Here is a 51,912-nt window from a genome sequence, read left to right on the forward strand (position 1 = left end):
AAGCTAGTTCCTAGTTTGTTCCTAGGAACAAACACTGCAGATTCATCCCCTTCCTTCCAGAAACAATGTTTTAAGGAAGTTTCAATATCTGCCACTGATGTTATTAACTGAGAGGTGAAAATATAAAAGCATGTTTTAAGATGTTTTACACCACATCCTTAGATGTAACTAAATGAACAAGAACATCCTTAGATGTAACTAAATGAACAAGAACACCATGGCTTCAATGAAAGTTATTTAAATTTGAATGCAGAGAATACTTTATTAACTGATTACAGTTTTGATGACCAATTTTAAACCATAAGTAGTGTGGGAAACATAGTGGGGGACATTAAGGCTGAGCCATATATATATAGACAAATCTGGATACTGATATTCTGTACATTTAACCTCTGCTTTTTCTTTATACATCTTTTATTCAGTGTCTGCAATTAACCAAAGAGGAATAAACAAAAAAAAACCAAAACCCGGCCACTAATTTAGTCTTATACCTGGAATGAATTTTTGCATGGGTTTTTGAAAGCAGTGTAAACTTCAGTGTAGATGAAACAGATTTTTTTAACCATATTCCCAATTAAGCGTTTAAGTATAACTGGAGGTTGTTGCTATTATAGATTTGTGCAATTATTCTTCTCTCTCAAAAACTAGCAGTAGTTCTCTCATGTAGAGGTTAAATCTATTTAAGATAGTATTAAACTTACCTAACAGACTGGGAAATCAATATAAATTAAGTGCCTGTGGTGTGTATCAGTTTTCTTGCTCTAAGCAATCCCTATCGCTTAAGTGGACATACTTGCAATTTTACAGAATTACACTGACTTTTCAACAAAACCCAGAAAAAAAATTAATTTACTGGTTTTGCACTGTGAGCAGTGCTTCTACACAATGTGATATCGTTTTCCATCTGTACAGCTCCCTTTTGTAAAGTTGGGCAACACATATAAAAGAAAGACAGACATCAATGGTTTGTGTTCTGAAAGATATTTCAGTTCTTTAGTTCCAGTCACTGAAGGAAGAGGCAGAGGCAAGTTTGAGTTATCCCAGAAAACTGAACAATTGGTTTTATTTGGTGTCTTCAAGACGCTTCACCTTCTGTGGGAGATGTAGATGATGTAGGAGAGACCATTTCAGGTTTTCGTGAAATTCTGTCCAATTCTGCCTGAACATCTGTTAAAACTGGCTTCTGACCTACAAAATAAATGTGTATGATTCAGTCATGTTTATGAAAAGCCTATGGTATCTTCAATTCTCAAATCAGACAAATCCTAGTAATTGTTACTGCATGCTTTAGATGCACAACTAAGGCATAAGGCCAAAACCCAAAAGAAACAGAAAGGAAACAGTAGAGAGAAAGTCATATCTTTTCATATTTCTGAAGAGTTAAAATATAAAATAAAGAAGATTGTTAAGACTAGCAGTTATGACTGCTTCTACACAATTGTCTGTATAATTTGTATTTGAAATAATGCTGAATGTAAAAATCAGTGGTTTCACCAAGCGCAGCCAGTTTTGTGTACTTGGTCAGCATAAACCTGACACCACTGCTCATGGGTGCACACAGACCTGCAGATGGCAAATCCCTTTCTCTCCTCACCCACTTATCTCCTCTCTAGATTGAACTGGCACAAACATTTGTGCAGCCACACTCTAACCTAATTTAAGCTCAAAACACACAATTTCCCCCCACCCTTTTAATTCCTACTCCTCAGTCCAGGTTTCTATCCCACTATGTCCTATAGCAAGAATAGAGGAGCCAACATGGGAAAAGGCGGTGCAGGATTAGGACTCCAACAATATGACAAGTGTGCACAGCATCTGTAAAAGAATGTGCTACTGCTGCACATGTGTCAGAAGTGTCCCAGCATCCTTTCTGAAGATGCAAATTAACGGGAACTATGCATAAAGGTAATTTTGGCCAGATGTACTTTGCTGCCCTTCAAATCATTTAACAAAAGATAATACTGCATTAGAATCAACACAGCTAACGTTCCAACTACTAAGCAGAAGAAATTTCCCAAAGCTGCTGAGGAAAAAGTAATTCTCAAATCCCAAACTACTGTCTTAACAGACAGTTTTCAGATTTGAAGAGTGAGTGACACAGATATCACTAAATACAGACAGCAAACACTGAAGAAGGTGAAGAGGCCACATTTAAGCCATATTTGTTTGTATTTATGGTAGTTCCTTGAAAACATAGTCCTTTCTGAAGTTAAACTGGCTATAACCCTAACCCTTCATTTGTTGCATAGTAGGAAACATCTGAGAACTGTTTTGCTCCTTAATAATTAAATTTTGTCCTTAAAAGTTTCTGCCACAGCCCAGACAGAACACTTTTCTGGAGTGCTGCCTCTGTTTGCTTGGCATCATCCAAACCTGCTGCCAGCCACTCCCCACAGGATTTTTCAGTGGGTGCTCTCTGTGCCTCATATTGCGTCAGCTGCATTTGTTTGAACAATCTCCATATGCTGTTCAAACTGGCACTGCTGACTTTGCCTACAGCACATTAGGAAGCACTCAAACTTTGCTTAGCCCACTGAGTTTTGCACTTAGAGAAGGGAAGTGTGCACAGGCAAAAAAATTCAGGGTTAATCTACACAAAATGTTAGTGGGAAGTATGAAGCACCAATGAAAGACCAGCATTCTCCCCTAAGAGCAGCATTATTAACCTCTGGGGAAGGAGGGAGGAAGGTGTCTGTGTACACATGATCTTAAGTAATACAGAAACATTTTAAATTGGAATAGCAAGAAATGCCAGTATAGTCCTGCATCTAGCTTTAGCACAGTCACTATTAAACTCTTCTAGATCAATAGTAATTATTAATTGCCTCATATATAAACAACTGTCAAAAGAAAACACGTAAGTATTTTTACAGGCTGCCACCAAACTCAAATTTCTTATCACATCAGAGCTAGAACTCTAGTGAAAGAAAATTTAAAGCTATTTTAATACTGACAGTATTGTCAAAAAGAATCAGCTTGAAATACAGTCCTAACCTATTTAATTAAGACTAGAAGAGGCTTATGGCATAAGCCATTTCATTGGAATGGTGGAAACAAAGGGAAAAAACGAGGAACTCATGTAGATACGATTCATGCTTAAACAACTACATGAAGATTTTTTCTTTGATCCTCTGAAAGCCACAAAAAGGCAACACTAAAGTGCTGTGAAAACAAAAGCAAAAAGCCATATAGAATATAAAAGCATATATATATATATATATAACATTCAGTTAAATATAGTAGTATTCATATTCATACTTTTGATAAACTATACTTACAGAAACATCCATCACTCAATTTAGATTGAGTCGATCTTTAATGTCATTAATCATACCTGACTTTTTTGCTGATGGTGGTAAGTTGCTGCCAGCACCTCCAGTGCCACCTCCCCCTGGACTGCCACCAACACCACCAGGGCCACCAGGAGAACCAGTTTTCTTGCTCAGGAGACTATTGAAGAAGTTAGCCAGGACTCCTTCAGATGTAGCTCCAGCTACAAGGGGAAGAAGGAAAGAAAAACCACAATACAAAACCAACACAGATTTTCTAAGTAAATACTTATTTAGTGTGTTAATAAATCTAAATAAGCGCATTAAAGCAAGCAGGCAAAGCAATTATTTTGCTTCTCCAGCTGCATGTGTGCCCTCACAAGAAAAGGTACCTTTCATATTGGGATCAATCTTTTTTGACCCAGTGGGGATAGGTGTAACACTGGCAACATTCGATGTTACAGATCTATTTGGTGTCCTAGGAGATCCACCAGGAACTCTTGGTGAGGCATCCTATTAAAAAACAAAACAAATCAAAACAACAGAACAACAAACCTGAAGTGTAAGAATAGATTAAATGAAGCCTTTTGTTATTTCTCACACCTCCTAAGCTTTTGTATTTTAAATGTAGTATCTCATGCAATTGAAACGAGATAGGATTACATTTTGCTGATTGCGTATGAGATTTTTCACACTTGTAGAACATTGTTAAAACTATTCATTTTGGTGTAACTAAAGCACAAGAGAAGATTTTAATTTCATCCCCATGAGAAACCTGAAAATCCAGGTGCCTCTGGCCATAAATGCATTCTAACATACAAAAAGGAAAGCCAGGACCTTTAGCCATTGCTGTCAATACTAGTTGTTGTGACTCGCTGTGGAGTGTCATAATTTGAGAGCACTATTTGACAGAGTCTTTAAATACTATGTAGTTAAAAACAGTTAGATCAAACAATATTTGACAGTGCAGATAAAAGCAACGCTCTAAATATACAAAAGTTAATGATTTTCATGTGATGATATTTAAAATTTTTGTTACTAACCACTGGCCTTCCTGCAGCAGTAGGTGGTTGTTTAGCCAACTGTGACTGCAAAAACACAAACATACACATGAAGTGTTAGATATTACAGTGACTAAGAATGCAACCCCAAATTTATATTGGGAATGTTGTTAAATGAAACTCTTGTTGCTTGTTTTATAGACAGAAAATTACCTGCTGCTTCATAAGAAACACTTGGTCATCCTCTGCTACAATTTCTTTTTCATGAACAAACTGCAATACAAAAACATGACCATAAATTTGACTAAAAGAAAGAAAGAAAGGGTTTTTTTTATCTGCTAGTGAATATGACCAAAACATTCAATAATGAAGTACATGTCTAAAATACTATGATTGCTGCATATCACGTTTTTCATATTTAAGACTGCTGCCTCATGATTTCATTTAGGCCAAGTTAATTAGAAGTGAAATAGAATTATCATTAACTCCTTTGACCTGTTAGGCATAAAGCTGTAGATACATTTGTAGAAAGACCTACTAAAAAGTTCATTTAATTGTTCAGTAAAAAGGAATTAAGTACATGGTTAAAAGGCTCATTCAGAGGTCTCAGGATCAGTAAGAAACATTCATGGATGCACACACTCTGCATCATGCCTGTGTCTCTGGTAATTTATTGAGGCCTCACCTCAGTATTACTTTATAGGTAACTATGGCACACATGACTCTTCACCTGTGTTGCATCACATTGGTGCAGGCACTGGACACAGACATCTCAGATCCCAGTTCTATGCATCAAATTGCAAGCATTCCCCTTCCAAATAAGCTCATCGAAAATTTTGCCCAAGCAAGCATGGTAAATATCAGTATCAAAGTTTATAATCCAGGCCTGAAGTTTATAACTGTGCAAACGAAATATTGTCAGTTATATTTTCCTTGGACACCTATTTAAAATGTCTTGATATTTTCCCTAAAGATTTCAGAAAGGACATAGTATTAGTTTTCTCCATTAAAATAATTCCCACTTGAAAATAAGTGGGAATTAAATCTTAGCTTTGTTAGAAAAAAGCTATAGAAATATTTGCCTTCAAAAACCTCTGAGTGCATGGGAGTCCACTGCTGCAGGAATTTTGTTCAACAACCTCACAAATGTTTACAGGTCATTCTATCAAGGCCTTTTGTTAGATAGTACAATGGAAAATACACTGAATATATGCAGAAGCTATTTGCACATGTTTATTTTTGATTTTACACTGTCTCAAGCTTTCTTATTTTAAATACTCAAAAGAAACAGAAAGTATTATGAAGTTATAAACAACTCTGAGCAAAATGAAATATTCTTAAAAAAAAAAACAACTGAGAAACCGGTAAATCGTGTTTAGGCTTTTCAATACCAAATACGCCTTAAAAGCAAAACAAGTGTATTTGTAGTCTTGAATAATGTAACAGTGGAAGAAAAAAAGGTGTAAGCTGAAGAAGAGCTATAAAGAACAAAAACACATAATGATCTTTTTTGTTAACTAAAGAGCAACTTTAAGAACAAAATAAGAACACCACCCCATGGTACATGACACTTTTGATAAAATGGAAGCGTAGTCTCAATGAAAGAGAAAAAAACTGCGGGCAAATAAAGAGCAAAGCAGTTAAATGCAAAGACATCTCAGTGTACCTTTCTGACTGGTGGTTTTGTTATGATATCTTCAAAATTGTCATCTGCTTTTAGTGTCTGGAAGTTCTCATGCAATATTCCTATCTTCTTGTCATTATCCCAACCTGCAGGACTAGAGAAAGGATTATTTGGCTTAAAATTCTATTGCTACTTCAGGCTATTCTTGCATGCACTCCTGAACTGCACGTGACTGAGAGCCAGCAAAGCTGTGACAGTGCCCATTCTCCTATGCAAGCTGGTTATTGATCAGTATGAACAAGTACAGACTAGTTCAACATAACAGAAGAGGAAAATCTCTGGGCTTAACATTTCCCTTTGGAGCAGTGAGTGTTTGTAATCTTCATCCACTGGCCCTCATCAAATTCCAACCCATGAGACTGTTACGTGGAACTCTAAAGCAGCATTTAGAGCCTTTTTTTGGTTTATGCTTTTTAAAGTATTGCACAGGTACATTTTGTAAACACACACACATAATAGTGCAGGTAACTTACATAAATACTGCATCTTTTTCCACAACAACAGCTGGAACATTGAAAGGAAATCCGTACAACTTCTGGACTATATATTTATACACTAAATCAATGTTTTTGTTTTCTTTTACTGAAGTGTAAATAAGTGCTGCCCCATCTGAATAAACATGTTAAAGAAAACTCAGTTTAGTGGCTAGTAAAAGAAAATTAAGTAACCTTTAAACTATCAAAAGAGAGTCAGCTACTTTGTAGAATTTTGAAAGGGAATACAAAATCAAAGCAAAACAGGTCAAGTAACTTCCAACATTTCATTCTGAAATAAGCTATTAAGTAATTTAAATCAATCTTTCTTTTTTCTGCATTTGTTTTAGGCCAGCTCAACTGGTTTTCAGTAAAACTGAACTTTACTTGAACTGATTTTCAAGTAAAATAAAGGCTCTTCTTGCTTTCAAAGCCCCCCAGTACCAATGGTTTCAATACAATGCCTTTAAAAGCAAAGTCTTTTGCTTTTAGTGAACAAAAATTCTCATGCCACATCCTTATATGTTCTCATTATCCCACCCTGCAATCACTGCAGCACTAACACTAGCAGCTTCAAAAATGCCAAAGATCTTCCACTTTCCCATCTGGGTTTTTTTAATTAGGGGAACAAACTCTTACATTATACAGTGATCTGCTTTTAAAGGAAAAGAAGGCAAATGAGTTTACTATGTATCAGTTACTAAGAGACCAAGAGAGTGCTTAGTATTCTAGCACAGTTTGCTATCAAATTAACACATTATATGCACAGGATTAATAAAAGAGAAATTTTTTCTTTGGGATTGTAAAAATACCAAATTGCCTAATTTATTTCTACATGCCTGCAATTCAAATCCTAGAAGAAACTTATATAATGGGGTCTGATTCCTAGTCTGTGAAATTTAGAATGGAATTTCCAGTTGTACACGGCATATGCAATCATGGAGGCTAATCACTACTATTTTATATTCTTCTGCCACACACAAGAGTTACTACATAATTCTATCTTGAAAAATTAGGTCTTGGAAGCCCTTTGCCATTTCAACTGAAATCTCTGGCTCTTGAACTAATTTTTCCATTCATCACCTGCTGTCCCTCCAATATAATTTAAACTTCCCTTCACCACAGCACAAATGATGACACAATGTAGGCATGTTAGTGGCATCTAAAATCTAGATCTCAATATGCCTATCTGACTAAACAACACCAGACAGTATTTTATACCCTTCTTCTAAAAAAATTAAGTTTAAATATAATACTAGCACAGCACCAGTTTCTGTGCATTGTCTCTGTACCAAAACAAGGAAAGTCAGTGGACTTTGCCTACAGCAATTCACACTTCTTTCCCTCTATCCTAACCTCATCCTGTAGAATTACTGAACATGGAGGAGACTGCATATTTGGGACAAAATTAATAATATGCCTTATGTGCATCTGGAGCAAGATCATACTTAAATGAATTATCTTGTTGTTATTTTAGAGAGCTTGTCAGCTAAGATGTGCTGTTCTGAGAACTGATTTCCTAAATATGAAAATGGAGGCAATAAGGAAATTCATGGTAAGGGGACATACTAGAAACTCTAGTAGCTCTGTAAAAAAAAAAATACAAGAAAACGAAAAAATTTAATTCAATGTTGCCCATAGGGGTAGCTGAAGCAGACTGCAAGCTACAGTAAAAGAGTTGCATCCTACTTTGGTACAGACACAAATATTCTTTTAAACTTGTTATAATTAATATAAACGTTGATTTGAGTAATTATATCATCTTTGTCATGTGTTCAAGGATACATTGTAAGCAAAACCGTCTGATATGTGACTGAATGAAGTCGAAGTGTTCATCTCTGTAGTCATGCTCTTTTTCCAGAACACTGATGGCATCACACTGTCAAAATAAACACAAAATTAATATACTGCTTCCAGTCATCTGCTAAAATAGCAGTGCTGCTACACATCCAGTTCACAAGGGGAAAGGGAGATAGAGTGGGATGGGGTAGTGGAGAGGAAAACAAAAACCTGCTAAGATGGTTTAGAAGCACAATTGAACCTTTTTGGTTTTGATAATACATAAGTGGATGTATATGGAGTCAGCATAACTTGAGAGTTCAAGTGACTGGAACTTTTCATTCACTCTCCCTTCCCACTCCAATGCAGTCCCCACTCACAATCTCTAAAACTTACCACTTTCAAAAAAAATCTTTCAAAAAATCTTTCAAAACTTACCACTAAATGATATCACAGTTTTTTACCCAATGTTTTTTACACACTGTGGCATTAAGACAGTGTTTTTAATCTGGTTACTAACTAGCTCTTTGCAAAGGGAGGCAAAAGCAAAGAATATGGAAGCAGAAAAAGTAAAAAGGTGTGGGGGTGAGTGGAAAAAAAAATAGAAGGAAACTAGCAGGTGAGAAAAAAAAAATGGTGTTCAAATGAGAGGGTTAGCCTTCCAGAGAGGGAACAGCATATGCATCAAAAGGTTTATGCCTTCCCTGGGGGCCAGCAGAGGCTGCAGAAGCAGTATGCTTAATGCCAATGAGAACTGAGGAGCTGGGGGGAAAAAAACAACAAAACTATATAAAAATAGCCACAGGTGAACCACACCATTGTTTTCTTTAATATGGTTACATATCTAACAGAAACCAAAACAGATCACATAAACACCCTAAGAACTGAGAAAAGTTAAAAGTGCAGTGCTTCACTAACTACAATTCTCAAAGAAATTTATCTTCAGAAAAATATCAGAAATATTAAGAAAACCCACTATTTTCAGAGTATGGAGGACTGTGGAAATCAAGGGCAACTCTAGTTGCTTATTGACTACCTCATTTCTGTGAGCAAAACCAGGTCTGAGGTATTTCTCAATTCCTTAAAAACTGGTAGAACTAAAGGAAAAGCTAATTCCAAAATAACATTAAATAATGGGTTCCAGAAGATAACCAGACTTCAGTATTAAACACTTTTAAGGAGTTCTTAAGTGAGGTATTCAGAATAACTTAATAACTGTGTGCTTCCCACCCCAATCCACAATTGACAGAATTACTTCAATAAAATATGCAAAAACCTAAAACATGAAACAAACCTTTGTACAAACTACTACTACTGGAATGCCTAAGTTACATGTTAGTGTATCTGCACCCAGGGGTAAAATCACACTGTCATCTTTGTCTTCCTGTAATGAAGTATTTCTTCTCTGTGGAGAAGCTGGAAAATCCTCGCCTGGTTCTATATACTCCTGGAAGTCTCTTACCACTGAAAGTAAAAAAAGTTACATTAAAACATCAGCTGCTTTATTATTTCAACAATGATTTCCACTGCCATTGATCTCTAGCACAGTTGATTCTCTAGCACTGTACTTCTGCATCTTGGTGTTGAAAAAACGGAGCATGCACCTAATCCTGGCCAACTGCTGGCTCTGTGCAGCACAAGGGAGAACTAGCAAGTCTGAGATCTGCTGGATCAGCAGCCAGAAGAACATGATCAGATAAAACTGCCCATAAGGACAACATGAAAGCATATTTTTTTTATCATTGTGAAACCACTAGGCAGTTGCTACTAAGGATTACTGTTTGATCTGCTTCCTAAAGGACATAAGTTTCCTTCCATTCTTATGGCAATGTTAATGGAACAGTTTGTCAGAAAAAAACAGAATTAAGCCTCACACAAACCGCTTAGTTACTACTGTATACCAGGTTTTACCTACAGACCCTTTTTCCACACTTTACTCTCTCTACAGTGACTCAATAGTAGTATAAACAAAAAATAATAGAATACATAAACACTAGTTTTAACTAGCCTTATAATTACTTAATAGCATATTAAACATTTGGTATGCTTTAAAATGATCAGCTATTACTTTAAAATGTAGCAAGCAGGATAAATTAGAGTGTAACTTTCCTTTGTCCTAATTCTTGTTGCAAATCCTTGTCATGTTCTGCTGCACACGCCCAAGCCTCAAATTACACAGTCACTTACTATTCCTACAGTCAGGGATGCCATGTCAGGCATAAAATGTCTGCATTTTTCACATCACATGTCCTGTTCCACACAGCAGAAACAAGGCTCTACCAAACCAAACCACAGCACTGCCTACTATTCCACCAGTAGCACATCCTGATTCAGCACAAGAAGCCAGGCAGCAAGGCAGCTCAGCTGCATTGTGCACAGGGCCAGTGAACTACAGCAGAACATCCTCACTTCTGTGTTAATCCACTGCTACTGTCACTAAACTGACTGAAGCCCTCTGAGCTCATTCCTAGAAAACATCTGTGCAATTGACAGAGTAAAACTTATTTCAACGCCCTAGAGGAAAAATTATATTAGGCGAAGATTATTCCATTTTTCTGTGGATCTTGGAGTTCACAATAACAAAAAGCACATGCACAGGTTATCATCTCAAACTGTCAACCCTAATTTAGGGAATGCTGCTAATTCAAGTCTGCTCCAAAGAGCTTCTTAGATTAACTGAATGTATCTGAAACCCAGAGTTCTCACCACAACATGCCAGTCACTCTACAGTGTCTTTCCTGTATAATATCCTGTCCTGGGATAATTGCATAAGTCCTCCAGGGGACCCTAAAGTTCCCAGTTAGTTCACACTAATCTTTATGTAAGTAGGGAAAGCAGTAAAAAGGAGGATTAATTTAGTATATCACAGCTCCAAAACTGTGGAATACTACCTCAGGTCTTCCTTAGAAACACAATTTCATTAAACACAGATTAATTCAGTGAAGAGGAAAAGCTATTTCAACCCTTCACACACCGCTGCTATGTATCCACAAATGTCTTTCTGTATCAGTTCTAGCCCTCACAGGGTCTGTCTTTGAGTGAGTGGAGTTAAGCTGCTAGAAATGAAGACACACACAGACCCTCAGTAGATTTCAGTCCTAGTAGCAAGTTAAATCAGTTCTCAGGAGCACTGAGCTTGACACAGGAATCTAGTGGGATCCCATAGCCAAAGCCAGGCAAGCAATGTTCCCTCCCTCCTTTTGGCAGTGTCAAGCTCCTGCCCGCCTAGCAATGCATGAAGTCACTTCACAACAGGATCAAAACAAAAACCAGCTTCCAGTCACATCTGGATTGTGTCCAGGGCCTCTGTTATACCCAATGTTCAGATTACTTATATCTGCAAGAATTAGACCAGATGACAGAAAACCAAAACAGACAAAACTAAATGGAGCAGCATTTTTTTCTTGACTCATTTCATTGCTTACATTTTCTGGATTTTGTAGTTTCTCTATTCTGTTCAGTCTGTAAAGAAGTAAAACTAACAGCTATACACCTTTGATAACATAGATACTGTATCCATACTTTAATCCAGCAAAATCCTATCCTGAAAGTGTTTGAGGGGATGTTTAATACACATGCACTAACATCCAAAAGCAGATGGAAGATACAATTCTCAAGGATGATACTTCCCTCAGAAGAATCTCTCTCTTAAGGGACAAACAGAACAACTAATATTCCCCATACCTCGTTCCAGAGTATCTACAACTGTCACCTTACATTCCACTTCATCACAGCACAGCTACAACCTGCATTTCTAAATTAGCATAAGCACTCATTGCTTAAAAATGTACCAGTTAGAGTGCAACTTCAGACTTAAAAAGAAAGTTTAATCATGCTATTTGATCTCAACAGCTTTCTCAAATCTCTTCCTTGTAGTAATTCACTGAGAGATGAATGGGAAAGACTCAAATTCTACTACCAGGGTTGCTCAAAAGTAATATGGAGCTATAATGTGAGTTCAGTCAGCCAGTTTAAGAAACCCTTCAAGATCTTTGTGTTCTGTATGTTTAAAACTCAAAAGACAAGACACTGACAGAGCAACAAACACATAGCTCCGCTAACATCAATAATAATTACAATAAAACTCTTCAAGTGAAAAGGGCCCAGACATGGCCATGCTGCCATGAATCCTCTCAAATTTACACTTTTGGTAGGCACAGAACATCTAGTAGTCCCAGATTCTCTAACTGGCTAACTACAGAAACAGTTAAGAAGCTGATGCAGTGATCTGCCTTTAAACAAATAAATGAAAAAAGGAATGCTTAGGATTTTTTTTTTTTTTTGCTTGGTGCATCTTACCTAGAAAAATACATAAAAAGCAAGACTCTGATTTCAGCTGTGTTCATTCTGAATTTTTTTCCCCCCTACATTGTTAATTTGTTAGAAAGAAGTACTAGTATTGTTCACATAGCTACTTGAGACTTATCTGAATCTAGACTTGCTTGGTAAGTTCTAAATTTAAATAACACTTCCAAAGAATGAAAAGGACTGCAATGGAGAGATTAAATGGTGCAGAAAGCATTAAGCATATTTAAATGGATTCCCATGTATTTGCAGAATACTCACATTTTTGCTCCATTTCTTTCATTTCTTCAGGAGGAATTTTTAACTTGTCAATATGTTCTCTTACAACACTTGCCCATTTTTGTAAAGAATCCAGTGCAGTCCAAGGTCTAGACATGTCTACTACCAACATTACTAGAGTGTCCTTTAGAGAGCTTGCTTCCATTGCAAATTTAAGAAGACCTTTGTGATACAGGTCACCATCCAAAATCCATACATTACATCTTGTTTGGTCTACAAAAAAAAAAGGAAAAACATTTCATGAGATTTACTTGAAACACATCACTCCATAATGGCTATTGAATGTTCTTTGGACATGTAAAATACAAGAAGAAAGCAGATGATGTTTTATCAGTCCACTGAACACACATAATGACACAGCAATCTGCAGCTTGTGGGGAGACAAGCTCCTTGCCTTTCAAACCCTGATATTTAATGGCTGACAACTGAAGATCTTAAATACATTATCTGAAAGGATAATGATCTGATAAATCTGATCCAGAGAAAGCATTCAACATTTTCAAAATAGTTGTTCACCATTTTTGAGTAGAAAAATGTTTTCTTCAACATGCAACTTCGAAGAGAAAAAGTGGGTGAACTCAGTCATCTTCTTGCAGGTGTTGGCCTGCTCAGCTCTCAAGGATTGCCATCTCCCCTTCAAAACTCCATCTGACATGCTTGGCTAACTCTTAGAGTATAGAATATACCTCTGAAGGTATAAAAATCTGAAGAACTGTAAGCTTTTAATGATTGAGTTTGACTTAATAGGCAGTTTACTCTTCCAATTTGCAAAAGGACAATCACCATACAGATAGACCATCCCACTGTTTTTTCCCCCCAAAAATACCACAATACTACAAATTCACAAACACTCGTGCAGCAAAAGAAGAGATGTTGATTCAAAATTAGTTGGCTTCATGTAATTATATTTCCTTTCAGGTAAATTTTTATTACCTGCTACAGAAGTTCTGCGGAAGACATTTAAAGCAAACTCCCAACCTTCTTAAATCTGGTTCCAAGCCATCTTTGAGACCAATACCCAGACATGAATGTCAGTAAAGCAGGTGATTTCAGAAAAAAAAAAAAGGGCCAACTTCTTCTAGTTCTCCTTCTACATGTTTGTGATTTTTTTTTAATAGTATACACAAGAGTTCCCATTTTTCTCCAATCTTCCAGTATATCCTTACTCACATCCTATAACTCCACGTACTGGGATATTAAACAGGATCTTAAACATACTTTTTCCTTTCTAGCCATACCTTCACTCAAGTTTTTGGGTTTTCTTGTTTGTTTTTTAAATCTCCTTTAGCATTGTGCACAATTTCCTACCCATCAGTCGATGACAGTAGTCTTGCAAATTGTGTACCAGCAAGACAAAGGTTTCTCTGTAGGTTCAGGATAAGTGCTTGCCACAGCAATTGAAATGGAAGATAGAAGCCTGGGCACCTCCTCCTTTAGGCCTGAGGAACACACAACTATTCAAAATGCTGCAGCTAAGTCTGCTTCCCTGGTCTTTTCTTTTTAGCTTTTTCTTTTGACAGGTTCCTCTCCTCCTCTACCACTTAAGTGGTCGTTCCTGGTATCTACCGAAGAAATTACACAGACAAAATTCCTTATGATACAAATCACTTCTGGCATAAACTGGATTCCTGCATACTATAAAGACACAAAAACATCCCACTGTCATTTCAAATATCATACTACTGAACCATTGCTTTCAAACTGGTTTAAGATATTGTCACAAGTACAGACTCACCATCTCGGTCTTCATCATGCACATTTAAATACAAATACTCCATTCCTCTTCCTTTTTTGTACTCCTCTATTCCTTGTATTTTTCCTATTAAGCTAGTTTTACCTGCTCCATCTTCACCTGGAGAGACAGAAGTAAGATATCACTCAGTTTTTAATCACAGTTACACATTAAAAACCACCTCGGGCAAGAAGAAAACCATATCCTAACAGGGTGACTGAGCTCATTGGAGTTTTGAAACACAGCAGGTTTTGCCCAAACCATCCATCTGTTCTAAGTGCATGTTTCAGCTTCAAATACTATTCTACTTATTGATAAATGCATTTATACCAGTAACTATGCTACCTGAAATAGGCTCTTATACCCATCTTTAAAAGGATATGCTAAGGAGCAATTAAACACCTCAATTTCAGTCTTTCAACTACAACCAAATTAGTAATAAAGTTTTTCTAAAGTAGAGTTTAATTCACAGTAAACTCCTCTTAACAGTTCAGAACTCTCTCATTTCAAACAGCACACTGAATAAGGCAAATCTGTTACCTCAGCTTTTATGAATTGGTTTCTTTGAATATTTTCTCTGTTACAGGTCTCAAGACACCTTAAAAAGAAGTGACAAATAGTAAGCCCACTGCCTTACAATACATGTGTGTATGTTCAGATACACAGAGACAAGCCTGCAATCCAGATTCATTCACTCCTCTCCCCTCCAAAGGGAGCTTGGATAACCACTGAACCTTACAGCATACGCACAATGTAAACACCACAACTACTGCCAGAGACCCTTCTTGAAAAACTTCATTTGTAGTCATAGGTCTCAGAGTTGGAAAACTTCATGTGCATTTTTTCCAGTTCAAAAGAGTAATCAAGCTGAATTTGGACACAAAGTAGGAGTTTGCCAGTTTGGTTTTTTCTCTTATTTGCAGAATGATGAGTATGTAACAGACATTACTAAATTCTTGAAACTCACTCACAGCTTATAAAATTAATGTTAATCCCAGGTGCCTAAGAAGCACATTATAAATTTTGTGTCAAACAGAACATTTTTTCCCAAGTCTCTCCTATAGAGGGAGAGTCTAAACACATGCTTTTAATCACATAACAAAGACAAAAGTTAAGGGCAGTAACTTTCACTGCTAAACATAATGACATTTTCCCTTTAAAGAGAACTGACCATGCTCTTATAGATGTCACTCAATGGAATGAACATATTTTAAATGAAATATATTTTGAGAAAGAGAGAGAGAGAGAGAGAGAGAAATAAGATCAGAACTGAAGTTTGAAGTCTAGTTAAGTATAGACAAGTTAAATGAAAAATGAAGTTGTATCCCTTTAACTTTTCCACAATTTGAGGGTTCATTTGTGAGTTCCTGTATTAAATCAAGATGTACCTGAGCAAACAATTACAGCTAGTTTTAAATAACCATTGAAAAGCAGTGCTACTTTCTAGTCATACATCAAGCTTTTCCTCTTGTAAAAATATCTTTTAAATAATTCTGATGAAAAAGTGAAGAGTTCAAGCTTCATCACCATAGATGAATTACAATTCCTCCTCTGCCCTCACCTCTGTACTTACCCAAGCTTCTTGAAATTGTCATGTATGAATAACTGAGAAGACTTTATTCACTGCTACTCTGACAAGTTATGAAGCTGCTTTAACTTTGCCAACAATGTCTTATGATTCATTGAGCTATTTCACCTTTCTGAATTGGTAGCTTCAATTAATGCGTGCCAGCAGAAGGCTCAATAGGTAAGACAAATCAAAATTTGTTATTCATTTTAATGAGGGGTGGCACTTAAGAGCTTTCTGAGTTTCTCAGAACAGATCACTTCCAGCTAAGTTCTTTTGCATACAGTTTGATTCACACAGGTGACAATAAAGATTTCAACTTGCTTGAATTTGGGAAACTTTACTATCTCCTCTGTGCATCTACCAGTTCTTAAAGTAGCTGCAACATGTCTAAGAAACTCCTGCAGTTGTAAAAGGTTCTGCATCTGATAAAAGATACACTTAAACAGTCTGAACTAAACCATACTTATACAGATGCTAATATCTAGACAACTATTGTTAGAAAGTGCTCAAGCTGAGCAATATAGGCAAACTTGAAATATACTTCCCACAAGCCCCTTACTTGTCATGGCTCTGTGTTATGTAATTTCCTCTCCAACCCCTGTATTTCCAAATGCCTAAAATAAATTGGAGTTGAATACTGTTAAATTAATACCTTATGGCAAAGTAAGAACTGGAATTTTATTTTCCCCTCTGCACTGAAAGAAATTTAGTACAGCACAAGACAAATTGATTTGATGTAAAATTAGTACCTCTGGACACATATGCACACACAGCAGTTATTTCAGCCTTCCATCAGTTCCTTCCAAGAACAACTTGAATTTAATCTGTTTCATGAGGAAGCCTGTCTATTCTCTTGTCCTTAGCAAATACTCACACACATTTCAAAGCATCAAGACCAGGCAGGTGGATCACTGACACACGTAACAGTGCTGTACAAGTTACTGCATGAAGAGAGCAGCACTCATCTTTCATGAGGGAAAGCTAGAAGATGCGTCAGTGAAGTCTGAAGTTATTAATACATAAACCAACTAGTTTACAAACAGGATGACCCACTTGCAAAGGTACAAACTAGCTGCCTAGTCAAATGTGCCATACCTCATAGGAGATCCAAAGTTTCTGACACATTTAAGCCAAATTAGAGTCAGTATTATTTAAAAAGCTGTGAGGAAGTAAAAACAGGACCATCACTTATGACACAAGGATTTCCTCCTTTTTGCCCAAACAATTGATCATAAAGGTGAGGCAAAGAGAACTGTCTGGGCCAAGAGAACACCGATTCATAACAGAATACTTTGGGTTGGAAGGGACCTCCAAAGGTCAGCTAGTCCAACCCCACTTTAGTGGAACCCAACATGCAAAGATCTGAGGTTTCATCTACTTCTGCTTCCTATGTGCAGTATGTTGCATATACCTTTTGAAATCATAACAACTGCAAATGTATTGTATCCTTGTTATTATTTTTTCCCAACCTAGTCTGCAATAAAAAACACTTGAAAAGTCAACACACTTTGAATACACTGAGTTATGGTGGGAAAGAGCAGCAGATTTTTGCTTTGTAGCTACTCTTCAGCAACAATAAAAACAGAAAATCTTAAACCAGTGTTTATCTAAAACTCCTAGGTAGTTTTTAGAAATCTTGAGATCAAATTAATTCTAAGTGCCAACTTTTAAGACTTCTCGAAACTCAAACATTTTATTGTAGTGCCTTTACTACATACAGAATCTTCTCTCCCTCTCAGAGGAAAGGGTAATATATGTGAGGAAGTTAAAGTCTATTAGCTGTTGGAGGTTTGATTGATAATGCACAACATACCAATACAGCTACCATTAACTGCTACCTGGGACATATATAAGAGTATGTATGTTCAGAAAAAATGTCAATCATAATACATATATACTCACATATGGCTTTTCAAATTACAAATCTTAACACATTTAACATATTTACCTTTTTTTTGTGATACCTCTACAGTACATGAAAAAGTAATGCTGCTTAGTATCAGACAAAAGGAAAATTTCTTATTCCCTAGGTGCAAACATCACTGCCTATTAATATTATGAAACAATTTTTTTTCAAGTGCTACTGGAGCAATAGAAAAAACAGAGCTTTATGCACCTTCAAGAATAATTACCATCATCCTCCACTTCATTTCAGAATTTTGGAAAATCCTGTAGCTTCTTTATTTTTAACTGTGGGATAATTAAATTAACAACTGACTTCCATACATAAGCTCACAGAGCAAAACATTTCTGACATAGTATTTTTGATATAGCATTTCAAGGTAGAATAAAAATCAGGTAGATTTTGCATCCTTCTTTTGCAAATAACATAAAAAGGCCTCCTTTTGCAGAGTAAATACTAAAGAACAAAAATTCTCCATTATACCAAACTGCACTCACACATTAATACGACAGTGAAGAAACAGAAGTGATGTTTCTAGCAAGCGGTGCTATGCAAAGCTGAATACAAGTAAAAGAAAAACAACAGATTTAATTTTGCACAGAAGTCAGGCTAGGAAGCAGCTGAAACAAAGCCAAACCAATCTGCTTACACACAGTATTTCACTGTCTTGTTAACAAAATGGAAAGTCTTATACTCAACTAAACAAACGCTGTCGCATTTTTATCCACACACTGCCACTACTTCATTCCTCTGATAAACTCCAGTTTGGGGTTGTGAAAGCTCCTCTGTCCAAGGTGCTACTCTGTTCACAAAACAGATTTTGAAAACATCCTTCTTGCTGCTGCCCCCAAACATATAGGAAACTGTAACAACAGAAATCCTTCCCAGCCTCCTCTTCCCCTTCTCACTACTCCAGGCAAAAATCAAGTTTGCTGAGCAGAAAGTCAAGTATCACTAAATGTTCTGCCACAATACAGAATTTGGCAGAATGGTCCCCCCAGACAGGAAGGGTGGGCAATGAGGTGAGTGAGTCTCCTTCTGCAAGTGCAGGCAAAAAGGCATTTATCTATGTCCTGCTACACCAACTGTTCAGCCATAAGCTATTACATTAGAGAGGAGTTAGGCTCTCCATTAGAGAACTTCTTCAAACTTTCAATTAACATTTTCAAATTCAGAATATTTACTACTCATGCTACTTCCACACTTCTTGCAGTTTAGCAAATGAAAACAGAAGTAGAATTTCACTGGTCCTACAACAAGACATTTCTTAAAGAAATCTGTACATGGAAGAGCAATCAACGTGTTATCTGCAGGACAGACATGAGCTTTGACTGTCTGTTTAAATTGTTTCTCCATTGTAAAGTGTCCAGTGTGTTTAAAATATGTCAAGGCAAAGAAGCAAGAAGTGAATACTTCTTTTGTGTCATCAGTATTGGTAGCATGCCCCTCTTCAGTCCAGGACTGTGATTTTTTTTTTAATAGCTCTTTGAAAAACCCTGGATACCTTACTTGTTTGTAGTCTATAATCCTAGTGGTTCCTTGAAGGAATTTTTTTGTTTGCATTTTAAATCCATCAATTAAAATTCAGCTTGATATGGGAATTCTACGACTCATCTCTAAAAAAATCATGTTCAAACAACGCCAAACAAAACCAGAAGTAATGGTCCCAATTAACATCTTCTGCACACCCCACACCCCCAAGCATACTTTTGTGAATCAGCTCTATACTTTTTACAATGCAAAAGACAGCTTCTGGGTAGGAAAATTCACAACATTCAATATCTGTAGCATAAAATATTGAGTATTTTTATTAATTGGAAAAAATCTGTCTTGCTTAGGTATGATAGAATAAAGCCATCAAGTCTAAACATGAGTTATTGAATGGGGCTAAGATGCCTTCCCAGAATCCCAGAGCAATCTCTGTTCCATACCATGTGGAACGTCTGAATCCCAACACAGTGGTGTAGAGACATAATGATCTTCTTCCTACTAGAACCAAGCACATGTCACTATAGCTATTTTCAAGATAAAATACTTGTCACAAGCTAATAACTGCCTTTTCTACAGCTGCATATTAGTGAAAGAAGCTTGTTTACACATTCTGTACTAATTGAAGAAAGTCTTTTACAGAACAAGACCAAAATAATCAGAGTAAGCCAAATTTAGTTTGCTTTCAGAGAATTAAAGAACAAAATTCATTATGCTGATGAGCGCATACAATCTCTCAAACCAACATGAAAGTTCACAATAAGTAGGCCATAACAAGTTTACAAATAACTTGTCACTAAATTTTCATTTGCTCATTGAATAAAAATTGTCTCCTCCAACTTTATTTTACTCTGCCAGATAAGTCTTTCCCCTCACATACGATTCACTTGGTATATCTGTGACACTGAAAAATTAAATCACTTTTCTGAGGAGCACCTTAATTGCACTTCAGCCTTTCAACATGATAGAAAGCAGATTGCAGATAACTCTTCCAGCAAGTCTTTTGCTATGTCCTGCACCACAAGAATACATGAGCTGACTGTGAAAACAGGTACAGCAATAATGGTGCTACCTGTGCTTGGAGAGACCCACAGCCAGAGAAAGGCAAATATTGCAGAGAATTCTACAGTGACTATGAACAGCATCCATTCCTAAGTCCTTCTCCTTTAACATAGCAGGAAGTTGTCTAGTGCATTTTATCCGGGTTCACTACCAAAATAGAATAATCCCATGTTACTATCCACGGGACACCTTTATTGGTACTCCTGCCATTAACCTGCCTGGAGAACACAGAAGCACAGTTCCTTTCACTGTTCTTCACCTTTGGAGCTATTTCTGAGATAGATCCAGTAACCAGCAGCACCTCTGACACCAAGGAGACAAACTAAAATAAATGCAATTCAAGAATTTCAAAACCTTCCATGCTGTTCTAAGTGACTTCTACTACACAACATCCTTGTAATTCTGGATTTTTGAAAGGGTATTATAGCAGGAAGGGCATAACAAAGAAGTACTACTTAATTCTAAAAAAATGTAGCTACAAAACAAGCAATTAGAATTTTATCTAGGTCATTGCCCCATCAAAACAATTGACACTTTAGAAGCATAACTCTGCTGACCTAAACACAATTTGACTACATTTGCAAGGCTTTCATTGCCTGCAGAAGGTGAATTAGAAGGTGCAAGAAGAGGACAAAATGAAACCCTCTGAGTTAACTTCTGCAGCACTAGGGAATATTTGAAATATATTTGAAGAAAAATACTTGAAATTAATAATATGGACAGTATGAACAAGCAGTATTTTATCAGTTTCAATTTTTAAATGCAAACAATGAAGCGGTCAGCTTTTTGAAAAGGAAAAGTAAAAGAAAAACTAATTTTTATAGTGTTGAGTACAATTTAAGTAAGCAGATTTTATACCCTCACCAAAATTTGCTGTATTAAAACTGAATTTTTGAGTTCTTCATATTCCACAGGTCCACTAGAAGAAAGCAGCAAGCTAAACCTGCTCTGGAAGATATATTGGGAATGGCTGTTATTTCAGAAAATGGTATGTGTATACACAGAAAAGTGTACCCATAAATTAGCTGTGGATTGTGCTTCTTTCCAAGCATCCTTACAGCCACTGGACAGGAGTAGAGCTCCAAGATTCAAACAAACAGGCCTAGCCCTGGGAAGTGAGATGTCTGGGGTAAAGTGAAAATGTGGACATGAGGCAGTTGAACTCTCACTGCCTATCAAACTCAAAGCTTTGATCATCAAGTCAAGTAAAATGCATAAAAAACCCAAGCCCACTAGTGATTCAGTAGAAGCATTGTGCAATACAGACACAGAGAATCAGGCATACGAGTGTCACTGGATGGCTTGACATTGTTAAAATTTCAGGCAGAGAATATATTGTGCTTCAGAGACAGTGGAATGTATGAAACACAAAGCCAGATAGAAAACAACCATCCAATTCACTTTCCAGCTGGAAGCCTGTGTCCTGTGCATCCTGGAATGACTTTGAACATTGCTGCTTGAATGCATGCAGCAGTTCATTGGGTACATTATTAGTTCAGGTCTCTGAATCCAAGCCTTCGCACATTCTACAGCACTATGGATTCCATTCAATCTGCAATGGTGAGTTGTCAGCTGCTCCCCTCTACTCCACTCGCTGATGTATCAGAAAGGGAATGAACAGGAGAGCTCCCAGCTATAAGCATCAGTTTTCTCATCACAAAAACCATCTCCTGTGAACAACTACCTTTATTAGACAAGTGAGCAAAAGACAGTTCATGAGAAGAAAAAAAAAGAAAAAATGAAGCAAGTGCAACAAAAACACTGCTTCAGCTATCTGCAAAAAGTAGCTAGAAGTGTCAATGAGAGCACTCAATTTCCTTAAGAAAGCGTGGACATTTTACATTTTCTGCTGGTATAGTTTGCTAAACAAGGTAGCTATGGCCACTATGATAAAACTACCTAGGAATCAGAGCATAAAGGACTTACAATAAAGTTTAGAAAAGCTTGCACTTTTATTATTTTTTCATACAAGCTCAGAAAGATGAGAAGCTTTCATGTTGTGCCAATCAGAGTTTAAACTTTAAAGAAAAATAGTTATTGAAAAAATGTCTGCAAGTGAAACAACTTTGGAGAAGTAAAACTGTAAGTCAACTAATTTTGGGTTGATTTTGAGCAAATGATTACCAGCATTATTTGTTAACCTTCACTTCACAAAACTATGTGCCATATCTAGAGATTAACATGTGGCATTCCAGTCTCTTTTAGTTAGATAACTCCAACTGCTTTCCAGGTTCTTAAAAATGAGATGTTAACACAGCTAAAAATAAATACTGAAATAGCAGAATTAGCATGCCAGACACAGACAGGTTCCCAGAACAACTAGGCATACAACTATATGCACTGTTTGAAAAATAAAAATGCTGTAGGCAAATTAGAAAACCTGTCCCAGCAAACAAAAGAACACTACGTGGTGGGTTTTTCCAGTTGGTTTTTCAGGGTGGGGCCATGAGATGTTGGAGGTTTAAGGTGGTTTTTTTTTTAAATGCAGTTTGTATTTAAATTAAGCACTCATTTGTTACTATAAATATTTCATCTGGCAAGTTTTGACCAATATGACGGTTTATACAGTAAATATTCGCCTGCCACAAATTGACTGAAAACCATCAAGATGCTGGTCAGCTTTACACCTTTTCCTCAAAAGTACTGAAAGTATAAGAAACTGAAAATAATCATGCCAGGAAGTGCTCTGTATTAGTAACAAAAGTTAGTACAAAACTATCTAAAGGAACAAAGCTTGAACACAGAGGAAATGTTTGATAACAGAGAAACTGTAAACACAGTTCAAGAATTCAAATAGACAGAACTTCACCTACTGAATCTGTCCAATACAGAATACATAAGATCTCTCCTTTTCCTGTGATTTGGTGTGCTTCAGGAGAAGCATCATGACTTGCAAGTGAACAACAAAGATCAGGTATTCTCATGAAAAACATGGCCATGTTCTTCTCTGGCCAGTCCTCAGATCTGGTATTCTTTTTCCTAAATACATGCCAAATTTGGGGGTTTTTAAACCCCTCTTGGATCAAGGCCTTCCTAGAAAACACAATTTCTAAGCAAGAATTAGAATTTCTTCTATGAATCTGTACATTTTCCAAAAAAAATACATAAGTAAAGGAAAAAAGGTATTAATTACATTAAGCCATTCTATGAGCTCTACATAAATGGTAAGAAAGAAGATTTATACACAACAGGTTGTATAGCACAAACTAAATGAGCATTTGGAAACAATCTATGATATCCTTTCTAGCTCTGAAGGAAGAAGTCTCCAGTTACTGAGCACTAAGGATTACCTGACTACAAAGAGAGGGGAAAAAACAGTGTAATCTCCTTGACAAGGATCACAGCTTGAGGAAGAATCTCCCAACTTCAGCAAGGATAATCATCCAATTTAAGTTCAAAGTGTCACATAAAAAGCTATCAATTGTTATAAACTATTTATTTTATTTAATATCACTGCAACTTCCAATCTCAACATCCTACTTAATTACATAACATACAAAGCAACAAATTAAAGGGTAGTAAGTCTTGTAAGAGCTTCAGAAGACCATGCTATCATCCTTGCACAGTCTTCTCTTTCTCCTTCTCAGTTTTAAGTAACCACTCAGCTTATCAAAACAGGAAGAAAAGGATCACAGTGATTGCTTTAGGATTACAGAGGGGAAAAAAAAAAAGCCTAATTCAAAGAACCTCAAGAGAGTATAAGCCACAAGACTATGCAGAATCATAGTATGTACAGTCTGCAAGAATATCTTTACTGAGTTTTAACCCTGTTTCCAAATATTAACACATTTTTTTCTGGGGACAGGGAGGGAGGTTGGCAAAAGGAGTGGAAGAAGCAGCTAGTTATAAATCCATACACCTGGACTCATTATGTTGTCTACTGGTAATAGTATTTAATAGTCTTTCAGGAGGAAAAAAAAACCAAAAACAAAATAACAAAAATCACACCGCACTAATAATAGTACTAATAGTTATTCATACACATACACTTGAGAGCATCCATTTCTCTCTCTCTTCCACGAAGCTTTTAATTTTGACGTATCATTTTCCTTCATGAATTGCAGCTGGTGTCTCATTACCGCCCTATCAAAGTCCCCTTCCGTACCTGTCACCTTGCCGAGGGCCAGGCTGGACTAAGGCCCTGGGTGGAGATGCCGGGGCGGCAGCGCTGGGTGCAAGTGGGCAGGGCAGAGCCCGCCCGGCCCTCCCCGGGCTCTCCCCGCCCTCCGGCCCGCAGGCAGCACCGTCATTGATGCCGCTCGGGCCACGGAAGCGGTTTTTGTGTCCGCATGACACACCGCAAGCGCCGGCAAGCGGCACCGCCGGCCCCGGCAGGGAGGGCTCGGGAGCCGCACGTCCCCCGAGGAGAGACAATAACAGCTCCCCGTCCAAGCCATCCCCGCCTATGGAGCCAGGGTGGGGGAAGGACAGTAGGGTATTATGGCGAGGTACCTACGATGAGGGGCGTATCTAAAGCATCTGTGGACAATCTGCAAAATGAAGCAAAGCCACGCAAGGGAGGAAGCAGGAGGGTTAAGACAGCGCCTTGCCACCCATCACTCCCCCCTCCCCTTGGGGCGCTGAACAAGGGAAGCTCCAGGCACCCAGGAGAGGGCTCAGGAGCCAGCCTGTGTGCGGCGGGGATGGGGGCAGGATCGGGATGCTTTCCTCAGTCAGTGTGCGGAGGGGAAGGCACAGGGATCAGGATGCTTTCCTCACCCAGCAGGAGAACGTTCTTCCCCGAAGGCAGCTTGGAGCGGGAGCGCGTGGACACCTCGCTGAGGATGCAGGACCTGGCACGGAAAGGCGACAGCGCTTAGGAAGGGTCTCCCGCTTCCTCCCGGTCCCCACCCTCGCCATCTCCCGGGGATGGGGGGGGCTACGGCATGAGGGGCGGGGGGCAGGGCAGGAGCTGCCACTGCCAAGGGGAGGTGCCCCCCCTGCCCCAGCTCAGTGACTGAGAGGCGCTGAGCAGCGGGATTATCCAGCCCCCTTCCCCTCGCCCCCCGCAGGGCACCGAGGCGCCCCGAGGGCGGCGGCCAGCGCGCCCGGGTCCGCGGGGCGGGGCGGGCACTCACCAGAGGTTCTGCCCATCGTCCTCATCGCCCGCCCGCAGCTCCGCGTTGTTGTTGTTGGCCGTGGCCGTAGAAGCGGCGGAGGAAGCAGAGGAAAAGCTGGCAGCCGAGCCGAGCCCGGAAGAAGAAGAGGAGCCGAAGGAGCCAGCTCTCCCCACCGCCGCCGCCATCTTCGCTGCTGCCTCCGCCTCCCTCCCCTGCCCCGCCGCCTCCCCGGGACGCGGAGCGGGCGGGCGGCGGCGCCGCGGCGCCGGCGGGGACCCGGATGTTGGGGGGGCGGGGCCGGGGCGGGGGCAGCGGCGCTCCGGCCGCTCCCCTCAGCCGCCCGGAGCAGCAGCGAGCGGCTGTCAGCCCGGCTGCCCTCGGCGCCGCTCCCCCGTGCGAGGTGCTGCCGTGGGCAGGTGTTGCCCGGGCAGCCCCGGCCCTGCAGGAAGCACCTCGCATCCAAAAGAAGTAAGTGCAGCTCAGGAGGGAGATGTGCCCGCTGGGGAGGTCAGGGTGGTCGTCCTCTCCAGGAGGCCTCGTTACTTGGTCTTCTCTCACGAGTATCGCTTGAGAATTCGGAAAAGATGGATCACATCATCATCATTTTAACAGCTCGGCTTTGGCTAGAAGTTCCGAGAAGCAAGCAAGTGTGCCAACTCTTTCTTTATATGTTTCCTAGGGTAACACGAGGATGGTGATAAATTCTGTAAAAGTTCGATGGGTGAGTTTGGTCCCTTAAGAGGAATTCAGGGAAAACCTAATGCAGGGGATGTTTCCTTGTGCCCCCCCTTTTAAACAAAGGATACACATTCCCAGAGACTCTGGGTATAGGGCAAGTTATTGGCTGTATTAGCGACTTAGGTGTGCCAGCAGTTTGTACTTTTATGTTTCTTGCTGCTGTGTTGACTGTTTTTCCCCGGATAACACTGATTTTGATTTTAAGTAGTATTTTGAAACGGGGGGGGGAATCTGTTTTTCTTAGCCATGGGTTTCTCTCAATGGCTTTCTGTTGCTTTGCAACCCAAACTACAGACGTTCCTTTCACATGTTTGTTGTTTCGGTAGGGATCAGCTGTTGTAAGGTATAGGTTACCATTCATGAAAGTGTATTTAGTGTATTTCTTTCAGGTACTTCAGGTATAAAATAAATGAAACAACGGTAGCCATACGCTGAATTGGAAGTATCTGTCACAGCAGATAGAGTTATTGATCAGAAATATTTTGTCATGGACAGAATGTAGGTGCAGAAGACTTGCAAAGTTTTGATGTTGATGCATTATCCTGTAAACAGGGGCCACTGAATAGAGGAGTGCTGCTGAAAAGCTGCCAAGAAAAAACCTTTCTGCACCACCGTGCAAGGTCTCCTTATGGCCTGCTGTAAACTGCCTTCACCTGTTATCTCTGGTTTTCATCACTGTTGGGTCAACTGACTTAAATCACAGAAATACTGAAAAATTGATTACTGAAATGGCTGAATAACTCTGCTGATTTAATGAGCTGATTCAGCTTGTGGGGAGTGTTTGACAAGTGGCAGAGCCAATATAAAGGGTGGGGAACAGAAAAGACCAGAGAGTAAGGGGAAAAGAAGGGTAAAGTTTGAATTTGGAAAGAGTGGCATGGGAATGCTTTTTCAGTGACAATAAACAGATCAGCTCAGCTGCAGGTTGAGTTCATATTCTAAGAGAAAGGGGAAAACACACAAAGAGCCCCAACGGATTCTGGAATGCATTTCCTAACAGAAGCAACTTCACAGAGTACAAACTTCAGCCACCTACTTCAAGCAAAAGGGATAACATTGCTTTTAATATAATATGAGAAATAGATTGCTGTTTATCTCGGTGTGTGGATTTTAGATTTTTTGTGAAACTTTACTTAAAAGGGGAAAATCACTGAAATCTGATTAATTAGCTTTAAACACCTCACTTTGAGGCACTGAAAGTAAGGAGAGTTTTAAATTACTTCATGTTGCTTGTTATTTTAAATTATGTTCCTTATCATACTGTTCATTTGTAAACTATATTCAATTGAGATATATAAATAATATAACCCCAGGACTTTTTTGAAATTAGAATGTAGATGACAGATGACAGAAGTAATATCTAAATATGTGAAAGTAGTAGAAAATAAAAGGCTACAAGGAAGAATGATAAAAGCTTGCTGCTTTGTGCTGAGTTAGGAACATATTGATGTTGAGAAAAGATGGTGCAATTTTCCTGATTTTTTTCTGTTATAGAGGCTAATATTGCTATCTGGGGGGAAAAAAACCAAACCTGGTAATTTTAAAGCTACCAAGGGACTATTCACAGTGAGAGACCGCCTCTTTTCTTTCTCCCTTCTTCTTTCCCCTGCCATCCATTCATTTTGGAATCTTTTTAAGGTGGCTTTCACTGCCTCATCCTCTTGTCATGGAGGATTTTGCTGTGTACCTGTGAAGGGATGTGTATAGTTAAAATTCCCTGAGGACTCACCAGATTGTCACACATGAAGTTTTGATGATGGTTGTGTGATGTGTTCTCTGCCTTTAGCAGAAGGCATCTCACCCCCTCCCATTCTGCCCCCTCTCCATTTTATTTCTGTCTTGGGAACTGCAGAGGAGAAAGTGAAAATGGAAATGCTTGGTCATCATGCTCTCAGGTTAGGTTACAAAAAAATCAGGATGGAAGCAAAAATGTTGAGAGAATCGAGCCTTCATCAACTGCAGTGTGCAGTTAAATTATTCATAGAGTAAGCTGTACAGCATGATAGGAAGAGGAAATTTAGGAAAGCTGTAATGAAGCAACTGTAGAAAAGCAGGGGGAAAAATCAGTAATACATTTTTTCCTTTCTTGCCCTGTGAAATAACTTTGTCTGCACAAATGATCTTGTGAATGTATAGTAAAAACCACTCCATGTAGCATTTTCCAAAATGTGTCTGTGAACAGGAATGGATGTTAATGACGCCAAGAAAATATTAAAGCCTCGTTTTTCTCCTACCTCATCAACCTGTAGCTATTTAGCCAAGGACCATAAATACAAGGCCTCACCTCCTATCAAATTGTAAGTTTTGAAGTTCAAGTTAAGTTTTTGATTTGATACTATGTTATACTCAGTGGCTGTTACACTTGCAGAGATAGGTATGCCTATACAATGGCAAGGTAATGAAGAGACGGGTCCCTCAGCTATGCTGAGAAATCACATTTTTTCAGGTGATGATTGTTACAGCCGTTCTAACTGGAAACAGCACTGCCAACAGCTTAGCTACCCACATGCACAAGAGTAAACTGCAGCAGCATCTCACTGGTGAAATAATGTCATTTCCTAATACGGGCGGGCTCTCCCTCCCTGTGTGAGCTGCCATGGGGTGATGCTGAAGAGCAGACTCTGGGAGGGAGGGGAGCCAGCTGTGTCAGCCGTGCTGTGCTGACCAAGAGGCACCAACAGGGACACACCTCCTGTGCACAGCTGGCTGCTGATCCCAGGGGTGAAGTCTCAGTTTCTCTCACATTCTGTGCCTTTGCACTTTCCCATGTGTTTTGACTCTGCTGTGCTTGTTCTTAACAGGGGGCTCCTTGTTGTCTGTCTCTCTTCACTTAAAAACTTTTGTCTGAGTTAGCAGTGTATGAAATTCAAGACGTGATGGTCCAGCTTCCATGTCTGCATCTATTGTCAGTGGCCAAATACTATAAAATTGGTTGCAAATTTAGAAGGCATTTTTTTCATAAGCCTGTGGAAATGAATTGTTATAGTTCAATTACATTTAAAAGATCCAGTTTGGGCTCTCAGAGAGACTTTTGCCTTTAAGGCAAAGCTGGCTTCTTAGTGATGTTGACCTTGTTGTTGAAATCAAAATTATAGAGGTCACCGTGCTCAATACATGCTTGTAGTTTGCTGTGCAAAAAGCTTCCCTTTGAAAAGGCAGCAATGAAGAAGCAGAATACATAAAATTTCCAAAAAGATGTTTTGTTGCCTTTGGCTGCAATGTATTCAAAAATATAAAACTAAGTCTTTAAAAGGGAAAGGTGATTTGTCATTATTTGCTGATTGGAATTTGTGTGCAGTTAATATTCAGAAAGCATTCATGGAGTTGGTAATGATTTTTGAAAGTGGCTTTTTCGTAGTATTAACTGCCAGTCATCTAAAACTTAATCTTGAAAGTGTATCACTGATCTTGTTTACAACATTCAAGATATTCTGTGAAGAAATGAAAAAAATACTGTATGACTTACCTGAATAGTTGCAATAGCACAATTTGCAAACAGATTACTTCAGCACAGAGTTAATATTTCAATCTGTATGCTGAAATTTGTTAATATAAACTGTATAGGCAATACTTAAGAATAAAAAACATGTCTCAGGAGCCTTACTGGGATTAATCCTAAGAAATTCTAGACTCTGACCAGTTTTATGTATCACATTTCTATTTTTCATTTCACCAAGTATAAATCTTGTTATTCATCCAGTTGTGGTTTGTGCTGGTTGGTAATAGCAGCTCTGCAGACTGTGCAGCTATAGACCACTTCATTCTAAATTAATTTTCTATGTACTGCACTGTAAATTTTTAAGAATGGTCAGGACTATCTAACTGTGAAGTAGTATATTATGGTCTGCTGAAAACGAAAAAACTGTTGTATTTCATAGATTCAAGAAATGTTTGGTTTCTTGAATGTAAATTTTTTACCAGAGCATCTTAAACGTATGTTTAAGTGCACCCTTAAATTTACTTGCAATCAATGGGATTTAAAATGTACTTTACATGTCCCATTGATGATTAAAAATATATGCTTACTATGAATATACAGAAGATAAATAACTATGGAGGGTCTGATCAGCTGAGATCTGAGTGTCCTTGTTTTCCATTGGGAGACCAGGTACGTTCCCTCTCAAGGCACATTCAGCTCATTCAGGGCCACATGGTGTAAGTACAATTGTTCCATTGGTTTGAGCAGGTTAATTTCTTCCAAGAGAGAAATGTCTCAGGTTGGTTGGTTTGGTTGGCTGGTTGGTTTGGTTCTTTAATACAATGCTGTTTATTCAGAAAAAATAGATATGGATGAATAATTTTTTCAGATTAATGTAGAGGCAGTCAGCAGCAGGCACTTCCTTGTGTTTTATTTACAATTCTGCTTTTTCAGTGAGTTCTTTACCTCAGGGAGCTGAAAGAGTCTTTCTCAAGTAGCTGGTTTTCTTTATAGTGGCTTTTTGGTTGCCAGATGTCATGGCTACTTGGATAGGCTAACATAAAATAAGGCAGATCTGTGTTTGTGGTGTGGCAGCTACTTTATGCATGTTATCTCAAGGTATCCATGAAGATTTTTGTGTTTGCTCTGCCTTCAATAGGAATAAGGTAAGATATCTTCCATTTACTGCAAAATGAGAACGATACATGTGATTTCCTCATTTTTTTCCTTTCACAGTCAAGTCTTTGAAGCCTTAGAGAGTTCAAATACATATGTACTTTTTTAAACTACTGGATTAGAAATCACAATTTTGACTAAGTGGTATGTTTCATATGTTGGAGGAGGATATTCTTTTCCATATTACTCTTGCTGTGAAAATCTTTAGTGAGGATGATGTCTTTTTCAATAAAATTGCCTGGTAAAATCATCCTCCTCCTCAGAACTGTATAAATGAACGACTTTGGTTAGTATAATCAAGTTATGAATGTATGACTAACCTGTACTGTGCTCTCTGTGAATTGGTAGAAAAACATAGCCCAAACAGAAAATAAGCAAAACTTGATCATATGAGGAACTGCCTTAGAATAGCCTTAAAATGTCTTAGGATATCGAACAGAAAACCAAAAAAAAATTATTAATATGATAAGAAGAGAAATACTGGCAATGAGAGTTGAGAGTTCTCACTTGAAAGCAAACCTAAAAGAAATAGTACATTCAGTAAGCAGAATTATGAAGGTTCTTTTGCATGGAAGGAGGCCTGATTGTTTTGGGTTTTTTTGGCTTTTGTTTAAGTCCTGGCGAGATCTGTCCTTATGTTGTATTAAGAGCTGTGATGCACAAAAACAGCGAGCAGAGCTGCCTGCAGAGTGCCAAGAATATGGGTTGTTGAGACACATTTTTAACACATAAGGCAACATTTGAAGAATAGAGAGGGGGATACCATGGCATGAGGGGAGAGCATCAGATCTCAGCACAAGGCATTTGTAGCTGTCCTTGAGATAAACAGAGCAATGGGACAGAGCCATCATGGCCCTTTGCCTGACTGGTTAAAAATAAGCACTGTACACACTTCATATGCATCTCTCCCTTGAATGTGTGGGAGGAGAGAAAAAGCCACACAGGAGCAGATGCTCTGTTCTTGTCCTGTTCATGGCACCCTCCCAGGTTCTTATCCCTGCCCTTCGCTCAGTCATGCCACACTCAAGGGAAAGGCCTGTTTGATTCTTAATCCCTGTAGGATGAGAGCACATCTATGGATTGAGTTGAGGGTTGACTGATTTGTTAATAAATTTATTGGCTCATAATAAAAGAATAAATCTTTCATCTCATGCACCATAAAAACAATTTCTCATTACTTTGGTAAGAATCTTGACAGGATAAAGAAAAAGGATCAAATCTTAATTTGGGGAAGTACTGTTCTATGAAATTGATTCACAGCATGTATACCTGAGTGAGTAAAAGTACCAAAGAAAAGTAAGGAAGTAAAAATTATTGATTTACTCAATGTTACATGTTTTCTAAGAAAATCAGGGTGTTTTTTTTTCCCAAAAAAGCTTTATAGTTGTCTGGAATTCTGTTTGTCATTGGGGCTTCCTGTGTTTGGTCAATTTTTTTTTGTCTTAATTCTTTGGAACCTGCCCATGCAGCATCTATCTTTAGATGGAAATTTGCTAACACTGACTGTAGGACTAAAATGAAAGTATTTCAGCTAAGTACTCTGAAGGTTTTGAAATGAATATTGGTTTTTATTAATGCAGTGTTCCGTGTTTTGGAAAGAGATCAAGGTCAGTTGAAGCATTTGTCTGGGTCACATCACATTGCATTCAGATTGCATGTGAAATCTCCAGTTGCTTTGTTTTGCCTTTGGACAGGTGCTCAGAAGGTTTGTCAGGAATGTTAAGGCCATGTTGGACAGGTGTATTGTGGGGCTGATTCTTCCCTTGACTTGAACTAAATCAAGTGAAACCACTATTAAGCCAGAAGTATTGCAACAAAGCAAAATGGGCATGAAAGGATAGTCAAACACAGACTGTTTCCTGCAGGCTGTTTCCTCATATTCATTCATTTCTTCACTGTGTGAGGAGCACAGCAGCCAGGTACAGTGGCAATTGGACATTAGGATGGCAGAAAGGGAATGAGGAAGTACCACTGTCCCGCTTCCTCTGCCAAGCAAACACAGATCTTTCTAATTACATAGTCTGATTTGAGATATGTATTACAGATTTTCAAAATATATGTTAGAGTATAAATTACTGTAAGGTAAGCATTGTATAGTTTCATATTGGGGTAAATATATATGGGCTGTATATTCAATTTCAGTAGTATTTTCCTTGCTTTCATAAGACTAAATATGCATACACAGCTATTATATTCAATAACTAAATCTAAATTTCTGCAGAAGGCCACATTTCTTCCTTAAAAAAAATCTTCATTTTAAATGTTTTTCTGTGTGTCCTTTCTCTTAATCTACTTTGTCTTTCATAACCCCTTTCTTACTCATCTATAAAACTTGAATGCCCTGCATTCTCCCACCCACCAAGTCACTCTGGACCATTAAGGTCCTGGAGCTTCTGATGTTGTGGCACTTGGGACATGATTTACACGATTTAGTGTTGTCAGTGTTAGGTAAATGGTTGTACTCAATGATCTTGAGGTCTTTTCCCACCCAAGTGATTCCATGATACTATGTTACATTCCCTCTGTGCTAAAGCTCTTCTTATGGTATCTCCATGTTTTGGACCCCTTTTATGTCCTCAAATCCTTTTCTTTTCTTTCTTTCTTTTTTTTTTCTTTTCTTTTTTTTTTTTTTTTTTTTTGAGGTTTATGTTGATCTTTGTGCTGGCCTTTCCTTTATGCTTGTGTCAGGATAGAATCCACTGCCTAAGCAATTTCTCTCATTCCCACTCCTAGACCCCTGCCCTTCCTGAATCCAGAAAAGGTGCTGATGTGACAGTGAAGCACTCAGTGAGATAAGTGATAGACTTCCTGAAACTGTGTTCTCTGTGCAGTGTCTGTTAGTAGGAATGACTTGCAGCAACAAATCTGCAGGATGGAGAAGAGCCAGAGAAACCACGAGGAGTGAAAGGTGTCCAGGTTACCTAAGCAAATTGGATTGTAAAGGGGAAAGATTGGAATGTGTGAGAAATTAAGATAGACTGCTCTTAAAAAGTACAGAACCATTGTCAAGTGTTCTGTCAATCCTGATTTCCTCCTCTTTTAACTGCATTTCTTCCCTTCTCAGGCATCTCTTAGGGATCTGGTGATGGTGATGTCAGTTATCTGCCACTACTACATTAAGATGCTTCTTCCAAAGTGATAAGTGATGTCATTCTCTTAATAGAATTGTCACTAAGCTTCAGTCATTGTAGTGACGTGCAGGGCTCAGCAGTCCAGCAAAGCCCTTAGTGCAAATGTTGAAAATCTTTTCAGTTTGCATGTCAAAAGTTATCATAGGCTTTGAGATGCATGGAAAAACTGGAGTCTGTTCTATGGAAATTTGGCATTCCAGAAAGGCAAATCAGTACAGAGTCAGTGAGGAGAAAGAGCTTGGTGATCCATGGGATGGGAAGTGTACAATGGGAAACTAGTAGTGTAATTACACTACACAGTGAAGTATAAGTATATAAATAATTGATCTAACCACCACTAAACTGTTTCCAGAAGTGGATTAGTGCAGCCACCTTTGTTTGGCTCTGAATACATGCTGAGGAAGACTGGCTGTCTCAATGACAGGGCACATTGGCCTTAAAGGAATGTGCTAGCCTATCTGCACAGCTCTTGGGATCAGGCCATGTGGGTGTGGAATGTCTGCAGTGTCTCTGCTCTGACAGGCCTGGTGTCACAGCCAGCTGGGACCTCTTCACATTGCATACCATGGTAGGAGAGATGTGTGTGCTGTGAAAGCACTTGCCTCAATGAGCCAAGCTAAATGAGTATTAACAGATGATATAATTTCCTTCTCTGAATGTACCATCACAGAGGTAAAGCTCTCTTGAAGCCAAGGAACTGTGTTAGTAGAAGAGCATAAGTCATCAACTGACTAGGAATACACTGAGTCTAAAAATCAAAACAGAATTTTCCCATTGAGACTGCCATCTGATAGAGTAGTTACTAAAGTGACTTTGGTCAGTTTCTGAAATAAATGAAGTGATACAACTACAGGTGTAAGAGTTGAGTACTTGCAGTGGTTTAGGAGTTCCCTTCTAGTCCTACGTTTCTATGTCTCACAATTCTGTTCAAGTATTAGAGTCAACAATGCATCCCACTATTGGCTCATCTGGGAAGAGCTGGGTCCTAATTATAACCTTGTGGAGTAATATCCTGCTCTTATATTTCATGTATCTCTTATCTACATATATTTCAACTATATTTCAGTTAACACAGTTGAGATGTGAAAGCAGTGGTTTGTCTGGTAGCCAGAATATATAACCTTAAAAATGTGTAGGGAATTAGACTGCTTCAGTTGGACAGTTAATGACGGAATTTTGTTTTATTGTGATTCTTTTTAAGTAGCAGTGATGGAAACAGAGAGCTCCTGGCCAAATTTCTTGTAACAATATGCCAAACAATATACATAATGATTTCAGTCATTCTAGTCATGAGGACCTGAGAACTGCTGAATTCAGCCAGATGAGAAGTCTACCTAACCTAGTATGTAGATACTTATGGAAAAAATGTCCAGAGGCAGTCATGCTTGCAGTGATTTTTCCATCATTCTCTTCAGGCCTTCAGCGACTAGGAGACTCTTTTGTTTAACAGTTACTGCTGACCTACTGAATAGAACTGCTGAATCAATGAAGTCATGCTTTTTCTGGTCCATGTACAGTTTATGCTTCACAATATGTAATGAAAGTAAGCTTAGTTTATTATTGAAAAAAAAAAGCATGCCTTCCAATATTTATATTGGGAAAACCGGTGTATTACTATTAATAGGTCACCTTTTGAATAAAGTTCATTACTTGATACATTGCTCTCATATTCTTCTCTAGATGTTTTTCTAATTCTATCATGATGTTTTTGATAATGGAATGACTAAAGCTCCAAATTATTCATAAAGTGTTGGGGGCCTGAGTGTTTACAGGGCAGGTTTTTCATGTTTTTCTGTTAATTTTTAAATAATAAATTATGTTCATTTAAAAATAATTAAAAAGGTATGTTTGTTCCTTTAAGCACCAGATATTTTCAGATTTCTTTCCTGGTGATACTAACACCCCATATATATACATATATGTGTATTTTCTCTTCCCTTCTTAATGTGCATTGCACTTAATGACACTGAATAGCCTCTGGCATTTTATCACTCATTCAGTATTGAACCACCTCCAAAGCTTTTCATAGCTAGTCCTAGATTTCCTCAGCCTAATAGTTTTGTGTCATCTGACTTTTTTTCCTTTGTCTAATTATGTGTGTTCTTTTTCACAGTGTTTATGAATATATTGAAGGCCCACATCTGCCAGCTGAGCCTAAGTCAGTGAATCCTGAAAAAGAGTACAAGCAATATAAAATATGACCTATAAAAATAATTCAGCCCTTTTTCTTCTCACTAAAATGAATTTTACTATTTTAGTTTTATTATTTATTACATAAGTAGATGCATTTTTAATTTGTTTTTACAATGCAGATCTGCTTTTCAAAGCACATGTAGGATAATGGAAATAGAAGACGAGAAATTCACTGCTTTCTGATAATTTAAATATCACACATGTTGACATTAATGACTAACATTTTTATTTCATATTTCACTGATTGGGATTCTGGCACATACTGACAATTTAAGGGTGATTGTCGGGAAAGAACTATATAAAAGGAACTGTTCTTTTTATTTTTTGAATGTTAGCATGTAAAGGTTGTCTTTGACTGTCTTCAATCTCCTATTGGCTTAATCCACTATACTTACTTATTAAGCTATGAATACCTGCAAATCCTTTAAAGGATTAACTGTATCTGCCTGCTAAGCTTTCTGAGGCAGTTAAAAATAACTGCAGGCTGATTCTACTGACACACTAAAAATTGGACCTGCTCTACATTTTATGTTGTATTTGCTGCTGCTTTGACAAATGTGATACAGTCTGGAGGTACTTAAACCTTCTGTGAAGTTAGGTTGACCAAGTGCTCTCAATACCCCAGTTCTGACTAGCAGCTGTTTTCCCTTACAGCCCAAAGAGGATCAGCATTTGCTTTGTCTCATGAAAAATGCCAGTGACCAAGAACATACAAGCTGGACAAAGAAATTCAGCTTAATATAAATTCACGAAATAAAGGTGTCCTTCTCTGAAGATAAGGCTTTGCTTTATACAAGTGGTCTGCAATGCAAATGCAGTCCTTCCTGTTTGGTATGTTTTTTTCTAGCTGTACTAATTGACTTCAGAAGATGTGTCTCTTTTCCACATTTACAAAAATGGTATATTCTAATACAGTATAAGCATGTGTGCTGGATGCTGCTAGATATTGTTAGTAAGGCAGCCAAATATATTAGTATCCATCATTATATCCATAAATGGAAGCCTTACAGGGGATGCACAGTTTCTCTCAATGGTCTGGAGAGTGCAGGAGACAGCAGCACATTAAAATGTGTATTGACTACCTCCATTCCTGCTGGCTGTCAAGGAAGAAGAATTGGACTCCACCATCTTTATATATTGCACTATATTTCATTTTATAGTGCAATATATAAAATGGAAACTTTGAGACAAGACTTAGCACTTTCCATAGTCTTTTGCCAGGTATTTTCTCTTGGAAGTCTTGTACAGAAATTTATGGCTGCAAAATGATACCATAAATGTTGGTGTTTTCTTGCTGTCAAAGGACAGAATGGGACAGTGATTCTCTGCTACAGTGATTTCTACCTTCATTAACAGATTGTTTAGGTTCCTGCACAAAAAAAAAGCAGAAGTTCAAGTGCATATAAAGCTGAAACTGGTTCTCACACTTTATAAGAGCTGAAGGAATGTAATATGGCATAAAGTTATTTTCCCCACAAGTCATAGGCATCAGGCTAATTAATACTTAGCTGAGTGCATGAAACCTGCATTTGTTTAAAGCTGAAGGGGGAATTGAATTGAAAACCAAATTCAGTCAGATGTAGGTACTCACAAGGGACAACTCTGTCAGCATTCCTTATAGTGAACTCCTGACTGTAAACCAATATATGAATATAGAAGAATATGAACTTGAGTTGGGCTTGCCAGCCACCCTGTGTAAAGCACTGACACAGGTGCAGAAGGAACATTGAATCATCTGTGTGGATTCAGCCTTCAGTCCCCAAAAGTATGGCTGCTAGAATTCTTTAGCTTAGCTAGTTGAAGAGCTAAGTAGTTAGTAGTTGTTGATTAATTACTTTATTATTATGCTATTTGACAGTAAGAGAACTGTAGGTTTTCCTGCTCTTCTAAGTACATAAGCAAACTGCACAACCCAAGCTGAAGGTTCTAGCACAGACACAATAAGCATTATAACTCTATTAGCATTAATATGTGCTAATTTATGTCTAAAATACATATTAAAAATTGTGCTGAGACAACTTCATACTGAGCTATATTGGGAAATCACATTATGTTTTTTCTATTTCTAGCTAAGGGAAGTCAACAAAACCTTGTGAGAGTTACATTTTACCCCCTTGTTCCAGTCAGTGTCTGCCTGCCTGCGGCCCTGCTCTGCCTGAGGAAGCACCATGGGTAAGCAGATACATTGCTTGTGGTACTTCAGTGTTTCTTAGAGCTAATTGCAGAATTTCTGCAGTGCCCTGTATTGCACTACTCAAGCAACAGATGACACAGACATACCAGCTAGATTGTATGGTTCTATTTGTTTGAATACTATTTTTTTCTCATTAGGCATATATTCCTTCATGTTTGGTTTTATCTGAACTTCACCACAAACTGTCAAGTTAAATTTTACTCAACATGTATTTTTGGAGGCAGAAAATGGACTTGTACAAAATGCACTTCCTAACATAAACTATTTAGTATTTTCTTGTGAAGAGAAGGTAGCATTCTTATGTTTTAAAAGAGAAATCTTGTGGAACCCAAGCTTGTCAAATTTTTGCCAGAAACTTGCTGGTTGCCTGCCAGCTCTCTACCCATGCACTTGGCAGGTGGCCCAGCCTTCCAAGAGCTGCAGCTGCCTCTGCGGCAGGGCTGGCAGCACTTGCAGGGCTGCAGTCCCTGAGCAGGTGTCCACATGGACTCCCTCCCAAAGGGTCCCTGGCACCCTGGCTTGAGGGGCTGTGCCTGCTGCTAAGGAACTTCCAGGCCTGGAAATGTTTTATCTTGTGCCAGCTTTTGGGAACCCACATTCTTTACTTTAAGAAATTGTTTCATAAGTGGACATCCTATTTCTGTTGCTAAGGAAGGTCTTGTACCTGAAAGCAGGGATGGATGCCTTTAATACATCACTTTGTAGCAGTCCTGCTTCTGAGGAAGGTTCACGAAGAAATGACACAAAATGCAGCAGCATGTCTCGAGGAATGTTGCTTTTTAAGTTGGAATTTGGCTTCTGACATTAGCATTAGGTTTTGTTGAGGTTTTGTGCTTTCCTTTTATCTTAACAGACATTTCCCCCCACCCCCACCCCCCCAAATACTATCTAATCTCATTTGAGATTCAATCAGACATCAGCAATATCTTGTGGACTAATATGCAATTTTTTAATGAGTTAAATATTCATGGTAGTTGATACAACCTTGGTATTAGTAATCTATTATGAAAGAACTGTAAGAATAAATAGAAGCTGATAAGCTTTATGCTGGTGTGTACATGGTTGTTAGTATTTTTTATTCTATCTTTTTAGGGCTGAGAAAAGTACAATTGAAGAGCATGGAGCATTCTGACATGTATAACTCTTTGTATCAAAGTAAGTGCCAACTCAGGTTAATAATAATAATAAAATTATTAATTTTAAAATAATAATTTTAATAATAAAATAATAAATAATTAATAATTAATAATAAAAGTTCACAAAACAATTTTTCTTCCTTTTCCTCATTATTGTTTAATATTTTGCTGCATTTTGAATAGCTTGATAGAAAACTTATCTTTCCTAATGGAGCTCTATTCCAAAAATAAATCAATTCCACAATAGGTGGGTTGGAGAAGAATTATTTTTTCTGTTCCAGCTATTGTTTGTAGATTGCTACTAGATGTCATGTAAATAAATCAATCAATCTCAACTTTATTGAACCCAAATAATGATCTTGAAAGACACATGTGAATGGAATGAAGCAGCTGTGATACATCAAATATTTTATAGACTGTTGTCTAGAGATGATACCTTTTTTATGACTGCCCTCAAGGAAATGTAGTGAAGAATTTTCAATTAACATAACACAGAAGAGCATAAGAAAGTCTTGTAATTAATTTGGCAAATAGAAACAGTGATGCAATAGAAGATGATATTCTGATAAAATTTCTCCAGCTTTGTAACTTTTTCAGCAAAATTGCTTTGTGATTTTACTTCAGACTTTGCCCCACTAAAGGCAGTTAGTCTATTCCTGAAGTTCCTAATGGGGTAGAGTAACAGTTTCCGAGTCTAGGTGGACATTATTTTGGCTTATACAATGTTATCTCACAGTGCAAGAGATGAAGGAATAAACACTGCCTTATTTAGGGAACCAATGGCCTGTCAAAATCAGTACAAAAGTACAAAAAAAAAATTCCTCTCCTGTTTCTCAGCTAGTACAATATATTGGAGTGGAGGTTAATCTTGTTGTGCATTTTTCAGATGCTTCCAAATAGCTGCACAAAATGACACCAAGCTCAATTGATTTGCCCCTGTGCTACTGCAGTTTTATGTATATTGAAAGCATGGGGGGGGGTCTGTTAATAATAAAATTAGAATGACATAGAAATAAAGTGTACATTCTCTTTCTTGCTGATGTGATGACAAGTAGTTTCTCTGATTTTATTCCTCTCTTGCATTAGCCAATATAAAAATTTTGCCAACATGTTTTTCACAACACTTACAGATTACCAATAACTGCCTAACTCCATTTCTGCTTACAAACTTAGTAATAACATGCTTACATAAAGTAGACTATGATGGTCACATCTTCAGCTGCATCCTGGCATAGCTCCAACTGCATAGCTGTTGACTTCATGAGGATTTGGATACAAACTTAAAGTTAAGCCCATGCTTAACTGCTTTGTCAATCTGTCTCTCTCTCCCCCTCTCCTCCTGCTGTTACTATCATATAACATCTATGAAATTTAGCTCGTGCTGACACGAATGAATGTTCAGTATTTCTATACACTCCTTGTACACAGAGCTGTGGTTGATTTACTCTTGTTTCAAGCCTGAAGAACAGACTGCATCCACTGTGACTTCCAGAGTGCTGTGATCATGTGTGTGTGTTTATCTAAGGTCACCTGTGGGCCTCTCATCCAACCAAAACTTCTGTGAGAAGGGAGGCTGCATTTCAGAATAAAACCTTCTCTGGGATTCAGTGCCAAAATTCATGCTTTTTGTAGCAGTTGTAAATTAAGTCCTTTTTTGTTTTTTGGTTTAAATAATTTAGAGGTATCAATAGATTCATAAACATTTTTTCATTGTATTTAAAAACATTTACAGCAAAATACTGCATCAGTAATAGTAGCAAAGATTTAGGAAGTGAGTTGTATAACTACTATTATATATAATCTCCCATACAAAACAGAAGTTATTATACAAAGGAAAGTATAATAAAATTATGACTGTAGGCAGTGGCTTTCATGAAGAGTGTAAGTTTTTCAAATACTTAATAAACGAAGAGATTTTATAGAAATGTAAGCTTGTGTTTATGTGATTTACGTGCATTCTTCCCAAAACAGCATTCAGCTACAATAAGGTTTAGTTGGGCATGTATACATGACCACATTAATGAATGTGATATTTGATTGTCTAGAGAGTTGTGGATATATTTAAACAAAAGGTTTTATATTGCTTTAATTATTGTAATAAATCAGAGCTAAGTGACAATATTGTCATAAATTAGAGGGAGAAAAATATTTTAAGCACACATTTCCTAAATTTTATCTCCTAAAAATTGGATAGCATTTCTATGTATCTCTTCATAGTTTGGTATTTGCTAGATGTACTGTTGTTTCCCCTGGCATATCTGTTCTGTAAGGCAAGGGACAACAGAATCAAGAAATAAACATCTGACCATGTCACAAATCCAATTAACTCTGACAAGGGCTAGTAAAGTCAAGTGAATAACAAAGCACTGCTGTCTGGAAGCAGCTTTGCAGGCAGTAGGACACCAGCTGGATGAAGCAAAAGTACTTCAGGCAGCCGAATTTTCTGCCTCCACTAAGACCATCTTATACCCTGGTGAGGTCACAGTGCTGTAGCATTTTCAAGTGTCACATCTCATCTCTTCACTGTTCCTAAGCGGCAGGGAGGAGGAGGAGGGAAGCATTCCCTTCACAGAATGTAAAATATGTGCTAATGTCATTACAAGGTAATGCAGCGAAGCAGAAACTGCAGCAACCATTGCACAGCCTCTCCTCAGCCACCACTACAGTGTTGGGTTATGATAGAAACCTCCAAGAGATTTCAGTGCAGCAATCCTTGGGCAGAAATCGTGGTGGTTTTCTAATCCCAAGGCCTGTGCATGTTCAAAGTTGCTCTCCTTTTTCTAGCTCTTGCTGGATGTAGCTAACCAATGTCCCATTTAATGGGACTGAATGATTAAATGATTGCTTCACCGGTCTGCTGCATTCATCCATGCTTATGAGTCTTGAGACTCAGAAATGTGGGGGGATTTCTCATCTGGAGTATAGCAGTGTCAATCCAGAGACATTCCTTTGGCAAAGTTATTTTGGGTTTATCTTGAGAGGACAATCCACTCCCTGCCCATCTGACTGGAAACTGAAATTCTTCAGTGCCTGTTTCCAGATAGAAAGGAAATACGTGCTCCATTTACATTATCTGTGTAACCCAAACAACACAATGTTACCCTTGGAATCTTTTCTTGCTCTAACCTATTTCTCTGTCATGCAGTGTCCTTAAGTGAAATGCTTTCCATTTACACTGTAGTAATGGAAGGAATCTTAGACCCATATACAATACTCAGTATTTTTACTGATAATTGTCAACATTATTGGCAGCTCCTATTTTCTAGTAGCCAGAAGAGTCAAATATATAGTTTGTCAGCTTTAACATGGGTTATAAAACTGAAACAAACAGATATCCTCAGCTTTGAGATGAAGGAAGGAATATTTCTTAGGAAACAACATGAGAATTGGGGTTAGCTCATGACTCACAGCTAGTTTGCATCTGAAATTTCCCAGCACTTTTCTAATAGTCCTATTAAACTGAAATTAAAATTATATTAACTTCAGCAAAATTTTCCAAAGGGAGATTTATTTAGTTCAGAATGGGATTTCTGGGTTCTAGAAACCAGAAACATATACACACAATGACTCAGTGATTAGGTTATTAAATTACTGGATTTAGAGCAGGAAACTGAAACTGTTTCCCCTCTTCTAATTCCACATGTTTCTATGCACAGCATCTTTTGAATCTTCCCCCTCCCCCTGCCCCCCCCCCCGCCAACTTTAAAGAAATACTTATTAATCTTGGAGTTGGTCCCAATTTTCCTGATACTAAGAAGTTAACACGGGGTGAGATGGGTAAATTGAAGTGTCAGGATGGTCTCTGAAATCAGAAAAAGGAGCAAGGAAACAAGGAAAGAATAAAAATATGCAGGATTGCTTCCACAGAAAACTAAAATTTAAACATATCATCATGCTTGTACTTTTTTTTAAGTGCATTGAAACTTGATCTTCTTGCTACAACTTTGGACACAAATAGAATTCAGCAAATGGAGATATGCTGTAGGAGCAGCACAGGCATATGCTGACATACGATTACCATATGTCAGTCCACAGTGATTCTCGAGCTCCTGAGACATGTTTTGTTCTTTAAATAGTTTTCCATCTTTTTAACATTTTGAAGCACATAGACTATTTTCAATATGCTTTTTTCCTCCTTCCTTTGAAGCCACATGCATTTACAACTGACTTAGATTAGGCAGGAAGGACAGATAGAAAGAAGCTAAAATAGCTTTAAGAAATTACTACTGCAGTCGAGTATATTTGGAAATTCAAGCGTCAACATGAACTATTAAAATAAAATAAAGTCTACAATAATCTTTATAAATAAAGAAAACATATGGGTTAGGATTTTTGTCCTGCATTCATCCAGGATCACATGCAGTATTTTGTTCTGGGATGTAACACAGCAAGTTAAAATTTAATTTAAAAACCAACAAAACCCCCTTTGTATTTAATCATGTATCATTAAAACCTGAGGTTTTGACTTGAACTGGAGACTGAGTCAGAACCTCACAGACTCACACAGAGAACATAGTAGCTGCCAACAGGCTATTTCCTGTTGCTTTTCACAACAAACAAAAAAGGGATATTTCAGTATGATCTGCAGATGTGCAGCATGATGACATTTAGATGCAAGTTTTACAGAGGCCTACAATTTTAGGCAAATAATATATAAAATTCCCTCCTATTTCTTAAAAAAACAACTCCATCACTAAAGAATTAAGATCTTTCAACAAATTGTGTGACAGTCTTAAGTTTCTAAGCTCCTAAAAGATTTGGAGGAAAAAATACTTAAAATTTACTCAAATGCCTGTGAGAGCTTAAAAAAAGGAAAAATAATGAGAACATACATAAAAATTCTACTGCACACTGGTAAGGTAGAAAAACTGTACTGAACATATTTTTTGGCTTTTGCAACATCTCATATAGGCTTGATCAGCAAAATAATTTGTTTCTTTAGTGAAAAAAAATGCTTTATACTTCTCAAGAGAGAAATAATTATTTCTGAATGTCTGGAGAAATACTGAGAATAATAACTACCATAAACAAGTCATTAGTAAGAATTTACCTTTTCAGTGCCTGGAGACATAATATAATTTCCTAATAAGCTCCAGCCTCCTAGCTGTTGCAAACCAAAGACATCCTAGAGCTTCCTACTAAGTGTGCATATCAGCTTGGGCCAGCACAGGAAGAATTCTTAAGGCTGGGCTGAAAGAACCAATGTTTCCTCAAAGCCTCTGATTCATCACAGGTACATTTGCTTTCTAGTTCTGTGTCTTAAAAAGGGTCAAACTCTGCAATGTTGAAGGGCATAAAGTAGTGCTTGACACATTGGACATAAACACATATATCACACAGACATCCTCCTGTTAGGAAAAAATCAATTCCTGCTTGCACTAAAAGGCACTGATGTAATCACAAAATGTTTTAGAGAGTTTTTACTCCTAACTGGGTAACACTGGAAATTTTGTCCCTCTGCAAGTTATGGATTGGGTCTTAGCATACTTTTGTTGAAATAAAGGTACTCCAGTCAATTTGAGAGTTGAACTGGAAACCAAAGTCCTGTAAGTTTTGTGCTAGCCTCCTCTACAGGAAGGTAAACAACCCCAAAAGAATGGTGATATGTGAATAGCTCTCCCACAACCTCTTTGTTTGCCAAAGTAATTGTAATTGAGTAGGCAGATTTCTTCTGGATGATACCAGAGGAGAAAAATGAAGAAGGTTGTATAAAACTGTATTTTGTTTCTTATCCTAGGGAAGCCTTACATGGCACAATTTGGATGATGTCTGGACTTAAACCCATTACCAGAAAAAGATAATGATGCTGTTGTGAGAGCCAAATGAAGAGACAATACATAATAGCATATACAAGGAAAATCAGAGGAGATCTTGAATGAGCAAAGAGGATGTACATGATGGAGTTATTTACCAGGTACTATAATATGAAGAAAAGCAAAGCACCTCTTCTCAAAAGGGAATTACAGAAATTAATTGAGGATATTGTGGCATCATTCCTTTAAATGCCTTATGCTCCACAGTTCCCTGTTTCTCAGTGGCCCCCCCTTGCTCTCAGAAGTTTTGCACCCACTTTTCTCAGTGGCCCCCCCTTGCTCTCAGAAGTTTTGCACCCACTTTTTCTCTTTCCACATCCCCAACATCCTGTCTGTCTCCTAGGCCCAGCATCCCTATCTGGCTGTGAACAAAGCTGTCACAGTGGTAAACACTGTCAGAAAGATTTCCTGTCTCCTTTTTTTGTATATGAAAGCAAGGGGTAAGAAGGGTGTACTCAAGGTGTTTTCCTGGCACTGCTACAGTGCCTGGAGGGCAAAGGCTATTCCTCCTCCCCTGCACTGCCAAGCAATCCATGTTCCAGCACCAGAGGGAAGAGCAAGATATGAAACAAGCAAAACAGTGTCACTCAGAACCTGGAGGAGTGAGAAAAGAGGGCTTCCTTCTGCCTGGAGAGTTTTTATGTACATGGTGGAGACTGGTGTGAAACATATTACAGGAGACAGGTGAGAGGGGAACTTGGTGCTTCTTAGAGGTCCCATGGTCAAGGAAGTTTTGTGAGAGCATTTTTTCAGGGAGTTTCAAAATAGGTGATGATGATGATGTGCTGTATTGGGCCAATTCCCACCAGATGCAGAATAACTTCTGTGTGAGAATATACTGGAGCTGTGAGGAACCTTAGCCCCTGCAGTTTACAGCTGTCAATCTGCTCCTGCTGCTCTGAATGACTTGCTAAAGTAAGCACAGCCTCTGCTGGTTTATCACTGAGCGCTGACAAACAACTACGTGCAATATGCAATAATTTTCCAGGAAAATATATTCCATAGCATTCTGAAAGTAAAAACACTGTATCTAAATGAGATCCACAGCAGCACGTTTTATTGACTTTGAGAGACAGATTCAGAAAAAGAGGATTACCAAGCTGAGACTAATAGCTACATTCAACATACTTACACTAGTTTACATTGTAAACAAGAATTCCACAGACCCAGCAGAAAGGGATGTGGGGGTGTTTGTTGGTTGACATCCAGATGAACATGAGCCAGCAGTGTTCCCAGGTGGCCAAGAAGGCCAGTGGCATCCTGGCCTGTAAAAGAATTAGTGTGGTCAGCAGGACCAGACCAGAGCACCTCAGGTTCTGTGTTTAGTCTTTGCCCCCTCACTGCAAGAAAGACATCGAGGTACTGGAGCGTGTCCGGAGAAAGGCAACAAAGCTTATGAAGGGTCTGGAGCAAAAGTGCTATGAGGAGCAGATTAAGAAGTTGGGAGTGTTTAGCCTGGAGAAGAGAAGGCTCAGGCAGGACCTTATTGCTTTCTACAATCCCCTGAAAGGAGGGTGTAGCCAGGTGGAGGTCAGCCTCTTCTCCCAGGCCCAGTGACAGGGCAAGAGAAAATGGCCTCAAGCTGCACCAGTGGAGGTTCAAGTTGGACATCAGGAAGAATTTTGTCACTGAAAGGGTTGTCAAGCGTTGGTACAACCTGTTGCTCCTTGTGCTGGAGTCACCATCCCTGGAAGTGTTCAAGAAATGACTGGATGTGGCACTAAGTGCTATGGATTACTTACATGGTGGTGTTTGGCCACAGGTTGATCGTGAATGTCTTTTCCAACCTTAATGACTCTTTCTTAATGATCATTCCATATTTAAACATGCCTTGTTTTATTGGACAGTGCCACCTAGGGGGGTAATGGCTTTTAAACTAGAGTGGCAAAGGAGAGGGAGCTTTAATAATAACATAGAAAGAATTTCTTCTATTAAATTCTCTTTCAGAATATACTAGGCAGACAAAGTGCTGCTGAGATTTTCATACTGTGGAATCTGGCAAAAACCTGTAATTTTCACAGGTCCCTTTGGAGCTGCCCATACTCTTTTCTCTCTTCCATAGTGAGAGAAATCTCTTCTGGCAGTGATTGGGGATGCCACAAATCCCGATTTTCTCCTCTGCTTGGCAGGTCTTGCTGGTATGATCAGTGGAGAGGTTATCTACATCTCATTACAGCTGTAAGGCTGGCTAGGAGATTGCTGTATTGCTGTGTTTGGGTTTCCAAGGACTTGAAAGAGAGCCTTGAAAAGTTTGCTTTTTGAGGCCAAAAGCAGAGAGAAAACCCAGGTCCACTTCTGCTTAATCTAGTCTGCTAAAGGAAGGTAGTGTACAAGGCAGGAATGAGATGCTGAGACTACTCTGTCTGAGAGCAGATAGGTTTTATCCTGACACTTCCCCCACTGTCCTTGAAATTACAAGTTACAGTTGGCTCCTTTGGACTTCTAACAATTTGACCTAGAAATGGACAAAAGAAACTTAGAAAAAATGCCCATCTCTGTATCATGTTTATTTTCTTCAGAATTAGATTTGTTGTAAAAGCCTGAATTGTGGTAATTTCTTTCCTGAAAAGACAAAATTCCAGGACAGGTAATATTTTAGGAGTGGGTGTTTTTTTTTCCCATACACTTTTTTTATTCTCACAAATGGTATTTGATTTTATTCTGTATCTTCCACAGCAGATGGCGTGCCTGCCTCCCTGAGACCAGAGATCCCAAGCAGCATGCAAATGATACAAGAAACTCGTATAACATAGAAACAATAGTATAATATAAGAAACAATTATGCAAGGAACCTGCTCCTCTTTCCTTACAGGAAAGTAGTGACACTACCACAATATTTTTGAAGGAAAAATGTCAACATTTTTGATTGCATGACTGCGTGTTTGAATTGTAATAAAGGGCAGGTCTCTTTCTTTCCTTCAGTAACCTCCACACACATAAGCAACTGAGTATTAATAAGAAGAGATTTTATTTAAGTTCCTTTTAAAAATAATCCATTCTAAAAAAAAAGCAGCTGATAAAAATTGCTTTGTCTGCCCTCTAGAAATGGAAAAAGAGAAATTATTTTGGAACTACAAGCCACAGACATGGCAAAAAGATGATGGAAGTTATACCAAAGCTTGTTGTAAGTACCTCTCAGGTAAACAAGTCCTGTGGTAAAATTATGGCATGATGGATTGTCTCAGGCTGGGGGTGTGTATTCTGTTGCCATCTCTTAGAGGTGGGGCAGTTATCTACTGTTAATTGGGCCACCTGTCAAAACCAGCTAGGGCAGTTTTCTTTATCTCTTCCACAACCAACCCTCCCTCCAGGAGATGTCTGCTGTTAATGGGCCATTGAGTCTCATTGCATGACTGATAAAATTACATCATCCCATTGGGAGATGCTCCGCCCAGGAGGAGGAGCCAAGCATTCCTAGTTGGATATAATCTAAGATCTGGAACACCACAAGCAGCTTTTCCCCCCGTAGTTTCCCAGAGGAAGACCAGGTCCATCTACACCACCACTGGACTGTCAGAGGAAAACTACACCCTTTTACAGGATCACTGCTTCAGCAGAACCACGCCTGTGGTTCTGCATATAATCTTGAGATTTGGAACACCACAAGCAGCCTTTGCAAGCAACCAGAACCTCCTGTGCAGGAGGGCTGCAGCCACCATTTAATGGGACTGCTACCAACACCCTGACCAACAGGGTGCCAGGTCATATTCTGACTCTGACAGTGTTTTTTTTTGTACTATTGCATTTGTATTTTTAATTTTCCTAGTAAAGAAATGTTATTCCTATTCTCATATCTTTGCCTGAGAGCCCCTTAATTTAATATTATAATAATTTGGAGGGATGGAGTTTACATTTTCCATTTCAAAGGAGGCTCTTGCCTTCCTTAGCAGGAGCTTTTCAAGCCAAGACATGGATAAAGCAAACTCTTACTGTCCTCTAGATGCCATGATGTGGAAGAGGAGCAGCTGGATACCAGGGCTGCCACACTTGAAGCTAAATAGGTTTCGACATGATCTTTAAAGAAAAGCTACAGTACGGCATGGCAAATTCACCACAGTGCCCATCCTGATGTGACATTCTCTGGAGCAAGCAGGCTCCTGCTCAGGCACTGGGAATAAACACTGGACCAAACCTGGGAGGCAGGGACATGGACACCCACAGCAGGTCCACACCGGCCATTCTGGATTCTGACTTGGTCACTCAGCATAGATTTTTGGTGACTTCCTTGTTTTGATAAAATCAGAGAGAATATGCAGTTACACTTGTAGCACAGTGTTCTTCCCTTTATAGGTTTTATTTCTTACCAAAACAACATGGTTTTTACATATATATGCACATATAAATAAATACAATGGCAAGATTAATAAATAATTACAATGTTAAATACATACACATTAGGAAGACTTGCTATTGCAACTTTACTTGCAGATACTTGCAAATACATACCGGTCTTGTCCAACAGCTTTTTCTTACAAAAGAAGATACAACAAATTCAGAGACTTGGAAAAAGATATTTAAGAATAAGGATTGTGTGATTTTTTCATATATATATGTGTCTAAAAGAAAGCCTGAAGATCAGAGTTGAGTGAAGATGAATTGAAGAAGCGGTGATAAATAGTAAGTTATTAGACATAATTTGGAATATTCAGAACTTCAAGTACAAAATAGGAAGAATCATCCTGCTCTTCAAATTCCTGAAATAATCCCGTTCCTTTTCAGAATCCTTCATGTTACAGGGCCTGTCTCTTTAAAAGCTGTGATTTAAAGGTGTTCAGAGCTGGTGTGTGTTAGAGTGCATTTCCTCCCCACTGTTTCCCTGTGTTAAATCTTTCCTTACCTACAAACCTGACCTCTCTAAGGGGCCTGACAGCAGAGTTAGGGAGAACATTGTCCCTGGAGGCCACTGCAAGAAGACTGCTAAAAAAATCCTGCTTCCACTGAATCCCTTTAGCTGTTGACTTTCCCAAGGACAGCTTTCCCCTAATGTGCAAGAGGCACACCACAGGTGCAGTGTGCATGAGACACTCTGGGCTGTCTTGACAAGTGTTGTCTGCTGGCAGCGAGACAAAAACTGTACAAGCTGAAGTCTCTTAATCAGAACTGAGTGTATCTACACTTGCTGTCGCAAGTAGGAAAACAAGGTGATGCTTAACAGGAATAAATGAGGAAAGAGTGGGGGAAGGGGGAAATCTTGGAGAACCACATCTGGAGAAATAATAGAAGAAAGTGTTCCCATATCAACAGACAACTATTGACTATTACTGTGGAAGCAGTGTCTGACAGGAACCCCACAGTGACACAGAAGAAGCACACAGTGCACGATGATGATGGCCATTAAAGGTAACTGTCCCTGTGTCTATGGAGCCTGACTCCGAGGGACAGAGACACAGGGAACCTTTTGGTGCTTGAAGGGGACATTTCTGGGGTGCCTTCTAACCTCATCCTACTTCCTGTTGTAAATAACTGTGAGGGTTCAAAAGAGAACCCCCTGCCTGGCTCCTCCGCACTCATCCACAGAGTCTGTGCCCAAGAGTCAGAACAAGAAGTGGCTACTGAGCCTACTAAGATACATTGTAGCAAAGGTGAATGCTTAAATACTATGTATAGCAGATCCAAGTAATCACAGCATCCATTCACTTGGAAAAGCCCTCTGAGATCAGGAAGTCCAGCCTATAACTGAACACCAGCACGTCAACCAGACCATGGCATTAAGTGCTATATCCAGTCTTTACTTAAACACTTCCAGAAGCAGGAAATCTATTGCCTCCTTGAGAAATCCATTCTAATGTTTAATTGCTCTTTCCATGAAGAATGATGCCCACCCTCCCCTGGCACAGCTTGAGGCTGGTCCTGTCACAGGTTGCCCAGGAGAAGAGCCTGACCTCCCTTTCACTACACCCTCCTTTCAGGCAGTTGTAGAGAGTGATAAGGTCACTCCTGAGCCTCCTTTTCTCCAGGCTAAACAACCCTGGCTCCCTTGGCTGCTCCTCGTTATCGTCTAGACCCTTAGCCAGCTTCACTGACTTTGCTGGACCCACTCCAGCACCTTTTTGTCCTTCTGGAATTGAGGGGCCTAGAACTGGACACAAACACCTAAGGATCTTTAATATTCATGACTATGTCAGTGCCATTTATCCCATGCCTGTTAATTTAATGAGAAATATAATAACAACCATTACAAAGGCTAATTGGGGTCTTCAGCGTGATGAGGCAGTTGTCCCCCTGCCCAGGCTTTGGATGTCCAGTGCCCAAACAGCCACTTAGGAAGGAATGATGGATGCAGGCACTTATTGCCATTAATTAGTATGGTGAGAAGCACCCTAAAAACACTTTAGATAGTCCACCTGATAATCCACACAAACTAGAGAATACATTGAATGGAAGCCTGTAGGTCACTGCTATTGCTCCAGAGGGATCACAGAATGGGTCAGGTCGGAAGGGACCACAGTGGCTAAGCTGGTCCAACCCCCCTGCTCAAGCAAGACCATCCTAGAGACACTGCACAGGA

At 38.7% G+C, this 51,912-nt stretch overlaps 1 protein-coding gene and 1 long non-coding RNA gene across 8 annotated transcripts; one reads left to right on the forward strand and one right to left on the reverse strand.

Moving 5' to 3' along the window:
• Positions 1–233: 233 nt before the first annotated feature.
• DYNC1LI1 (dynein cytoplasmic 1 light intermediate chain 1) lies at positions 234–25,813 on the reverse strand. Its single transcript, XM_036403915.2, has 13 exons — positions 25,624–25,813; positions 25,265–25,338; positions 14,526–14,642; positions 12,773–13,003; positions 9,501–9,670; positions 8,213–8,306; positions 6,428–6,563; positions 5,937–6,048; positions 4,484–4,543; positions 4,313–4,357; positions 3,662–3,782; positions 3,335–3,493; positions 234–1,188 (listed from the first exon to the last, which is right to left on the reverse strand). Exons 1-13 carry the CDS (start codon positions 25,788–25,790, stop codon positions 1,076–1,078), a joined length of 1,599 nt encoding a protein of 532 aa, XP_036259808.1. The 5' UTR covers positions 25,791–25,813; the 3' UTR covers positions 234–1,075.
• A 96-nt stretch (positions 25,814–25,909) lies between these two features.
• LOC118684129 (uncharacterized) lies at positions 25,910–49,197 on the forward strand. Of its 7 annotated transcripts, none has more exons than XR_008508232.1 (5): positions 25,910–26,073; positions 36,916–37,092; positions 38,331–38,433; positions 39,548–39,610; positions 45,329–49,197. It is a non-coding gene; the product is annotated as an uncharacterized LOC118684129 (long non-coding RNA). The 7 variants fall into 7 exon arrangements; XR_008508236.1 differs by lacking the exon at positions 25,910–26,073 and having other exon boundaries at positions 35,838–37,092; positions 45,329–48,528; positions 48,716–49,197; XR_008508233.1 differs by lacking the exon at positions 25,910–26,073 and having other exon boundaries at positions 35,840–37,092; positions 45,329–45,505; positions 48,081–49,197.
• The last annotated feature ends 2,715 nt before the right edge of the window (positions 49,198–51,912 follow it).

This window comes from Molothrus ater, chromosome 1 (genome assembly GCF_012460135.2).
Source record: "Molothrus ater isolate BHLD 08-10-18 breed brown headed cowbird chromosome 1, BPBGC_Mater_1.1, whole genome shotgun sequence".
Taxonomy (NCBI): Eukaryota; Metazoa; Chordata; class Aves; order Passeriformes; family Icteridae; genus Molothrus; species Molothrus ater.

What these genes read in the sequence shown, in the direction of transcription:
- DYNC1LI1 (XM_036403915.2), bottom strand. Translation starts at nt 25,790, where the DNA reads ATGGCGGCGGCGGTGGGGAGAGCTGGCTCCTTCGGCTCCTCTTCTTCT. An exon ending in GAAAGAAATGGAGCAAAAAT is followed by an intron (nt 9,671 to 12,772) that starts GTGAGTATTCTG and finishes TTTTACTTTCAG; the next exon opens with TGGTAAGAGACTTCCAGGAG. An exon ending in GATTGATCCCAATATGAAAG is followed by an intron (nt 3,494 to 3,661) that starts GTACCTTTTCTT and finishes TTCCCCTTGTAG; the next exon opens with CTGGAGCTACATCTGAAGGA.